At 49.5% G+C, this 60,948-nt stretch overlaps 1 protein-coding gene across 3 annotated transcripts; it reads right to left on the bottom strand.

Annotated features, from left to right (window-relative positions):
- Positions 1–1,381: 1,381 nt before the first annotated feature.
- Positions 1,382–43,583, bottom strand: LOC125148310 (uncharacterized). Of its 3 annotated transcripts, none has more exons than XM_047826284.1 (4): positions 43,343–43,583; positions 43,036–43,143; positions 31,810–31,935; positions 1,382–1,959 (listed from the first exon to the last, which is right to left on the bottom strand). In XM_047826284.1, the coding sequence occupies exons 1-4, from the start codon at positions 43,512–43,514 to the stop codon at positions 1,871–1,873; spliced, it is 495 nt and encodes a 164-aa protein (XP_047682240.1). In that variant the 5' UTR covers positions 43,515–43,583; the 3' UTR covers positions 1,382–1,870. The 3 variants fall into 3 exon arrangements, with proteins under 3 accessions (XP_047682240.1, XP_047682239.1, XP_047682241.1); XM_047826283.1 differs by lacking the exon at positions 1,382–1,959 and adding an exon at positions 30,757–31,013; XM_047826285.1 differs by lacking the exon at positions 1,382–1,959 and adding an exon at positions 31,035–31,449.
- Positions 43,584–60,948: the final 17,365 nt, after the last annotated feature.

Raw genomic sequence — 60,948 nt, 5'->3', positions numbered from 1 at the left:
CAATTCTTAAATAACAAACCCGGTATTCTTGGAACGTGCTTTGGAAACACTAGGGTGGGCAAAGAATGAGATAGGTATTCTGAGAATGTAAAGATGCCTGCAGGCCGAGCCTTGGGGAGGGCAGGATTCAGAAGGCTGGAGTCGAGAACATGAGTGTGTTCCAGGCAGGGGCAAGAGGTAGACAGGAGAACATGAGGGGCCAGACTGCTCAGTGATAATCGCTCATCGTTATGTGTCCGAGGAAGGCTGGTCCTCAGGGAAGGATCGTTATCTGTTTTCATGGAGAACCCGAGGTCTCAGTATCCTGTTGCAGAATAAGGAATGGGGTTCGGAACACCTGGCCCCCGGCGTCTTCCTTTGGGGCCCTGGCGATCACCTCCCAGCAGAACTTCAGAGCCCCTCTAGTCACTCCTCGGTGTGCATCTCGCATCAGTGGGGTGACAGCCGGTGCACACAATGTCAGCCTCAGGCCACCAGATGGCGCGCGGAACCCACGGTGCACGTGCCCGGTCTTCTGGTTTGTCCCAGCGCTGGCCCAGGGCCCGTAGGAAATGTGTTACTATGTCTCCTCTTGCCCAGCGTCCTACAAGGTTTTCACTCTTTCCAAAGCTCATCTGTAGAGAAACATGTGAAACACCATACTGCACAGCTGTGCTTTTCCTCTCCTTTTGCTCCTGGGGACAGGCCAGCAGTATTTCCCCTTGTCTGAAGAGTCTCAGAGCCCAGGGTCCTCACGCATGTTCTCCCCGGAACAAGAAGTGGGGAATACTTAGCTTCCATTTTGAAATCCGCAATCCTGATGAAATGTAATTGCTGGGGGGAAAAATATCTCAGGGATTGTTTATTAGGGCAACCGCATTCCTGGCGTGAAAACAGACTGCAAACGCTTTGTTACTCTGGTATTCTGACTGTTAACACAGTGGGGTGTAAGGTTTTTACGTAATCCCAAACCTCAGCCGGGAAGAGTTAATGATGTTACTCATGCCACCAGGGCATGAAAGGAAAGCTTGCATTTTTGGGTGGTTATTGCTTGCCCAGAGCGGTGGAATGAGCCATAAGGCTGAAAGCCAAGGGACTTGGGCCACCCATGCAGTGAAATAATCCCCGAGAAATGCACTGCTTGGAGTGGAAATGAAAGTGAAGGGAACAGTCATTCCAGGGCATTTACTAAATATTATTGACAGTCATTCAGTCTCAAGTTTGGTTGATGCTCAACACTACAAATCTCGGATTTGGGATCTATTACGTAGATCACAGGAAATGACTGACATCAAGCAGTTGGAACACTGTTCTCGTCAAGCTCTGGGTCGTCAGCAGTGAGCTCTGTTCTTATTTTCAGTTCCAGTAGGAATGAATAATTAATAACCTCGTTTCTGAATGGAAAGTACATTTCAATGGATGGGTGATGCTTTCAGAAGGGCCTCTGAGGGTTACTGCTTATTTCCTTTTTTTTTTTTCTCTCTTTCTGAAGGAGGGGTGGGGGGCTGGATGAGAAGGAAGAAGCAATATTCAAATGTACGACGGCCTCTGTTTTTGACCCATCGGAGCCTCACGTGAATAACGAAAAGCAGAATCTGATGCTGACATCGGCAACTACACTAAGCTAGGCACTCTCTCCCACGTCCCGTTAAGTACTTTCTTGACCTTTACGGCAACAATTTGATAGTTGGCATCGGACCAGTTTTTCAGATGAGGCTATGAAGCTCCGAGAGGTTCAACAGTTTGCCCAAAGTCACACTGCTTAGTAGATTCGAGAGCCGGCACTCGCAACCGGGTATGCCTGACTTCAAAGCCTGGGTTCCTTTTCCTTCCGCCACGGCACTTCCTGGACTCGCAGGACCTCCAAGTCGGGAATGAGCTGGGAGACCGTTTAGGTGAACCCTCGGAATAATGGAGGCATTCTTCTGGGGCTCTCCAGGAGTTGAAAGGCAAAGAAGTCATAAATGTGCCTGGCGAAGCCTAGAAGAAATCGGAGCAACGCTTCAGAACGCAGACAGAGGGCAACATGCAAATGTGGGTTGGGGCGGGATGGCCGTAGTATCCTGAAGTTGTGTGTACTGTGTTATAGGACTCAGAGGAATGCTCAAAGTACTCTGCCCCGTACCCCCCCCCCCCCCCACCTCCCAGAAAGGTAAGTCGTGGTCAAAAGCGCCGTCTCCATACAAGGGCGAGTTGGCCAAGTGGAGTGAGAGTGGACGGGCGGTTTCAGGCCACACAAGTTGGCAGAACGGCCAGAAATAGACCTTCACGCTGTGTGTCTCGCTCGTGCCTCAGTGGGGCTCGTCCTGCCTCACACGTCTCTTGCCATGACTCGGTCTGCGTGAATTTGGTGAGGAAACCCAAAACCAGGTTTCCGTTTTCATTACACAGCGGAAACTTGGCCTCGGATCACTAAAAAGTTCACTGTGGTCTGTGAACCTTTTGAGCACGTGGAGCCAGGCTTCTGCCACGTGTCTGCACCCACCGGTGCCCGCAGGGATTTATGGGGGTGAGCGGGAAGCGGGGCCCCCCCGGGGCCCGCATGGCCGGTCCAGGCGCACGCAGGCCTGGCCTGACGCGGGGCACCCGGGAGCCTCTGCAAATCACGGCCCCCGGCAGACTTTTCTGGGAGCTCCAGGGGAATGGCTTTCAGGGAGAGGGGGAAAAGGAGGGAGTGATTTAGGAGGTGTGCATATTCATTTGCAAATGAAGTTATGGAAGTTGCTAGTGAGATTTATGTTGGTAATTAAGTGATAATGGCTGTGTGAGGCTCCGCTTGAGTTGGATCTCCTGTAAAATATCTGAGTCCCGGTTTGAGAAATGTCTTCTTGTTGGGCATTTTCAGAAACAATTTCGGTTTCTACGGTACTTTATACTCACCGACTAGTAGCTCCTGGAAGCACCCTTGTAAGGCAGGCCACTGGGCTAGCCCCTTCGCGCATCCCCCAAAGGTTGTTCGTCTCTGCACGGCATGGATCCCATCTCCCCGACTCCCATCCCAGAGTAGCAGAGGAAGGACAAGAAGGCGCCCTTCAAAGGGCATGGCCAAGTGGAGAATGTTTTGTTTTGTTTTCTTTTAAATCCTCAGGGGCGCCTGGGTGGCCCAGTCGGTTAAGCAGCCGACTTCGGCTCAGGTCATGATCTCACAGATTGTGGGTTCGAGCCCCGTGTCGGGCTCTGTGCTGACAGCTCAGAGCCTGGAGCCTGTTTCAGATTCTGTGTCTCCCTCTCTCTGACCCTCCCCTGTTCATGCTCTGTCTCTCCCTGTCTCAAAAATAAATAAAATGTTAAAAAAAATTAAAAAATAAATAAATAAAATAAATCCTCAAGATCCTCGGGCCGGGGGTGCCTGAGTGGCTCAGTTGGTCAGGCGTCCGACTCTTGATTTCGGCTCAGGTCATGATCTCGAGGCTCACGGGTTCAAGCCCCACATCAGGCTCTGTGCTGACAGTGCAGAGCTGCTTGGGATTCTCTCTCTCTGTCCCCACCTGCTCGCGTGCTCTCTTTCTCTCAAAGTAAATAAATAAATAACTTAAAAATAAATAAATCCTCAAGATCCTTTAAAGAACCAGCCTGAAATGACCCAGTTTAATTAAGGAGACCAAGGAAATCATGAAGAAACCAGGTCCGAATTCCATGCAAAGATCTTGCAAGAATTCAAGCCCAAATTGCTACCTAAACAAGTGATGGCCTCCCTTCCCATGCAGGCTGTCCGTGGGGGGCTGGAATATCCACGAGGGCGGGAGAAAGGAATAAAGGAGAAAAACAAGCCTCTGGGTCAAACCCAGACTGGCTGATCAGTCCTTGATTAATTAATAGCTGCCTCCTCTCCACATACATTGTTTCATATTTCAAAAGAGAGAAAGACACCCAACTACATAGGTGTGCTGTAATGAGGTACATCCCTTAGAAAGTAATGGGGCTGTGGTTTTCTTAGTTGCTCCTTTCCTTTAATGGTGGAAGTCTAAGTAAATATTCAGTCCTAGGACTAAGCGAGTAGAAAAACACTTTGTGCGATAATTTACTGTTCGTGCATCCAAGGTGCAGCTCGCTTAATGGGAAGTGCTGAAAAGCTCAGCTTCTTTTCATGTTTGTCCCCGTTCAGGGTTTTTAGAATACTCTTTCAATTCTTTCGGTTACGTGAGAGAGGGCTCGAGGGTTCGTACGTCTGTGAGCGGAGAGACGGGTTTTCAAAATTATGGCGCACCTTGGTTCAGTGAAAGAAGGTAAGCGCTGACTGCTCCCTTTGCGTCTTTGGGACTGGAATCTACCGCCAACATCTATGAATAAACCTCATGGTAGGGGATTCGGCGAGGCACAAAAGCTCGGCGGTGGTCCGTATCAGACGCTCGCTCGGTATCTATCTGGTCGGAAGAGAAGAAAGTGCCAAACAAGAGGCACCATCAGGAGTTCAGAGGGGGCCTCTTTTGGATGCCGTGGCAAGACGAGGGGAGTTCAAAGACAAGAGGAGGTGGGCTTGCTGGGTCCTGAAGTGATCCTACGACCAAGGTCACAGGAGAGAGAAGAAAGGGGAGATCCAGGAATCAAAGCGCTGCTGGGCCTGCTGATGCCCTGCCAATCCTGAGAGGTCGCTGGGAAGGGCAAATGAGAGGCGCGAATGCTAAGGAAGGGAGTCCGAACGTGCTCATTTACTCGAGAGGATACTTCATTGTCCTCAGAGTATGGAGAGAAAATAAGCTAAATTACTAAATGGTTAATCAAATGGCTAAAAGTGTGACATGCTAGTGATGCAGCATATGTGTAGACACACATAAATATGGACACATATATACACATATATAGACACGCATAAATATATACATATAAATACACATATAGACACATATAGACATATATAGACACATAAATATAGACACATATATACACATAAATATATACACACATATACATAGGTAGATACATATATATACATATATAGACACACATAAACATAGACACCTATATACACATATATAGACACACATAAGTATATACATATAAATACACATATAGACACATATAGACATATATAGACCCACATAAATATAGACACATATAGACACATAAATATAGACACACATATACATATGTAAACACATATATATACATATATAGACACACATAAATATATACATATAAATACACATATAGACACATGTAGACATATATAGACCCACATAAATATAGACACATATAGACACATAAATATATACACATATATACATATGTAGACACATGTATATACATATATAGACACACATAAACATAGACACCTATATACACATATATAGACACACGTAAGTATATACATATAAATACACATATAGACACATATAGACATATATAGACCCACATAAATATAGACACATATAGACACATAAATATAGACACACATATACATATGTAGACACATATATATACATATATAGACACACATAAATATATACATATAAATACACATATAGACACATGTAGACATATATAGACATATATAGACCCACATAAATATAGACACATATAGACACATAAATATATACACATATATACATATGTAGACACATGTATATACATATATAGACACGCATAAATATAGACACATATATAGACACACATAAATATATACATATAAACACACATATAGACACATATAGACATATATAGACATATATAGACCCACATAAATATAGACACATAAATATATACACATATATACATATACACACATGTATACATATATAGATACACATAAATATAGACACATAAATATATACACATATATACATATATAGACACACATGTATAAATATATAGACACACATAAATATATACATATATACATATATAGATGCAAGTAAATATATACATATTTAAGGCCTATACATATATATGTACACATACATATATACATACATGCACACACACATATATACATATGTACACGCACATACCATATATATGTATACACATAAATACATATATATACTTAGGGCATATATATGTATACACATATATATTACACACACACATACCATATATATACACATAAATACACGTTTATACATATATATACACTTAGGGCTTATACATATATACACACACATGTATACACATAGACACACACATATATGTGCACATGTCATATATATATATATACACACATAAATATATATATACTTAGGGCCTATGTGTGTGTGTGAGCACACATACACACATATACCCATACACATATCCTTAAGGCCTATGGTATTACATTATATATATATATATATATATATAGCAGCAAGATCTTTATTAGTGCAGAGTAGTGTATGAAGAATATTTTGAGATGGCCGCTGGCTAGGGTTTCCGGGGATGAACTGAATTGTCATATTTAGTATAATTCATTACCTTTTTCTTCTCTCGCTTGGCTAATCCGGGTTCTTCCCAAAAGATGTTAGTTTTAAAAATTCACCACCCATCTCCAAAACCTAAGGAGAAGGCCAACATCTTGGTTCTTACACGACTGTAAAGCACAGTCATCTTTCAGAATTACCCAAAGGCGCGTAACAGAGAATAGGAGGGAAAGCTGTGAAGCGGGCATCTGAATGCACAAAAGCACAAATGCACGAGCCACCCACTGAAAGCTTGCTGCGTGGCAGATGTGTCCTCGAGCACCGTGCACACGTGAGGCTCTTCATACGGAATAAGCGAACAGCCAGCCAGACGGGTTTGCTGTGATTTCGTTGTTGGCTCCCCTTTTCCCCTTATCCCTGGCCCCCGCTGACCTTTTCACTTCATCATCAAAGATTTAAATGTCCGCGTTTTGCTCACCCCTCCCAAATTTCCATTCTTTTCTGTGCCTTTTCCCCTGTGCCTACAAGATCGCTTTACCTGTCCACCTGCAACAGGAAAGAGGCGAGAGCCGGCTCAGAGCAGCAGCTCCCGCTGGACGGGCTGGGCAGCCCTGGGTCAGTCCCAGGAAGCCAGGCGCCCAGTCTGGAAGCCAGACGGGGCCAGGAAGAATTCTCTACAGGCTGCAGAGAGAGCAAGGCCCTGGTGACATCCTGATTTCAGACTTCTGGCTTCCAGAATCACAAGGCCATGAGCTCGATTGCCAAAGCCACCGAGTTTGTGGCCCTTTGTCACAGCAACCCTGGCCACCTAACACAGGGCGCTGTGGCAGGGAGCGTTTGAAGACGCTTTGAGATCCGATCTGAATTGGAGATCCAGGTTGAATTACCTCCTCGCTGATGGTTTGGGGCAAATTTCTCACCGAGCCTCGTTCTTTCTGTAGACCTAAGTGGCTTATGCAAGGGAACCATAGGACTGCTTCCCCTGGATGTATGCACACCTGCTTCTTCCCCCTTCCTTCTCTCTGTCTCTCTCCCTCCCTTCAGCCCTCCTGCCTCTACTTTTCCAGTCTTCCACATGCGGCTTCTTACGGCTTCAGCCACCAGAGAGAAATACCTGTGAACCACGCTGGGTTTCCGAATCCAAAAGTCCAACTTCGGCCCCCAACCCTCACCCCAATGGGCTGTGCTCAGAGATCGGGGTCATATCTTCCTAAACTCGTCAAGAAAGGTTGACAGGCCGAGATGAAGTCACAGGACACAATATATAGAATTATTCTGAGATCCGTGATAAACGTAAGGTAGCGCTGTGTTTTTGTCTGAATCTGTCACATCCTGGCGAGGACTTTCTGTCCGTCCTTCTGGCTCTTACACCCTCAACTCCCCTCTAGCCCTCCCCATGTCCTTCTTCCTATCTTCCCACCCTCTGCCCAGACCATCCCAGGCCTCATGTCCTCACTCGAGACTCTCCTCCCACCAGAAGGTCCTCCAGCTACCCGCATCCACCCATGTCCCTTCCTTTTTAAATCCCTCTTGCCCTTATGGTTATTTTCTTTTTTTTTTTTTTTAATTTTTTTTTTCAACGTTTATTTATTTTTGGGACAGAGAGAGACAGAGCACGAACGGGGGAGGGGCAGAGAGAGAGGGAGACACAGAATCAGAAACAGGCTCCAGGCTCTGAGCCATCAGCCCAGAGCCCGACGCGGGGCTCGAACTCCCGGACCGCGAGATCGTGACCTGGCTGAAGTCGGACGCTTAACCGACTGCGCCACCCAGGCGCCCCCCTTATGGTTATTTTCATGTCGCTTCTAGTTGGTTCCTGGCCTAGATTCTAGGCAACCTGAGGGCAGGAAGCCTGCCTTATTGTGCTCTCAGGATCCCAGTGCCCTTGGGCACATTTTCAGGCAACAGGAGGTCATGGCAGCCACCCTGGCCGGGTCACAGCCTTGTCTGCTCTTCACCTGGAATTCTAGAAGCTCCATGCTAGACAGAACTAAAGCCCTTGTGCCTTGACCGATTCGCCTTTCTGCACCCCACTTCAACTCTAGGCTCTCAGAGTTTGTCTCCCCGAGGTCCCAGATCCGGGAAAGCTACTCTCTCTTATCTCCACCGGCTGGGGGAGCATCTCCGGCCTGTCTCCTACCTTCACCCTGGGTTTGTCTCACTCCAGAAGCCGGGGCAGGCGGGATGGGGGCCCTCTGGGCTGCTACAGACACGGGGTCAAACTGGGAGATGTGATAGAAAAGCTCCATTATGAGGGCAGCGAATTAGGACGTTTGTCAAGAGGAGACAAAGCCTTGCCTGGAGGGAGAGGGCCCTTCTCAGAGGCCAGGACTGAGCTGAGCAGATTGGGCCCTTTTGGGACTTTCGAGCCCCAGAAGGTGACAGGGCCCATCTCCAAATGTAACTTGATATAAGACAACACTAAACACGAAATCCAAACTGTTCAGGTATGCCGAAAGTAAAGTGGCTTCTTGCTAGGTTGTTTTTTGTCAATGAAATCCTAAATATGCTCATTGAAGCCAGACTTTTGTTTTCTCCCTCCCTTTCTTCCTTCTTCCCCCTTCACCTGCTTCCTCCTTCTTTTTGTCCTTGTTTGCCATTTCTCTGAGCAAGAGCATAAGCAATTTATGGAGAATGGGGAGGAAATATTGCTGCATTACTGAGAGGGCTCACCGAAATGACCTTCCGGACCGCTCCCGGCTTGGAGGCTCCGTGAGTCCATGAAAGGACTTGATAGAGAACAAGTCTGGGCTTTGCAGTCAGACGTTCCTGGTGCCAACCCCGAGCTCTCGTGGTTACTTGCTGTGTGACCTCGGGCAAGCTGCTTAACCTCTCTGAGCCAAGGTTCGTCACTGGAAAACCTGGGCCAACGCTGACCACCAACCCACTTCTGTGAGGATAAACTGAAAAAAATATTTATAAAGCACCCGGCAAGCTGGCAATGGAAGAATGGGTCAAAAATCTCCTGCCGGGGAACCTGGGAGGAGGCCCACCTGAACAGAGACGACGGGGCATGGGGTGTGGTGTGCTGGGACTCAGACATGAAGCCTCAAGTCCCCTTCGCTGGTGTCTGGGGGATTCAGCTGTCAGCTCAGCTCATTTCCCAGGGCCCGGCCCTGCTCCTGTTCTCTCTGGCCTTTTGTGCCCGTGGCTTCTTGTGAACAACCCAGGTCCGTACCTGGGACCTCTGCCACCATTGTGCCAACCCTCTGAGGCCGAGCACACCCTGTCACTCAATGGTTTGTCCTGGGGTTTGCTGCCTCGAACTTGCCCGAATACCTCCCCCCCCCCACCTGGACTTTCTGACCGTTGTTCCTTTTTATTTGCTTATTTCACTCACTCCACGAACAGTTTGGGGGGGGGGGCGGTCTGCAGGGTGCCAGGCCCTGTGCTGGGGCCCCTGGAGCCCCAGCACTTGTCCATCTGCCCCAGGATCCTGCCGCTTTCCGTCAGCTCTGGAATCACCCCCCCCCCCTCAGGATCGTCCCTCCCTTCCTGGAGGCTGGCTGTGCTGCGGGGCCCCTCAACCCCCTGCCAGCATCAAATCCAGACACTCTGCCGATAGTGGTTGATTAAATGAACACATAGAAAAGGATGTGTTTTTTTTTTTTTTAATTACCACCCCTTCCAGGTTCCCCAGCTCCCTTTCGGGCTGATGTAACCCAAATTACCCTGCACCGTGATGAGTTAAACGCTGGCAGCTTGGTGATTGTGTATAAGCAGTTTCCAGCTCTCAGGCAGCCATTATCCGCACCTCCGTGAGGTTCTGATTTTCAAGTATCCTTAGGGCTTAAAAATGCTAATGGTGGTTCTCTTCCTATAACTATAATAATACTTAGCACTTGTGTCCTGCTACATAAAATCAGTTCAAGTGCGCCCACACCCCCCGGTGAGGTAGGTCCCTTATTAGCACCCTGTCGTCAATGAGCAGCCGAGGGGTTGATGGGGTTTGGCTAAGGCACACTTCCCTTTGACCTGAACCATCCCCTCCACTCCGGCCCTGGAGGTATAGGCAGTCCCCCGAGAGTGTAGATGAGCGGTACCTTTCCGGGACCCCAGCCCCCCAAGGATCTGAGCAGGAGTGGCCAACACCCTGTCGGGAGACGTTACAGGACCATCAGCTGTACGTGCAATTGGCCACGTAAAGGGTGAGAATTAAGTTACAGTTCTACTGACCGTCGAAACAGCAGCTCTTCCAACAACGTTGAAGACATCGGTGGCCTGTGGGAGAGGCTGAACAGGGTGACCCGTCATCCCAGGTTAGGAAAGCAACCTGCCCAGAGCGACACGGGTCCAAGTCACCCGGAGCAGTCCAGACAGCTGGGCAAAGACGGTGACCCCCTTGCCTGGCATGCCCTGCCCCCCAGAGCGTCCCCTCATCGCGTCCCCCTCCCTACCATGTGGGCTGGAAGTAAAACACACACACACACACACACACACACACACACACACACACACACACAACCATATCCGGGGAAATAATTCACTAACGTACGCAAAAATTGCTGCATGCGTGTAAAATGCACGCATGTAAGAAAGGAGGCAGGGCTCGAAGGACCGCAAGATAACGCAAACAGCTCTTCCTCCAGCTGTGCCAGTGGTTCAGCGAACCTGTTCCACATTTCTCAAATATTCTCCTGGAGCTTCTGTCTTACCTGTGGATTAGCGTTCCTCTGTTATTTAAAGCAGTATTCTTCTAATGAAACAAACAGATGCATTTCGAACTGGAATGCATGCGTTCCACGAACTTTTAAGAGAACACACACATTTTCAAAGCAATTGTGTGCTTCTGGGCGGAGAAACCTATTTACGTCTTCTGGGCCTCGGGCACTCCTAGGGGATCCAGTTTGAAGACCCCTGCATGAGTTTCCACCATGGAAGGCATAGAACACCAGCTCTGTTAGGGGTGGAGGGAGGAGCAGAGAGAGATAAGGGTCAAGTCCTGCATGGCCCAGTGGCAGCCGAGAGCGGTCTGAGCTCTTGGCCTGGGGCAGCAGAGTCCTGAAAGGCTGGGAGGTGAGCACCTAGGGACAGGTGGAGGGGAGATGGAGAGAAGGGAGGGCAGAGTCCCCAGAGGGATCCCCGAGGAACCCTCAGCTATCTCACAATGAAGCCGTAAAGCTCTGCCCCAAGCCAACCCAGGCGCACGTCAGGACCACAGCCTTTTTCCACTGGAAGGAACCAGAAACATTCTAGTCCAATCGCCTCCTCTTCCAGTCTGGGAAACCGAAGTTCAAAGCCTTGCAGCGACTTGCAAGAGGTCACAGTTCAGATCAGCGCCAGAGTTCTTTTTTAATCTGAGTGATGTTATCAAGATTACTCATGAAGTCGCAACGTGTCTCAGCACGTACAAGTAAAAGAGACAGGAGAGGGTAATCGCAGAAAGGAACAAACTTTGTTTAAAAAGCAAAAATATGAAAACCACAGTAAGGGAAAAGAGGGGCTATAGTCAGGTCAGCGTTTTGACCCAAAAAGCAAATCAGTTCTATGGTCCCCCACATTAGTTTACAGGGTTTAAGGCGATTCAATGTAACGTGAGCCCTACGCGGTGTTGACCAACCAGGATTTAGGATTCCTGGTGTAGTCCGCGAAAACTTTTTTTGCACCAGCTTATGTAAAAACAGAAAAAAAAACTTATATGCCACCTGAATCTGCACTGCCTAACTTACTTCCCTACAAACTGGAAACCTCTTCTCATTATAAAGATGTGAATCAGAGCCACGAAACGCCAAAACCGGTGTGCAAAGCGGGTGATCCCGGAGAGGCGGCCTTGGGGGGTCTGGCAGGGGCTCTGCCCGGTCGTGGCAGCCTGCTGTGGTGTCTTTGCGGCGGGGAGGGTGGGGGGGGGGGTGTCTCCGCTCCGGGAGTCCCCAGGCTGCGTCCTACCGAAGACCAGCCGTGCAGTCGCTCTCAGAAGGCCGTTTTCACCTCTGTCAAAAATCCTCAAGTGGCAAAAACCGGGCGTTCACCGTAGCTCGAGCAAAATGAGGAAAATACAAGCTCCAGTTCTGAAACTGCCTGCTCGTTATTCCAGGAACATTCTTCCTGTCAATCTTTTATTAATTATCCAGGGGAAGTGATTCTGTACAGCGACGCACAGTGAAATGATTCATCTGACATAACTTCCTCGGTTTTCCGTCCAACTGCAACGATTCCAAAAGCCGCAACTAGGCATGAAGGGGAGAGAAAACTAAGGGGAACGTCCTCCAGACACACAGCCGTGTCCTGAGTTGAATTCCCCAGCAGAAGCACTAGCTTGGGCACCGGGGCCGGAGAAGGTCTGTGTACCTTCCTTCCCCAGATGTTTACAATGAATAATGGATTCTATGAACAAATTCTAATAAGCGAATACGTTTTAATAGCTAATGACTAAAATTGTAACAACACCGCAGGGTCTTAAATATATTTTTAAGTGCTACAAATGAAACATATTGAAACTGTAAGCCTTCCCATATTATAGAGGAAAATTAAAAAAAAAAAGTCGCTAGGAGGATGGCGATGTGTTGATCGTGAAGGAAGTCCCACCGTTGAGTTAATGAACACGCCCAGCACCTCAGACATTCACTTGTTTTAGTGAGAATACATAAGTTCTACTCTTGCAGCAAATTTCAAGCTTATTTGTTTTGAGACACAGAGAGAGAAAGAGAGAGTACAAGCAGGGGAAGGGCAGAGAGAGGAGAGAGAATCCCAAGCAGGCTCCATGCTGTCAGCGCAGAGCCCAACACAGGGCTTGAACTCACGAACCGCAAGATCGTGACCTGAGCTGAAATCAAGAGGTGGACGCTTGTCAGACTGAGCCACCCAGGCGTCCCTTGGCAAGTTTCAACTATACAATACAGTATTATCAGCTATACTCACTACGTTATACATGAGATTCTCATATCTTTTTTTTTTTAAGTGTTTATTTTGAGAGAGACAGAGAGACAGAGAGAGAGGAAACGAGCAGAGGAGGGGCAGAGAGAGAGCGAAAAAATCCCAAGCAGGCTCCACACTCAGCACAGAGCCTGACGCAGGACTCGATCTAATGATCGTGAGATCGTGACCTGAGCTGAAATCAAGAGTCGGTTGCTTAACTGACTGAGCCACCCGGGCGTCCGGAGATCTTCATATCTTATTCATCGAATCACTGAAAGGTACCCTTTTACCAACCTCTCGCCATTTCCCCCATGGGAATCACCATTCAACTCTGTTTCTGAGACCCAGTTTATTTGTTTATTTGGTTTTAAAGATTCTACATATAAGTGATCTCAGGCATTATTTGTCTCTACCTGGTTTATTTCGCTTGGCATGATACCCTCCAGGCTCACCCATGCCGCAAATGGCAGGATTCTTTGAGGACTGAATAATATCCCATGGCAATACATCACATTGTCTTTATTCATTCATCCGTCAAAGGACATATAGTGCATATGTGCATATTGTTTCTGCACCTTGGCCATTGTGAATAATGCCGCTGTGGACATGGGTGTGCAGATATCCTTTTGAGACAATGATTTTTTTCCCCTTTGGAGATATATCCAGAAGTGATATTGCTAGATCACATGGTAGTTCTATTTTTAATATTTTGAGGAACCTCCATGCTATTTTCCACAGGGGCTGCTCTAATTTCCAGCCCTACCAAGAGTGTGCAAGGTTTCCCTTTCCTCCACGTCCTCGCCAGCGTTTATTATCTCGTCTTTCTTTTTTTTTTTTCAGGGCTCCTAAGTTTTATTAGTATTCCTTTCCTTTTGAAAAAATTTTTATCTTAATTTTTTTTAAAATTTTTTTTTCAACGTTTATTTATTTTTGGGACAGAGAGAGACAGAGCATGAATGGGGGAGGGACAGAGAGAGAGGGAGACACAGAATCGGAAACAGGCTCCAGGCTCCGAGCCATCAGCCCAGAGCCCGACGCGGGGCTCGAACTCACGGACCGCGAGATCGTGACCTGGCTGAAGTCGGATGCTTAACCAACTGCGCCACCCAGGCGCCCCTATCTTAATTTTTTAAATTCCAGTATAATTAACGTACAGTGTTATATTAGCTTTAGGTGTATAATATAGTGATTCACCAATTCTATACGTTATTCAGTGCTCAACATGGTTAAGTGTTAGTAAGTGTTAGTCCCCTTCATCTATTTCACCCCTCCTCCCATCCACCTCCCCTCTGGTTCTCTATAGTTAAGAGTCTAATTTCTTGTGTGTCTCTCTTTGTTTTGTTTCTCAAATTCCACATGAGTAAAATCACATGGCATTTGTCTCTCTCTGACTTATTTCACTTAGCCTTACACTTTCTAGATCCATCCATGTGGTTGCAAATGGCAAGGTTTCATCCTTTTTTATGGCTCAGTAATATTCCACTGTATACACATCCCACATCTTCTTTGTCCATTCATCTATCAATGGACACATGGGCTGTTTCCATAATTTGGCTATTGTAAATAATGCTGCAATAAACACGGGGGGCGGGCTATATTTCTATATTTTTTCAAATTAGTGTTTTCATATTCTTTGGGTACATACCCAGTAGTGTAGTTACTGGCTCATATGTCATTCTATTTTTAGTTTTTTGAGGAACCTCCATACTGTTTTCCACAGTGACTGCATTGATTTGCATTCCCACCAACAGTGCACAAGGATTCCTTTTTCTGTACATCCTTGCCAACACTTGTTATTTCTTTTTTTTTTAATTAAAAAAATGTTTATTTACTTTTTGAGAGAGAGAGAGAGAGAGAGAGAGAGAGAGAGAGAGAGAGAAACAGAATATGAGTGGGGGAGGGGCAGAGAGAGAGGGAGACACAGAATCTGAAGCAGGCTCCAGGCTCCGAGCTGTCAGCACAGAGCCCGACATGAAGTTCAAACCCACAAACCGTGAGGTCATGACCTGAGCTGAAGTAGGACATTTAACTGACGGAGCCACCCGGGTGCCCCCCAACACTTGTTATTTCCTGTGTTTTAGCCATTCTGACAAGGCGTCAGGTGATCTGTCATTGTGGTTTCGATTTACATTTCCTTGATGATGAGGGATGTTGAGCACTTTTTCATGTACCTGTTGGCCACCTGTAGGTCTTCTTTGGAAAAATGTCTATTTAAGTCCTCTGCCCATTTTTTAAATTGGGATTATTATCCTTATTATTTTGCTATTAAGTTGTATGGGCTCTTTGTCTATTTTGGATAGTAACCCCTTACCAGACATATAGTTTGCAAATATCTTCTCCCATTCTGTAGGTCGCCTTTCATTGTGTTGATGGTTCCATTGCTGTGCAGAAGCTCTTTAATTTTTTTTAATGATTTATTTATTTTTGAGAGAGAGAAAGAGAGACAGAGCACGAGCAGGGGAGGGGCAGAGAGAGAGGGAGACACGGAATCCGAAGCAGGCTCCAGGCTCCGAGCTGTCAGCACAGAGCCCCTCGCGGGGCTCAAACTCGTGAACCGTGAGATCAGGACTTGAGCCGAAGTGGGACGCTTAACCGACTGAGCCCCCCAGACGCCCCCAGAAGCTCTTTAATTTGATGGGTCCCACTTGTTTAATTTTGCTTATGTTGCCTCTGCTTTCAGTGTCAAATAAAACAAAATCATCGCCAAGACCAATGTTAAGGAGCTTTTACCCTATGTTTTCTTCAATGAGTTTTATGTTTTCAGGTCTCATGTTCATGCCTTTAATACATATGGAGCTGATTTTTGTGTATGGTGGAAGATCTTTTTTTGCATGTGGATATTTAGTTTTCCCCCTACCATTTATTGAAAAGACTATCCTTTCCCCCTTGTAAATCCTTCGCTCCTTTGTTGGACAGCAATTGATGATATATGTGTGGGTTTATTTCTGAGCTGCCTACTCTGCTCCATTGGCCTGTATGTCTGTTTTTAGACCAATGCCACACTGTTTTGATTACTGTAGCCTTGTTTGAAATCAGGAAGTACAGTGCCTCTTTGTTAAGCTTTGTTCTATCTCAGGATTGCTTTGGCTATTCCCGGCCTTTGATGGTTCCATATGAATTTGAAGCTCATTTTTCTTATTTCTGTGAAAACTGCCATCGGAATTTTGATAGGAATAATCCTGCATCCGTAGAGAGTTTGGGTGGTATAGACATTTTAACAATGTTTACTGTCCCAGTTTATGAACACAGAATATCTTTCCCTGTATTTGTGTCTCCTTCAGTTCCTTTTACCAATGTTCTGTAGTTTTCAGTGTGATCTTTCACCCCCTTGGTTAAATTTGTTCCTATTTTATCCTTTTTGATGTTATTGTAAATAAGATTTTCTTAAATTCTCTTTTTGATGGATTGTGGTTAGTGCATAGAAATGCAAGCGATTTTTGGATATTGATTTTATATCCTGCAACCTTACTGAATGTGCGTATTAGTTCTAATGTTTGGGGTGGTTTTTTTTTTTTTTTGGTGGAGTCTTTAGGGTTTTCTATGTGTGATATCATGCCACCTGCAAACAGCCAATTTTACTTCTTCCTTTTGGACAAAAGTATTCTTTTAAGTGCACAGACTGAATTCAAGGAAAGGACATGGGCGAAAGAGGCTGAAGCCGTGCCCACACTCCAGGACTAAAAATACACTGCCCCTTAACCACAGTCAGTTGCTGGGTACATTGAGTTTCAGGAGCATTTAAAAAGCAGATTTCATCAGTCACTCAAAGGCATGGATTTTAAATGCAATTACTGTATGTAATTAGCTGTTTCATCTTCGGTGCCAGTGAATTTGGAATTTAATCTCTGATTGCACAAAATAGAATACTAAGCAGATCAGCCCATAGAAGGGCTGGCGTAGTTGTTTACTGGTAGCCGGATAACGTGGCCAAATTCCTTAGAGCCACCGTGGACAAATGTTAGACAGAGGAGGAGGGAGACAAGGCACTGGCTCTTATAAGACACTTATTTTTAAACCCACGTTAAAGGGGCGCCTGGGTGGTGCAGTCGGTTAAGCGTCCGACTTCAGCTCAGGTCACGATCTCTCGTCCCGTGAGTTCGAGCCCCACGTCGGGCTCTGGGCTGATGGCTCAGAGCCTGGAGCCTGTTTCCGATTCTGTGTCTCCCTCTCTCTCTGCCCCTCCCCCGTTCATGCTCTGTCTCTCTCTGTCCCAAAAATAAATAAACGTTGAAAAAAAATTTAAAAATAAACCCACGTTAAATACACGGTTTGTCCTCTCTCCGAAGCCTTGCCCCACGCGGGGTGGAGCCCATCACTCAGCCTCAAGTACAGCACATGCCACAGTTACCCGATCGTCTCTGCAACTGCTTTTCCTCCCGGGTTATGAGCGCCTTGAAGGCAGGGACCACGTCTTATTGAACTTTGTGTTTCTGACACAGAGCAGGGTGCCTGGCCCACCACAGCGGTCAGTAAATGAACGAACGAGTGAGCCACCAGTTAAATCAGCAAGGGCCAGTTTTGCAAAAGTAAGCGGTTTATGTAAACCTTTATTTATTTTTTTTTTGAACTCTCCTTCAGCAACATCTTTCTTTAAGGCATGTATGTTTTCTTAAATTTTATTTTAAATTCCAGTAGAGTTAGCATCCAGGGTTATATTCATTTCAGGTGCACAGAATAGTGATTGAGCACTTCGTCCGGAGCTCATCACGACAGGTGCACTCCTTAATCCCCATCACCCATTTTAACCCATCTCCCACCCACCTCCTCTCTGGTGATCATCAGTTTGTTCTCTACAGCTAAGGGTCTTGGTTGTTTTCCATGTCCCTAAAGAAAAAAATAAATGAACCATTTAAATTATATTTACTTACCCGTTCTTTTCCAAGGTCAACCTGCAGCAAAACCCAATTTTCCATAGGTTGGGTGGGGGGGGGGGGGCGCCCTGTCAGCCCGGTAGCCAAACTCCCATAATCACCATAGAAGAAGTCACAGAATCTCAGACTTTCTGTGACACAGCCTCCATCAGCCAGCTGCCTGGTGGACACCTGTGTACAGACCAGACCGGCTCAGGGTTTCCGAAAAGAACTAAAGTCCCAATCCTCAAATCCAGATCACCAGTGACTAGGTAACAATATTTAAAAATATATGAATAAAGATAGGCCATCAAGTTGAAGTGGATTCAGTGTTATTGACCTTAATTCTAAGTTCGGTTTGTGAAATATCTATGAGGTTTTTTTTTTTTAATGGGGAGGAGGGGCAAAGGGAGAGCGAAAGAGAAAAAGAGAGAGAATCCTAAGCAGGTGCCACGCTCAGCGTGGAGCCAGACATGGGGCTCGATCCTACAACCCTGGGATCATGACCTGCGCCAAAATTGAGTCGGACACCCACCCGACTGAGCCACACAGGCGCCCCTCTAAGAAGTTTTCTCAGTCATTTATTGCCTAGTCTCCCCAAGGACGAGAAGTGTGTGCATGTTGGTCACTGCTATATCCTCAGCTCCCTGAACAGTGCCTGAGCCGTAGAAGGTGCTTAAAAATTCTCCCAAGTGACAGAGTTTATATGTGTGACAGCCACAGAGACAGATTGCTATTAAAAAATTACGTGGGGCGCCTGGGTGGCTCGGTCGGTTAAGCGTCCGACTTCGGCTCAGGTCATGATCTCACGGGTTGTGGGTTCGAGCCCCACGTCGGGCTCTGTGGTGACGGCTCAGAGCCTGGAGCCTGCTTCGGATTCTGTGTCTCCCTCTCTCTCTGCCCCTCCCCTGTTCATGCTCTGTCTCTCTCTGTCTCAAAAATAAATAAATGTTAAAAAAAAATTTTTAAACACATTTTCAGGGGCACGTGGGTGGCTCAGTCAGTTAAGCGGCCGACTTCGGCTCAGGTCATGATCTCACAGATTGTGGGTTCGAGCCCCGCGTCGGGCTCTGTGCTGATGGCTCAGAGCCTGGAGCCCGTTTCCGATTCTGTGTCTCCCTCTCTCTCTGCCCCTCCCCTGTTCATGCTCTGTCTCTCTCTGTCTCAAAAATAAATAAACGTTAAAAAAAATTAAAAAAAAATTACGAGCTCCTTTCTTGTTTCCAGGAAAAAAATTTTTTTTTTCAATGAGCCAACCATGAAAAGAGCATTAAGTATCAAGGGCATACAAAAGTTTACGGTTTGGGGCGCCTGGGGGGGCTCAGTCGGTTCAGCCTCGGACTCAGAGATCCAGCCCCGCCATCAGGCTCCACGCTGAGCTTGGGGTCCGCTTGGGATTCTCTGTCTCCCTCTCTCTCTGCCCCTCTGGCACTCTCTCTCTCTCTCTCTAAAAATAAATAAAATTTAAAACAAAAGATGTATGGTAAAAGAAACCCCTAAAGCCTGTAGAGGACGTGAAGCAAGAAAGTGTCCCCTTAAACCATGTCGCAGGTGTCCCAGATGGAGCCTTTTCGCACAGGTGCCTCCCGCAGTGGGGTCGAGCCCAGCTCACGCTGGTCTCCACTGGCCAAATCTGCTTTCCTACGACAGTGGCCCGCGGGGCAAAGCTGCAGCGGATGCGATCGCAGAGGAATTGGAAGGGCGAGCAGAGAGAGGAAAGCCGGGGCCCTCCAGCCTGCGCCCCAGGCCTCCGCGTGTAGGCGGGGTGCGCATGTGCAGCACGTGTGAAGCGCGTGGTTCCCCACTGGCCTCTCACACAGCGGAAGTGAGGACAGCGGCAGAAATAAACCCAAAACAAACAAAAGCCCCACCGCGGTTTCCATAGGTGACACGGAAGCTCTGTAATTTCCGCACGCAGCTCTTTGCCAAATGACTCATTCCAGAGCTTGAGGGAGAAGGACCGATTCCCAGAGCAACTCACAGTTGTCATGATGGCAAAAGGCACGTCGGGGAAACACGAAAGGGGACGTTGCCTTTTTTCCCCGTGCCCGGTCGGTCCGCCCCGGTGCCTTCGGGGGAAGGAAGGGGGTTACAGGTTCCTGGTTCCTGGTTCCCGGGTTTATCTGAGCCTCGGTGCAGCGGGCCGGACCCCGGTCTCTGCAGCCACCTCTCCAAGCGCTACAGGCCCCCCGGCAACTGGAGCGAGCAAAGCACATTGCAGACGCCGGGTCTCCCTGGCCTATATCGTGCCCATCTGCGCGTGCGCGCGTGTGCCTCCGTGTGTGCACACGTGTGTGCATGTGTATGCGGGCAGGAGCGTGCGCGCACCTGCGCGTGCATCTGAGTGTGTGTGGCCGGGAGGAACATTCTGAGAAAGAAGGGAGTCCAGGCCTGACCGCCAACAGTTATTCACTCTTCAATCTGAGGCAAGTCCCTAGAGTCTAAGAAAGTGTTTCTTTCATCTGCAAAAAGAGGATAGTGTAAAACCCTCCGTTGTCTACAGAGATGAAGGTCCTCCTGAGACCGTGACCGTGCCATGCCGATGCTAACCATTATTACTTTGGCGTTTCTTTTCTCTCTTTTCCCCCCAGTCGTGTCCAGTGGTCACACTGCGTGGTAGAACCAGGTGCCCCCCGCCACAGGCAAGTGCAAGCCGGCTCCAACCCTTTAGGCGGGATATACATTGATATGCAGCTCGGTCAAGGTCTAGGTCGCTTGTGTTGTTCCCACCAACCCGTCTCCTCGTCTCCGGCTCACCTCCTGCTCGCCAGGCCGGTACACTGGTTCCCAACGCACCCCCACCCCAAACCGGAGAAGATGTGTGTCTATCGGTTGCCTTGAGAATTCTCTCCAAGCGTTCTCTGCGCGATGTTAATAGCGGCGACTGAGGCGTACTGACCCCTTCTGGGCCGGGCGCTTTGCCAAGCACGCTGAGGGGCCCCACCTCACTTAATCCTTCTGGTATATTCATCAAACTCAATAGCGTTCTCTCCATTTCCCAGATGAGGACATTGAGAGGAGAAAATCTGGCCCGAGATCGCACAGCTGTCAAGTGGCAGAGCGGGCACTGGAACGCAGGAGGTCGGACCCCCAAGCCCTCCCTCCGAATCACAGCCACCGAGCTGAGCCAGCCGTGCGCCAGCCCAGCCCATGGGGGATGCGTGGAGTTTGGGGCAACAAGGGAAGAAGTAAGGGCGAGGAAATCTTATTCTGGATGTGGAAGCCCTATTGGAGGGCTAAAAGTCCTCTTTCCACTTTCTTACAGGTGTCTGTGATTTTTTTTTTTTTTCCCCTTCCTGGCTCCCAAGGGGAAGAGACAAGGAGTCTTGTTACACGCTGTCCTCGGCACCATCCAGACTCTGTGCCTCTGGCCCCAAAGCAACGGCTGGGCTAACTCTTGCTGCCTCGTCGGTCCCGCCAGGGGGTGTGCGCAGTCGGGGATGGCATTCCCTCGCGGCTGTAAGTGGGGTACACACAGCACAGCGAAGCTCTCCTGCGGGCCCCCGGCTAAGTGAGGAAAAACAGAGGTGTGCTTGGGTGACAGCCTGCTGGAGTGGAGCCCCATCCGTAGTGCTCAGTTCCACACTGCATGTGGCCTCAGTGGTCTTCCAGCCACTGACTCCACTGGACAGGACCCTGAACCGGGGAGAAGAGTGCCCTGTGCTGCCCCAGCCCAGCTCTGCCCCCGGACAAGAGCTGCTGCTGTACGAAGCAGGGCAGGGGCGCCTGGGTGGCTCAGTCGGTTAAGCATCTGACTCTTAACGTTAGCTCAGGTCATGATCTTGAGGTTTGTGGGTTCGAGCCTCCCGTCTGGCTCCTTGCTGACAGCATGGAGCCTGCTTGGGATTCTCTCTCTCCCCCTCTCTCTCTGCTCCTCCCCTGCTCATGCTCTCTCTCAATATAAATAAATTTTTTTTTAAGTATAAACTAAGAAAAACAAAGGCCAGTGCAGAGAGATGGGTCCTCCTCCCAGATATGATACCAGCTAGCCCACACCAGCAAACTTCAGATTTTTCATTCTTAAAATGAATGTCGGGCTTGGGTTTCACGAACTCCAAAAATTCCCTTCAATTCTAAAACCCAAGGGTCCTAACTCCCTCCTCTCCTGGGCAGCTCTGTCCCCATTGTCCCCCGGGGAGCCAATGGGGACCTTCTGCAGGGGGGGTGATCAAGGGGCTCCCGGGAGGCTGGGCTCCGGGGGCACAGGACTTGCAGAACAGAAACCCGATTGCTACATCAGCCAGCAGAATGAGGAAGCGGCCGTCCCAGGAGACCTAGCCCAGAGACAGCTTCCACGGCCACAGAATTCTCGGGGCCCTTAGTGTGTCTCCAAAGGACAAGATGTGTGCCCGCTCGACGACAGGCGCTCCTCTGACAGCAGAGTCTGAGGCTCACACACCGTGAAAGTGGCTTTCCCCCCAGTTACGTACTCCATCATGGTCACTTACGATTAAATGAATTTAATAACACCGCCACACTACCCCTCCAAAACCCGAATGACTTCTTTCCAAATTTAAGTTGCTCAAACTATTGACTGTAATTAGCTGGTATAGCCACGGCATAATGATCTGGAGGGTTACTGAGCAGGGAGAAATAACTCAGTTTCAATGGGCTACGTTTACTTGCAGAGAGACAGAGAGAGAGGGAGAGAGAGAGAGAAAGAGAAAGAAGGTATGTTAGCGCGAGGCTTTACCCACTTACTTTTCAGTGTAAAATTTTCCAAGATGGAAGTAGAGATCGAATTGCCAGGATGGCAAAAAAAAAAAAAAAAAAAAAAAAAGACGTCGGGAAAATGAGGAAATGGATTTCACGTGGGCAACGGGTGACAAACCTTTCTTATACGCCGTTCTCGGTAAGCAGGGGACGCTCAAGGTCACTGCCCACACCTTTTTCTGTCTCGCGGATGTTCTTAGAGCAAGGTCAGAGAGCAAATCATAAATGGGGGCAAATTCCAGCCGGGTCTTTTCAACCAGCTGTTTCGTTCTATAGATGTCACAGTGTAACAGGATAATTGGAGGGTTTGGATAAGCTGGTGAGGGAATACGGGGTTTTCCGAAGGAAGATAAAAGCAGAGAAGCAGCTCCCAGCACTAAAGCTGGCTGTCCTGTTTCTTCAAAAATAGGTCCTCTAACATGGGAGAAGCAGAAATCCAAACCTTCTTAAATCCCCTCGACTGTTCGGAAGAGAGCAAACACAGAGCAAACACGTATTTCATGAAAGAGATACATTTCGAAAGATCATAGCACCAGCTGCTTGGTCACCTAAGTGTTTTTGGAAGAGGAAAAGAGCTATCCAGCATTAAAGATTCAGGAATGTCTGTTGACATATTAAGGAAACAACCTCAGGGGACAGCTGACAAGGCTCCAAGAAGCATCACCAAGGGAACAGTGACGCAAACGCGTTCCGTTTTTTACAGGCTGGCACTCTGCCAGGCTTCCTCGCCTGACAGCTGATGTAATGCTAATCCCTATCTGGGTTAGCGTTGCTTAGATATCAACTCAAGCGACTCAGTCAGCTGCAATCAATAGCGAGCTCCTTTTATAGAAGATAGTAAAAAGGAAAAAAAAATATATATATATATATATATATACACACATACATCTCAGAGAGCAAGAACTACAGATTCTGGCATGCTAAAAACCTATCCATTGTGCCAAAAACGGAAAAGGAAAAGAAAGGAGGGTCCAGTATAAACCCAAGAAGCATGTTAACCCATGCCAAGTGTCTTTTTCTGAAGTCCAGTTGTCCACAAAGGATAGTGCTATTTCATAACACAAGTTTTGTTTTGTTTTGTTTAAGCGTCACTGAAGAAGATGCCTAATTTCCAGCTGAGCTAAATAATGACGGGAGAAAACAGAAGACATTAGGTGGCGATGTGAAAATAATGCCTTTTTTCATTATTGAATAAATGGGCTGGTTCCTTTGGAACCAATGCATCAAATATTGTTCTTCGAAAAAAAAATTCTCTCTTCAAGACCACTGCTTTTCAATTATTTTAGAATAAATAATAAGAAGTATGCAAATTTTAATCAATCTCAGATTGAATGCCTGTGTCAAGTGCCCTCTATAACATGACGAGGGGCCACTTTTCATTTTCTCTCAAGCATTGCAATTTTAAGTGTCCAAGAGTGATAAAAAAAAAAAAAAAGAACTCATTTTAGCAGCTCACTTTAATTATACATATTCTTATCTATTTACTAGATTATACTTAGATGGAAGAGACCTATGTCGTCTTACACAGAAGACCAGTAGCAAAGCATCCTTGATTCCAAGGTGCTTAATGTAAATAATAATAATAATAATAATAATAATAATAATAACAATCTGGTGGTGGGTGTCGGGGAAGGACGAAAACCAATAGAGAAAGTATAGTATTTTTTTAAGTTTATTTATTTATTTGGAAAGAGTGTGAGAGACAGGCAGAGAGAGAGAGAGGGAGATGGAGAATCCCAAGCAGGCTCCACGCTGCCAGCATAGAGCCTGATGCAGGGCTTGATCTCCCAAACCATGAGTCATGACCTGAGCTGAAGTTGGACGTTTAACCAACGGAGCTACCCAGGGGCCCCAGAGTATTTTTAACAATAATGAAAGGAGGATAGTTGTGATAACAACACATGAGCTTCACGAATGAAATCCACAGGATGGCAATGACACGAAAATGACACACTATTTATCTTTTACATGTTTATAGCACTTTGCTTTTAAGGCAGGTGTGGGGTTTTTTTCCCCGAAATTAGAGGAAGTTTAAGCTTCAGGGAATCTATAAACCGTACGAATTTATATGAAAGTTGATGGCCAGGTACATGTTGTTTTGGGAGAAAGCCTCCTGGCTTTCATTAGATTCTCAGAGGGTTCCAAGAACCCTCCCTTCCCCAAAGTTTAAAACTGATGCATTCGAAGGAGTTAAAAATCCTTTGGAAATTCGATCTCAATTATCCTTCACCTCCCAGTGAGATCATTTATTTACAGGTAGAGAAAGTGGGAAATTGAGAGGCTAAGTTGCTTGCCCAAGGTCAAGGAAGCAGTCTGGTCTGTTATTATCTATGACGCTAGATCAGATGGCCTCCTTGAATGAGTTTCTGTGGCGCGTCCGTTAGTGAGGGAGGTCCCATTAGAGCCACGCCCGCCCGGGAAGGGCCAGAGGAGCTCAGAACACCCGCTGATGACTCCAGCCTCGGTTCAAGTGGTACACCTCCCTCTCCACCGTCTCTCATGCCCACCTTCCTTTCCCTCCCCCTACTTCTGTTACCCAAAGTCTCCTTTCGGTAAGGCCAAGGCCAAGCAGAAAACGCAAGTGCGGTATTTCAACACGTTAGCAGTCTCCCACAAGAATGTAATCTTAGCATCACCTTTCTTTGATAAGGCAATGTGTGCTTGGGAATCTTGAAACACTCCATATCTGGCAAAAAGGATACAGAGCAGGAAACTAAGGCATACAGATATGAAGGAACTTCCCAGCATTGTAGAAAATAGGACGCAAGTTTAGTTCTCTAGACTCCCAGGCTGACCTGTTCTAAGTTGACTTACACCAGCTCAGCCTACGAACAGAGCCCTGAGTTCTGGGAGAGCTCCAGCTGGGGGCAGAGGCCAGGAAAGTCGGTCCCAGCTTCCAGTAGGGGGTGGAGCAAAGGGAATGGTCTAGAAGGAATGAGAACGGGGGATTCTGTCCCTTGTTTACAGCAATAATATTTCATGTCACTTTAGAGTTATAAAATCATATTTTCTCATTGCAGAAAACTTGGACAAACACAGAAGTAACAAGAAGAAGAGAGAAAAAAAATACCCGTAACCCCATGTCTTCCGGGGATCATCCTAAAGGGACAAACATCCTGGTTGTTAGGATTGGTGCCTCCTCTGAGTATGACCCCAAAGTCACAACTCTTGATTTCTTTGTTAGGACAGTGTGCGCGATGAATGCAAGCCTCACAAGGGGGTTCCCTAGCTCAGATAAGATTATGCATTTGAAAATGAGAAAACTTCGGGGCGCCTGGGTGGCGCAGTCGGTTGAGCGTCCGACTTCAGCCAGGTCACGATCTCGCGGTCCGGGAGTTCGAGCCCCGCGTCGGGCTCTGGGCTGATGGCTCGGAGCCTGGAGCCTGTTTCCGATTCTGTGTCTCCCTCTCTCTTTCTGCCCCTCCCCCGTTCATGCTCCCTCTGTCCCCAAAATAAATAAATGTTGAAAATGAGAAAACTCCTTTGCAAATCCTAAATGCCTATATTACACATATAAGGAATTCACACCACTGTCCTCAGAGGTTGCTTTGTGCTCACAGGCGCTGACACTATCCCCCTAAAAACACTGCTTCTCGTGTTAAGTCCCTGCTTTAGAACAGACCATGGATCCCTATGGCCTTTCATCCAAATCCAAGTGTCTCTGGTCAGATTTGTCTCAGTTCAGAACCCAGATTTGTCTCCGTTCAGAACCCAAACTATGATCGGCACCAATTTGCCTCCATCCAAGTAAATCTGAACACCTTTGGCACACTTCTTGGTTGTTTTATACTGAAATTTTCCAAATGCCTTCCCTTATACATGACATTTGAGCCCACCTGAAAATGCAAATCACTTCGAATGCCTCATTTAATATCATTTCTATCAAAGGGCAGCATGCTGGGGGATAGGGGGTAACCTATCCAGAACTAGTTTTATGCATGATAATTACATGACATGTCACTTAAATTTACATCCACCTTCTGTTTTTTTTTTCTTTTGCAAACTTTTATTTTCATTCCCTACCTCCTTTCCTAAAATGCTTAAAAAATAGATTTTGCAAACCATGGGACATGAATGTCATTTGTTGTGTGTGAATTTGCTAAGAAATAGGGTGTACCACAGCTGTTATTTTTTTCCACATATCCTACTCAATCTGTCATGCGTTTGCTGTGTTTTATAAATATGTGTCATATTTGGAAATATATTGTTCACATATCTTGCGTGTTTTCCATTCAAGGCATGCTAAAAATACGGTATCAGTTTGTCAACATGGCTTTCAACACCAACAAGATCCCCTCATTTGAAAATCCCAACCAAGTCCATAGTCCAGACCAGGCGGTTATTATAAGATGTTTCCCTTCCTGTTTCTTACGGGGCCACTGTTTGCCTGTGTCTCTGAGTCACGTGTAGTTGTGCTTTACGCATCTCAGATACGAAAATATCTTAGGTGTGTGACTCAAAAGCTAGGTGGCTTGCTCAGATGGCTTCACGTGCTAGCATGCATGTTTCAGGTGACACAGGAATACGACAGAAATAACGACCCAGGTCCCTTCATCACAGGACTGGTCTTTCTGATGAGTCAGCAACAACACGCTGCGATAACGCTGTTGGGGCCCTTCCATTAACTGAAAGCTCTGAGGTGTGCAAATCAGAAATTGACCTGGCTTCCAGATCATTAAAAACGCCTGTTTTCTTTCCTGCATCGAGGGTGAAGTCCTGTGGCTTCCCGGAGAATTCTGAACCCAGGCATGGCCTCGTATCTGTAATGGATGGCGGGGGGAAACTGAGGACAGGGTGGGAGATGTGGAGGGTGAAATTTAAATATCAGTTCTCTAAGAAAACAAAAACTCGGAGTGCTCAGTTGGTTAAATGTCTGACTCTTGATTTCAGCTCAGGTCATGATCTCGTTGTTCGTGAGACTGAGCCCCACGTCAGGCTCTGTGCTGATGGTGGGGAGCCTGCTTGGGATTCTCTCTCCCCCTCTCTCTGCCACTCCTCCGCTCATGCTATCTCTCTCTCTCTCTCAAAATAAATAAATAAACTAAGAAAGAAAGAAAGAAAGAAAGAAGGAAAGAGGGGCGCCTGGGTGGCTCAGTCGGTTAAGCAGCCGACTTCGGCTCAGGTCATGATCTCACAGATTGTGGGTTCGAGCCCCGCGTCGGGCTCTGTGCTGACAGCTCAGAGCCTGGAGCCTGTTTCAGATTCTGTGTCTCCCTCTCTCTGACCCTCCCGTGTTCATGCTCTGTCTCTCTCTGTCTCAAAAATAAATAAACGTTAAAAAAAAATTTTTTTTAGAAAGAAAGAAAGAAAGAAAGAAAGAAAGAAAGAAAGAAAAAGAAAGCAAAAACTCACTTGTCCTTTCTAAGCCAAAAGAATAAGGCAACGGTTAAACAAGGAAAATGAGTTGGTGTTCTTCCGTTCTCTCCTTGTTAAATCACCTTCCATTTTATAAAGCACGTCTGTCAGTTTCTTTTAAATAAGGGCAAAATTAGCCTAAGAAATCCATACTCCGGGTCTCATATTTTCAACAGACACTATTATTACACTATCATTATTTATTACATGTTTACTTCCTACATTAATCTGATCTTAACACATTATCAGACGACTGTTTCCTTGCAGGAGGGAAGCTCGCTCTGCAGGCGGTCTCCCCAGCCTGGACTGTATGTGTGTTTGTTTTGTGCAGCTGCACGGATCTGGCTAACTGAGAAGCAATTCTCACGTGACCGAGAATGGCCCCACACTCCTCCCTGTCTCACTTCCTTTGTGTGCCTTGTAGAGACATGCAGGGGACCGTGCAAGCCAGCTGTAGAGGCTGCATCAGAGGTTCTGGACCTCAAGTTCAAGGTACAACTTTGGAGGGAGTGTGTAAGGGGCTCTTCTCTCCCCTAACGTGTGCACAGAGAACGCATTCCCCAGTTTATGGGAGAGACGTGGGTGCCTTTCAAGAACGCCTCACTGGTTATCGCCAAAAACAAAAACGAAAACAGGGGCGCCTGGGTGGGTGGCTCAGTCGGTCAAGCATCCGACCTTTGATTTCGGCCCCGGTCGTGATCTCAGTTTGTGAGTCGGAGCCCCGTGTTGGGCTGTGTGCTTGGGATGCTCTCGCTCTCTCCCTGTCTCTGCCCTCCCCCACCCCGGGCCCTGCTGATGCGTGCTCTCTCTCCCTCTCTCTCTCTCTTTCTCAAAAGAAATAAATAACTTTTAAAAAGTAAAGCAAAAACAAAAACGGCTCCTGGTGATGTGATCACGCACCCGCCTTTTGAGACAGAAGCACAGTGTGATCCACCAGCTTCCCGACAGTCTGTGTCAGGACAGTTAAGACCTTTGTCCCCACAAAGGTTTGTTGGTCTCTTTTTGCCTGTTCAGCAGACCTGCAAGGGAAGGCCGCTACTATTTCCCTCCCACCCTGCACCCCAGATAGGGGAAGCTCACACAGCTTTCTGAGGAGCAACTAGAACGGGAACCTAGATTTTTCCGGCTCATGTTTCTTTTAGCTCGCGTACTTTCTGAACCGTCACCTACCCACGCTTCCCTCCACCCTCCCCTGTTAAGACCTGCTGGGGGGGGGAAAGTGACCTTTTTCAGAGTGTGCTGTGGAGTGCGCCTTCAAAAACATGAATTTATTTCCAATCGCTACATTCTCAGGACCCGTCACTTATTTTTACATTGTATGCCTGTTGCTCCGCTAAGTATAAATCGATGAAAAAGCACGCAGACAACCTTGCTATCCACAGATTCTAAAATGATCCCCAGTGTCCCTCACCCTGGTAATATGTAACCTTCTCCCCTTGAGTGCGAACAGGGCCTTGGTTTGCATTCTAACCATAGAATGCAGCAAAGGTGGAAGGGTATCACTCATCCCTGTGTTTCATGATGGGAGCGGCGAAGGCGAAGGGATTTTGCAGATGTAATTAAGGTCTCTAATCAGGTGTCTTTGGGTGACTCACAGGAGAGATTATCTTGGGTGGGTCTGACCTAATCAGATGAGCCCTTTAAAAGAAAATCTAGAGGGGCAGAGACAAAGCATCAGATCCTCTCTCGCACTTGCTGGCCTGGAAGAAGCGAACCTACCAGGAGACGCTTGGGAGGAAATGAATTCTGCCCTATGAACTTGGGAGAGAAAGGACCCTGCGCCCAGAGGAGACCCCAGCTCCAGTGGGCACACTGACTACGGTCTTGTGAGACCCTGTGCAGAGGACCCAGCTAACCGGTAGAAGACGAGACATAATAAACGTGTGTCACTTCGAGCTGCTGAGCTCATGGTAACTTTACGCGGCAGTAAAAACAAATACACTTAGGATCTGAGAAGCTAGCGCTCGACCCAATTTAACAAATGTCCGTCGAATCCAAGATTTGCCAAGAAATAAAGAATTTTTTTTTTTAGCTTCTGAACTATTACATAAATAAGAGGTAAAGGTGATATGTAACACTAATAATTATACCATGGTGATAAAACCAATCTTGTCATTTAGGAACGATAGCGACGGCAGTATTTTCTCCCTCATTCTCTCCCGGTCTCATACACACAGGTGCTCAACCGGCGACTTGCGGAAAGGTCCTAGTGGTAACGTTAGCAATCACATTGAGAATCACGGGATAATTATTCCACGAAGGCATTTTTAATTTCTCTCACGGCTTAGAGGGGTCATCTTGGAGAGGAAGAGTGGGTTCTGCGGGAAAATCACAAGAAATGCTTTCCCCGGAACACTAGGATTTCGAGAGTACGCCCATCCTAAGCATGCAGACTCTTGGAGACAGTGCCCCAAACAGTACCTGTGCTAGCAGGAACTCAGTAAGCACCTAGTAGGTACTCGGCAAATATTGAATATACAAAAGTGGAAAATCATCTTCACTTTTTTTTTTTTAAGTTTATTTTTTGAGGGAGGGAGAGGGCACAAGTCAGGGAGGGGCCGAGAAGGAGGAGACAGAGAATCCCAAGCAGGCTCTGCGCCGTCAGCACAGAGCCTGACGTGGGGCTCAAACTCACGAACCGTGAGATCATGGCTTGAGCCGAACTCGGGAGATGGACACCTAACCGACCGAGCCACCCAGGCACCCATCATCTTCACTTTAAAAATGTCAGATGAAATGGTCTGGCTATGACACAGTCATCAGTGGGGTGGACTAGAAAGCTTAGCGATCCTTTCAAATACGAGCTTTTTTCGTAAAAGCGTGAGGTTTTCTTGCTGTCACGAGGGCTGGTGAGCAGAATGCAGCGAGGGCTGCCACAGTAACCTGGCCGGGTGGAGATGTGTCCACCTGCCCAGAGTTGGTGCAACCACTGAGAAGACAAAACCGAGGAACCAGGTAGCACCAACGGAGCTCACCGGTAGAAGGAACGGAGAATATTCACTTCTGCACGCACCCCCTCCCACGGGAAGCCCATTTTGCCATCAAATACAAAAATAATATTAACGACACAGGATGGGGGTGAGAGGTCGGTTGTCCAAAGCCTCCGGCGGTGGCCGTGTGGTAACCATAAACGGGACGCCAAAGAGAAGCCCAGGCATTTGCTACGAGCTGTGTAAACTTGGTCAGGTCACTTAACCTACCACCCAACCTTTGGTTCTTCCCGCTGAAAACCAGGGATAACGACAGTGCCTACATCATAGCAAAACTGTGCCGCGCGACCGTGAGACTAAAATAATTCACAGTGGCGAGCCAGGAGAGGGAGGGCGCACAGTCAATATTCATGATTATTATTCACAGCGGTCGGCCTGAAAGGTAAACGGCAGGAGGGGCTGGTTGGATATTGCAATGTCTGGGGAATGCTTCCCAATCTGCCTCTTATTCCAGAAAATTCCACGTTGGTCCCGTGACCCCACTAACACCAGTGCCAGCTGGTTTCAACAGGGAGTGCTGGGCCGGCAGAGGCAGCCCTTGTGCTGTGTGTGAGCTGTTGGCCTATTGTCACCGTCCTCGCCTGGGATGGCAGTGGCGGCGGCCCGGCCTTCTTTCCAGTCATGCCCTCCTCCGCCCCTGTCACCCCGCCCCCAGGCCCCGTTCTCTCCCTCTGCTGTGCCCAACAGTGGCCTTCTGTCTCCTTTTTGTTCATGCTTCCGCTGAGCCACACTTACCCCAGTTCACGAGCTCTAGATCTGTCCTCAGAAGGCCCGGATCCCGGAGGTCAAAGCGGGACCAGGCTGGCTCACTGGTGGGCGCTGTGCTTCGCGGGGAGTCGGGGGCGGGGGGGCTCCTTAAAACTGAGAACAGAAAAAGCCCCTTTGACCAAGGTGAATTCAAAGCCCCCCACTTCTGGCCACGGCGAAGAAAACAATAATCGCGTGGAGAGGGGGCCGCCCACACTGTAGTGTCTGAGACAGGACCCGAGACCTTCCCGGGAAGGGGAGAAATCCTTTTTGGCTGACTCCCCTGACTCTGCGTTTCCTACAATTCTACAACAAAGATCCAGGAACATGAGAAAAGGAAACTGAGAAAATGTGTCCTGGGATCCAAATTTAAGCCAAGAACAGGACAATGTGGGCCAAATGGAAATGAGGCCAAGACTACTTTCTTGGGGCCCCAGCTTTTTATTTTTTTGTTTTTTGTTTTTTCACATGCCCAAACCTGTTTCGCTGCTTAGTGTGAACGATAGTTCTGGGATACAGTTCACTACGGGAAAGGAAATTTAATTAGCTCGGGCAAGCTCACCTTCCATCCAAGGTCGACATAGTCAAATGGCACATTAACCGTGATTGCTGCCAGTGGATTTGTGAAAAAAGGAATAGAGAGAGGAAGAGAGGAAGCTGGCGGGGGGAGGGGGTGGGGGGGGGCGCGGAGAGAAAGAGGGAGGGGGAGGCAGGTGACATACTTTAATTAAGAGTCATACTGACAGAGGTCAACCTACATCATATGCAGAAAGCAACGGTCTCTCCTCCTTGCCACCCAGTCCCAATAAATTCCCAGATCACATTACGCACGTGCATGGACCGCTTTGCCTCACACGCTCTCTATCACATTCACAGGAATCTAAGTGATCAAAGTTCTATAATTAGGACTTGAAAGGTACCAATAACAACCCACGTTTGTATGCTGCTTTACAGGTTGCAAAACAGGTGCACTGTCATTACTACGTGGGGTTCCTCGTGACCGTGCCGGGGCGGAAAGATGCCCCTGTCTCCGTCTTACAAGTGAGGACACTATGCTGAGACTTGCCACCGGGAGGAGGTCACAGAGTTACAAGGGTCCCAGCCAGGACCGGATGCTCAAACTCAAGACCTTTCCCACACTCTGGGAGAACGGTAGGGCCAAGCAAACACAGAGGGGGAAACGGAGGCACAGACTAGCGTAGTGGCTTGACAGATGACGCAGTTGGGAGCATTAGCCCTCAGTCAGAACTCTTCAGAGTTTCAGCTTACTAATATTGACACGATTATCTAAGTTCTCGCGAGAAAGGCCGTATATCAAGAAAGCATTACACTTGGTAGGAATCGGAAGGATTTCGCCGTACGGCGTCCTGTCTTCTCCATGTGCCGGTGTGATTATTTCGCATCGAATTATATGCGTCCTATGAATAATGTCATTTCCAGAATAGAAGTAGAGAGCTCCAGGCCCTTTTACAATCCTGGGCAGAGAGTCTGAGCAGTCCAGCTCATCTGAATCACCAGAAAGAGGCAAGTCTCAATTTGGAATCACAAAATAGATGATGCAAACGTTTGTCAGCCCTGCAAGGCGAGGGAAGCCTGGGCAGAACCAGGATCTGTCTGGAAGGCTTGGCTGCTTCTCTCCTGCCCGCTTTCCCTTTGACCGGCTGTGGCGTGTCCTCCGGGGCCCGTCCTCCACCTCGAAATTTCCTCGTGAGCTTGATAGTTCGGCCGGCCGGCGGGGCCGAACCAGGGACCTTTGTGCAAGGATGCTGTCTCGGGCACAGGAGAGACACATTCTGCTGACAGCTCCGTTCGGACTACAGCCCTTCGGCAAGGCCCCAGTCCCAATCACCGGCCGTGAGCATTGCAGGCTGTATGTGTTTTTCTCCTTCTGAGCCCTTTGGTTGCGCTTTATTGTTTTTCCTACTTAGAAATTAGGCTGTCTCCATGATGCGAGACATCCTTCCTTTCTAGAATTTCCAGGAAGCACATTTCCCTCCCACGTGTTAGAGTTAATGTAATTGAAACCAAAGTTTGAGGCCATTTCTCCTAATTCAGGAAAAGTTGCACGCTTGGCAATGCAAATGGAAAGAGACAAAAAAAAAAAAAAAAACCAAAAAAGCTGGTAGTGGATTTTTGCGGTGTTTTTCTCATTTTGGTTGTGTGTGTATGTTTCATAAAGCGCGCAGGAGAATTAAATTCAAAACACAACTGCTGGGAGAGCTAGAAACTCTTGTAATTCATGTTGTGCATAATGCATTTGGCAGGCCCGAGCACAGAAATTTCCAGAAGTGTTTGCGTGGCAGCCGTGCTTAGCCAATTCACATTTTTTAGCCGTCCTGGCCAGCTGCCCAGCCTACAGAAAAAGTCTTGTATCTCCACAAGTTTGGCCGGCCTCTCTGACGGGTTTCCAAACTGCATGGCAACGTTGGATAAGCTTATTTTCAAGAGCCAAAAATCTCCAGCTACTTATATTGTTACCAAATACCAGATGTGCTTAATACAGAGCGAGCAGAGCCAAACCCAGGGTAATCAAATAACCTATCATTACCATTTTCTAAAAACAAAAAATGCAATTGGAACACCAGATTACTGTTTTTCTTTGTTTGCTTTACGCCCTATTACTGGAACCCCTGGGGTGTTGGGAACAGGGCTCGGGCGGGGAGGCCAGCTTTGGCAGCGCAGAAGACGCTGTTTACAATCAAACCCTGCACATCTGAAACATGTGTGAGAAAGTCAAGGCCCCAGCAGATTTCTTCCAGCCCCGCCGCTCGCAACGCCGTCCCCGGCACCCCCCCCCCCTTTCCCCGGGGAGGGGCTCTCGCCACCGCCCCGGAAAACACGGCAAAGTTGAGGTGCGCTGGGATTTGACCTTGAAGGAGAGGAATGTAGAGGGAGACGGGAGGGTAAGAGCTGGGACTTCACAAATTAGAGGGGATGCAAGAGTTGGAAGCTGCTGCAGCGGCTGCCGGAACAATGCACGGAAGTCCTGAAGGGCTTGAAGGCACACGGGGATGCTGCGTGGCTTTGTCAGAGGTCCTGGCTGGGCTTCAGCTGGTAGACCTCCGAGTATTGAACACAAAAAGCTCCAATTCCATTTTCCCCTCCTCTCATTGCTATAAATTCCTTCTTTCTCCTTCCCTCTCTCCTTTCTTCCCCCCTTCCTTCCTTCCTTCCTTCGTTCCTTCCTTCCTTCCTTCGTTCCTTCCCTCCTCCCCTCCTCCCCCTCCTCCCTTCCCTCCTCCCTTCCTTCCTCCCCTGCTTCCTTCCCTCCTCCCTACCCTCCCCCCCATCTCCTTCCTTCCCTCCTCCCTTCCTTCCTCCTTTTCTTCTGTCCTTCCCTCTTCCTTCCTTCCTTCCTTCCCTCCTTCCTCTCATAATTTTCTGGGAACACCGTGGGAAGAAAAGTGTGGCTGCCACATCCCCTGTTGCTCAAACCCCTAGGCCTTCTGTTTTGCTAGTCCTGCCTCCCCAAACTCACAGGTCTGAAGACACGACAAGAGCAAACATTCTTCGCACCCCGAGGAGGTTGGTGACCCCGGTAAATGGCAAGCATGAGCAGCAGGGGTGATTAGAGACAGAGATGGCATCTTGCCATAAGAAATTGGAGAGCCAGTAACGATTCCGAAAATATCTGTGATCTGCATTAAGACAACTGTATAAATAAAGAACTAAGTGACTCGACCCTTGGAGAGCTGTTTCGAGAAAACCGCTCCTAAAAACGTATCACGATCCAACTGGGCCTTGAGGACCACGGTGCCAAGCCAAACTCAACGAGAAGATGCACGAACTCAACGAGAAGATGTTTTCCTTAGTGTGGAGTCATCGGGGGGATACGCCACGAACTTGGTCCAATGAGCACTGAAATGCTTTGAAAATATTTAAGTGGATGTGTACCATAAAATAACATGGAATGGGCGTCTACAATACCTTTTGAACTTTCCTCCTGGCTGTCCTCACACGTTTTACACATCGGGGGTGTTGCTGAAAACTTGAGTGTGAATCCATATGCTAAGTGGAATTAGGTTTTAAATATCCTAGGGATACTCCTGGCATGGGGGAACCCCGTATCCGTGAAGAAGCCACAGAGAAAGTCAGTACCTACACCGATGGTCTCCGCTCTGTTTGGACGTTCCCCCCCCCCCCCCCGCCCCTGCCCTCGGCCTGTGAAGAGCCTTTGAGGACACGCATCAGCAGCGCCTTGCTCTCATTGCTGGGTCAGGGGAGGAAAGGGCCGGTCCTGGGGAAGGGTCAAGGGCAGGCTGTTTTGTTCTCCGGCAGCAACACAGAGCAGGCGAGAGGAAACCACCCAAGTGATGAGCTCTGCAGAGGACAAGTGAAGCCTGAGTCGAAACACAAACGTTGAGGAGCTCATCTCCTTGGAGCTGTTTATATTACATAACTCAAATAAACACAGCAGCGCGAGATCGGTTCCCTTGGCGAGGGCCAGGACCACAGGGCCTAGAGGCAGACAAAGGGCGTCTCCTCCCGCCCCGCTCAGAAACGGGCTTCCTTAAAACAACGACCCGACTACAGCAACACTAATAACACACAGGGGCACACCAGCAGGGTTTAGCAGGATACCCTGAATAAACTAGACCAGAGCCACTCGAATGAGGACCGGAAGGTGCCTTTCTTTTCTCTGGCTAAGCAACAGACCCTGATCAGAGCGAGAAGAAACAAAACTGACCCTGGAATGATTCTTTGCATTTGCAAAGGAGGGAAGCCAGTCACCTGCGGTGGTTCTCTCAGTACTCAGAGCCGCTGGGAAACCAGGGAGGACCACAGTGGCTACCTGCCCAGGCATCGGAGGGGCAGCCGACCTTCTCAGACTTCAGCCCTTCGCCGCCCCGAAGCAAAACAGGGGGGTACCCCAGCCTCTGGGAAGCATCGGGCAGTTTCCATGGCATCTATGTGAAGAAGAAGTAGAAGAGGAAGAAAAAAAGAAGTTTCCAACTCGGTAAATGAGCACAGGCGCACAGGCCCGACGTCTGAACGAAATCAGAGAGCCTTGAAATTGAGAGCAGGCGAGAACCTACTGAAACCTTCTTTTTCGTCAGTGGCCTGCAGTCTCCTGGGACACAAGCCCTATCATATGCCAGGGGACAAGAATAGAACCAAAAATTGAGAACACAGCCCTTAGCACGGGCTGATGGCATTGGTTGCCAACAGTTGCCCCATTAGTAGGCTATGGGGACATGCTAGGGAACATTTTCTCTGCGAGGCTTGTGTTTAAAAATATATCTTGCTTCAGAGCTGGCCCTAGGCGTGGCTGGGGAGTAAGAGCCTCCTTTCTCCGTGCTGAGAAGGTGCCAGTCACTCTGTGATTCACTGCCAATCCCTTACCCCTCTGAGCCTGCCCCTTACGTGCCATGTGACAGTCACCCAGACCTCAACCCGGCCCGTGGCAAGTTAATGTTTCAGATGATTCCTGGATGGAAGCCACGCTCCAGGATTGCCCTCCCCCATGAACTTGCTGGATGCACGCAGGGCCAGGGCTGAAAGACGGTGGTCATTACGAAGGGCTCTGACCCCTTCTCACCCTGTGGATGTGTCCCTGGAGACATTTCTCTCTCCATTTCCTTATTCCCAGACGGAGGCAACAGTTCCTGCCTACGTCCCAAGGATGTTTAGAAGTCATGGCTAACGGAAATGACCGAGAAGCTCTTGGCAGATGCCCAGTTCAGAATCGCGTGCTGAATGACGGCCTCCCTCACCCACCCTCTGTACCGCATTACCTACGTGCCCTGCTCTCACCGCTCTGCTGACCGCCCTGGGGCGCGAAGCCGGTCTGCCCAGAGGTCCTGGGATCCGCTAGAGAAGGTTCCCTTTGCGGGAACCACTGCGATCCCCGCATGGCCGAACTCATATTCCGGGTCGGAAACAACAGGTGATAGATGAGCTGCAAAAGGCTGAAAGGCTGCCAGCATCCGGCTGCGGGCACCCAGGGCTTGGCGCCCCTTCCCCCAGAGGGGGTGGAAGTGAATCAATCGACATGGTGGGGTCAAGTTTGAGTATGCCTCGGCGAAACCCTGGGGACCTCCTTTCTTGAAAAACAACTGGGGCAGGGTGACAGCTGTTCAAGGATGCCAAAGAAAAGGGTCCCCCGGGGAAACCTCCCCAGGGAAGTCTCTGCCTGCAGGAGGCTGTGAGTGACACAGAAGACAGTCGGCAGGAGTGGGTACAGCCCGGCCCGGGTGAACTCTCCGGGTGGCCAGTGATCGGAAGCACCGTGCACGTGTAAAATCTGGCGGTAACCAGGACCGCGGTGGCAGCGGTGACATTGACTATCACAGACGGTGGGGCCTATCGAACCGTAGACCGTTCTGAAGCTGTGGCCCCTGTAAGGACTTGGCTGCAAAATGGCTACCATATTGGAATCGTCACAGCTCTTTTGGCCTTTATTTATTTTTATTTATTTGAGAGAGAGAGAGAGAGAGAGAGAGAGAGAGAGCAGGAGAGGGGCAGAGAGAAAGAGAGAGAATCCCAAGCAGGCTCCGCACTCAGCATAGACCCCAACATGAAGCTCAACCCCACGACGGTGAAATGACCACCCAGAGGGACCACGTGACCCTCCCCGTTTGCACATGGGCCGCCGCCTCTGAGGCAGGCTGGGAGAATTCCTTGTGTGGAAGTCACCAGACTTCGATCCCCAAGACCTGGATTTGACTCTGGGATCAACCACTTCCTAGCAGTGTGAACTGGGCCACAGCAGCTAACCTTTCTGAGACTCAATGGTCCCATCGATAAACTGGAGCAAACGATGCCTCACCTCGGGGAGGTGAGGGGCCGTCAGAGGAAGCACGCAGCCCCAGGAGGTGAGATAAATCAGCAAAATCCGAATCTGGGTACAGGCGTGACCTCTTAGCTTCGGAGGCGAGAAGCCTCACCTGGCAGGTGGGGGCAGCTGGAGGCCTCGGCCTCGGCCTTGGGAGCAGGCGTCGAGCCCTGGAAGTCAGCCTGCCCACCTCCCCCTCAGAGCTGGCAACAGGGCCGGAACAGGATCTGCTCGTCCCCTGTAATCCGGAGCATTTGCCACCAGGTTGCAGTGGCCTCTTTGACAGTTTCGCAGGTGACAGATCTTCCTCCATGTTCTCCTGGGCCCATCGCGCTCCCGGCCGCAGAGGGGACGCGCCCTCTTTTGGGCCCCCAAGGCACCCCCCCCTCCACCCAGTGGAATCGAAGGCCCCCAAAAGAGCGCAAAGGGGAGTGCCCTGGGCACCAGGGAGAACGAGCCTCCTTGTATTCTTTCTAGATGAATCTCCGGGCCTGCAGCAGCCCAGGGCGCATCCCAGGCCTGCAGCAAACCTGTCCGCTGCGGGGCTGTCTCGACATGCTGTTTGGAAAGTCAAGATTTTCAATGTAAACTTTGTTCTCCCTTTCCTTTCTTCAGGGATTGATTCACAGATGCGGCTTCGTGCCCCGCTTCCTCTCCACGGCTCCGGTGCCGAAATCCGAGGTCACACGACATCGCTGTCAGAACAAGTCCACGCCGCCGCCGTCGTATCCGAGAGGCCCGCGCCGGGGCGGCCTTGGCTCCTGAGCCTGCCCTGGTGTAGGGTTCTCAGTGGCACTATTTTTGGCAGATTTTTTTTTTTTTTTTTTTTTTTATCCTTGCTCTTTATCACAAGCCTGTCGGGCAAATGACAGAGGAATTGCAAGCTTGAATGGGCTTGTCTGACAGGCCAACTTTCATCCCGGGTGCTGCTGCCTGACTTTGAAAAAGGAACTCTGGGCAGAAGAGAGTAATTTCACACTGATTCCTCGCCGTAATTTGCTTTGGGGTTGAAAACGTCGCGTTTCAATCATCCCCGCTTCGCGCTGCAGGGGAGAAGATGGGCCACGCGTGCAGGTGACGCGTTTGCCGCGGGCCCGCACCGAGACGACTGCCTCGCTCTGAAGCAAGAGCCCTGAGACACACAGGCAGGCACGCCAAGGAGCTCTCCACCAGCCACAAACGAGTGCCTTTGGAGGAGCTCATAAGAAATGGGTTCTGGCAGAAAGAGAGAGCCGCCTAGGACGTGGAGCCTCATATCGGACACCTCCATCATTCAAGAATCCATTAGAACGTCTTTCTCCCCCAGGCCCACGTTCCACGGAGGAGTTGGGCGGCTGTAGGCAAACCGCAAACGTAGGAGGGTCCGAGACAAGCGTGCTCAGCTCGGACAGGCGTGAGCTGGGAGGTACGGGAGGGAAGGGGAAAGTGGCGTCCAGGCCAATGACAGCTGGCGAGGCTGTGCGTGAAGCATCCGCCGGGGACAAGGACAGGGGCTCGTGGGGAGGTCAGGGGACATGGTCGTTCCCGGGTCAGCAGCAGGAAGCGGTGACTTCTCCCGCGTCATAAACCGTCCTGTCCTTCGCCACCTCTCGCCACGCTTACTCGAGGCCACATTGCCTGACACCTGCTGAGTTTTCCTGGGATGGCTTCGAAATGGTTCATGTCCTTAATCTTGCTCCTCAACTGGATTGTAAGCTCTCTGAGGTCAGGAACCCATACCTAACCCTCTCTGCGTGCCCCGAAGCTCCTTCCTAGGGCTGAGCACAAACCAAGACTCAATAACCGCCCGGAGTCTATCGGAGACTTTCACACACTGCTGACAAAGATTCAGCGGCACTGGAGGGTTTGCTCCAGGATCAGCCAGCGTATTTCTCAGCGAACAAATCCAAGCTTGTTCTCGGCGGGACATCAGGTATTGACGGTCTATCCAGCCAGACTTTTGGGCCTCCTTGGCCACGCCTCACATGCTGTAGACTCTAGCTGTGTGGAACTGAATGCTCTCGGCGCCTCTGTGCCTTTGCACAGGCTGATCCCTTGGCCTGGCTGCCCTTCCCTCATTCTTCCATCCGTGGACTTGGCGTTTCGGCTCCAGTTCAACCTGCCCCTTCCCACAGGCCGGCCAGCATCCCTTGGGCAGAGCTGGTGAGGCCTCCGCCTGTGGGTCCGGAGTACTTTCCAGAGGCCTGACAGGACAGGTGGCCTGGTGGCCCTGCCATCCGGTTGATGCTGTCTGCTTGCCCGATCTGCCCCCTTCGTCATCTCTCAGCTTTGGCTCTCGGCACAGTGCCTGGCACTTGGTAAAGGTTTATCGTATGAATGTGTCTCCCACATTTGGCCTATCATGGCGACGGCAGTCAGGGCCCAGCAGGTCACGTGGGGACACGGCAAAAGACGTGAGACCAAACGAACGCTTCGGAGGGAAGCAAGGCCCTGGGGCCCTCCCGATAAGCTGGGGCACCTGGGACCAACCCCCAGCTGTGAGGTTGGGGGAAGTGACACTTGCTTTCCGGAGCCCTAGCCTCATCTCGGGACCTCACTCCACCTTGTGGGGTTTCCAAAACGTCATGCAACCTTCTCATGGCCTTTAGTGACACGGCTGGACCGGGCGATTATTCCTGGTCTTCAGCGATGGGTGTGGGGTGTGACCAGGCAGCAGCAGTGTGTCGGGCGGAGAGGGTGGTGTTACCCCTGGATGCGGGGGAGGTGGTGAAGATCGTGGACTCCAGCCTGGCCTCACACCCAGCCCCCACCCCTGCCCCGCCATGCGACGCGGTGGGAAGGCCTCAGCTTCCCCGCGCATAAAGGGTGAAGCAACCCCCACGGGGTCATTCAGAAAGTCGGGCAAACGGACGCGTGTGAGCATCGAGGGGGATGCACGTGACGATGGCTCCCGAAAAGCCAGCCCCCGTCATTTGGAACCGGAAGATGAGTGTCACATCTGGCTTTCTCCACTTGCAGGTTGTGGGACCTGAGTGGGTCAAGGTGTCTTACCTCTCCACTCACATTCTCTGGTTCCTGAGAGGAGGACGGGACTGCTGCCCTCACCGGCTGTCTTGAGACGCAAGGAGATAATGGGAGGGAATGTGCTTTGCGAGGCGCACGTTTTCCTGGGGTAGCTGTGAGTTGCCTGTGCGAAGGCACTGAGAGGTGAGGAGACCTTGGAGATCCTGCCACGTGAGAGCTACCCCTTAATGGAGACAATGACCGTCTAGTAACCAAACTTGTAATTTCTGTAAAGCGCATGTTTTGACAGCCACCTGGGGTGGGGGGGGGGGGAACGTCTATTAGCGACCCGTAGGCAAAACTGTGACTCTCCCAATGCGAAGTTCAAGTCTGAGGGTCCACTTGGCTGAGCCACGGTTCCCAGACATGTAGTCAAACATTATTCTGGACGTGTCTGTGAGGGTGTATCTGGATGAAATTAACATTTAAATCATTGGACTCTGATCCAATGTCCTCTATAATGTGGGTGGGCCTCATCTAATCAGTTGAAGGCCAGAATTGAACAAAAGACTGACCCCCCACCCCACACACACACCCATCCCCACGCAAGAGCTAATTTTGCCAGCAGACTGTCTCTGGACTTGAACTGTGGCATTGACTCTTCCCTGGGTCTCTAGCCGGCCAGCCTACTCAGCAGACTTTGGACTTGCCAGCCTCCATAATCACCATAATTGTGCTAATTACCTAAAATCTCTCTCTCTCTCTCTCTCTCTCTGTCTCTCTTACACACACACATACACACACACACACACACACACACACACACACACACACTGTTGGTTCTGTTTCTTTGAAGAACCCTAATATACCCATAAACATTTGGAGTCCTCAGATAGCTTTAAACTATAAACCCTAACAGTTCCAGTGAACACAGATTTCCCAGGGAGGCCAGTTTCAAACACTAGCCGATCCTAAGCGTGACTTTGTCCTGCCTCGCCTGTTCCCTTCCATAGAAACCACACATGCCCCCTCCTTCTGCTCCCTGACCGCCCCCGGTGCTTACCCAGGAGACCCTGCATGGTGTCCTGTGCTCTCTCAAGGGAACCGTGACTATAATAAAATCTTTAAAATTTCTCAGTCTCTCTCTGTCTTCACCTGCATCTGGTCTTTCCACACCTCACCCAAGGTCATGTGATAAAACAGACAGTGACTGCAGCCCAGCCCTAGGGGAACCGTGGGCCAGCCTCCAGGGATGGGCAAGTAGGTTATTTGGCCCCGTCACGTGATGCCCTGCTAGATGCCAAGGTACCACACTGTGAGATAGTGGGCTGACAGAGAGGCAGTCCGCTTCTCAAGCAGCCTGGGCCAAAAGAATCGTTCCTTGCAGAAAACAGCAATCATCATCCTCATATAAACACGATCTGGCCCTCCAGAGAGCCTGAGTGAGCCATGTCCCCGAGTGAGAGCAAATGTGCGTCCAGAGGAAGCGTATTTACCTGCTCGCTCAGGACCCACAGCAGCCTCGGCGCCCTGTTCCCGTTCCTGTCTCTGTTCCTCAGGGCGTGTTCCTGAAGCATCTGTGTCTGAGAGCTCATTCACCTCACCTGCGGGGAGAGGAGGGCGGTGACCTCCCAGGAAAGAGTTAAATCCCCCTGGGTGACTCATAAAGTCACAGAATCACACAATTACAGAACCTGAGAATTTCAGAGCCTGGAAGGGAGCTAACGGGTCATCAGGGTCCAACACCCCTCGTTTTGAGAAGGAAACAAATAATCCCAGCTGAAACAAAGACTCCCCACTCACCTGCAGTCCCTATTATGGAGTCCCAAGCGAGGGCTAATTTGACCGTGGAATCGGAGAACAGCTTTGACCTGCAACCAGAGTTCATTTGGTGGGATTTCTCGCTGACTGAGTAATTGATGCAAGGGTGCATCCCCCCTCTGTCCCGGTTAATCTGCCTATTGTCCCCGTCCATCTATCCCACACCCCACTAAGAACCGAGGCAGGTACAGGAGGAACACAGCTTTGGTTTGCTCTCACTTCCTCCTCCTCCTCCCTTTCGGTTCTCCTCTCCGACTGAGGCTGAAGATTGAAGAGTCGTGGGAGCCGGCTCAGCCCAGGGGCGGGTGCGGAAGAAAGGCCGGCAGCAGCCAGTGTCACGGTGGCATCTCTGAAACTCTCCGAGTCACTCACACGCCCGCGGTTACAGGCAGGACTGCTTGACAGAGCGGATGTTAGAAGGCACCTGATGAAGACACCCCAAATAATAAGGGGCTGAAAACAAGCGCACCTCTGGTCTTCAGGATGTCTTCCGATGCCAGGACCGGGGGGGCCGTGGGACGGCACTGAGGACAAACGTAAAGGAACCGCCGCCATTGGGGGCCGTGCCTTCCCCATTCCCCGTGGCCAGGAAAACTACCCACCAGGCCCCTGCTGGGGGTCACTGAGTTAAACGCGACAGCTGCTTATGAAAGGGCCAGGGTGAATCCACGAGATCAGTAATGACGCTGCTTTTTACAGGAGCTAAGAAAAGGGCAATTAAATCTTCTGCTTCGGGCCATATAAACTGATCTCCACAGGAGGGCAAGAGTTAATTTAACTCCAAACACACAGGCCCGCCCAAGCCCTCCGGCGGCCTTGTATAATGGACCCAGCGCATGGCGGGGAAGACACAGGGAAGGCAGCAAGATTTGTTCCAAGCACCAGGTATTAGCCCGCACACAAATCAGGAGCTTGAACTTGATGGGCCTCAAGGCTGATCCAGTGTGGCTAATCCTGGGCTTCTTACGGCTTCTCTCCGTACTTGGTTTATTACACACAATCTGTACAGGGGCTGTTTCCACACTTAATGGCAATCCTGAATCACTATCTATTTCCCATCTTCGCCTGCAAAATAGCAACCCAGAGCGAGTGCTGCACCATAAATACTGGGCCCCATAAAGCCACTGCTGTATAGATTTGCCTTTTTGTGCGTGTGTGTCTGATTCACTCGCGCTTTGGCCGCCTTCCAGGCTCTAGGAGAGGAAAAAAACCATCCCGAGCATCCCAACAGCCTCATTTTGATCTGTGATACTGAGCAACTCATTTCCACTTCACAGGCTCTGCTGAGCTGTGCCACAGAAAGACAAATCCCAGACGTGGAAGGGGCGGGAGGAGGGGGAGGGGGAGGGGCCGGCGGGGAGGGAGGACGGTGGAGGAGAGGGAGGGAGGGAGGGAGAAGATGAAAGCAGAAAAGGACCGCATTTATTAAGCTGTTTTTCTTTTGGTGAAAAGAAGCATTTATCAGTGATTTCATATATCATGTGAGAGGTGGCTTCCTGCCAATTTCCAAGAATCCAAACAACCCACTGACATCATATGCTAAATATAGCTCAGCCTTTGCTTTAGGTGAATAAATAATGCCGCTGGAAAGGAATAGGTTCTCTTCAGTTACATGTTTATTATGATCAGGCTGTCAGGCTTGTGTAATCAAGAGAATAATGCCCGGTTCCAAGGAGGGATTGTAGGCTATGAACTCTTCAAACAGTTTCGGGAGGGGAACGATAAAGCCCCATTCTGATGGCCTTTCCAGATGGCCAGCTGAGCCTGGCCCTGAGAGGGGAGGTGGGGGATTCAGGTGTCGTGGGTCTTCAAAGCCCTGATGAGAGCGTGTGAGTGTGCGTGTTCCCATGTCTGCCCTGTCCTCTGAACCAGCAAGGAGAGGTGGCTGATCCCTCTGCGGGAAATGCCCAGAATGAAGACATTCAAAGGCGCGGGTGTGGTCCCGAGCTTTCCACGAGGCTGGGGTGGAGGCGAGCGGGAGCTGGAAAAAGAGCAGGCTGTGGTAGGTGGGAAGGATGGCCGAGGAAGGCCCTCCCTGTGTTCTGCGGGCCTTCAGGTAAGGGGGCTCCCCTAAGGGCGTCTGGAGATCCTACCCCACTGCCCTCCGGCCTTTGATTCCACCCCCCTGGAGCTTCCGCGTTGTTGTCCGCGTTGTTGTGTCAGAGCCACCTGAAGAATTAAGGTTTCTAATGAGCCCCAGAGATGCTGGCCTGCCCCCAGCTCACCCAGGCTCGTGGAGGACAGAGGGAGCCACGCTGAAGGGCTTGCAGGTACTTGGGGGGGAAGCGAGCAGCCGTAGGGAGAAGAAAGGACAAGAAAATCAGCGCCGAGAGAGATAAGGAGACTGTGAATCAAAATAGCTGCTGGAAGGTGTTGGATCTCTACTAACATCTGCAAGATTTCTCTTCACAGTCACGGATACAATAGTGGTGGTTGCCATGGAAACGTGAAAAGCGGCAAGGGGAAGGGCGAGGGCTGGATAGAAAGAGGAAAGAGGAAAAGGCACACAACACTTTTAAATCATCAAAGAGGGATACGACGGCACTTTCCATCTCCGTTAGGAGAATGGAAGTTATTGAGCCCAGGGAGCGGCGAATACTACGCCGGACGGACGGGTGGGGTCAGGCACTCGCAGACACTGTGATCCCTTCCCCCACCCCCGTAAGCCCGGGCGTTGAACCTGCTCCCCTGCAGTTAAGATCACCCACCGGAAAAGCATTTCGGGCCGGTAAACTCTGCTCCGTGGGGTTTCGCCACGGCCTTCCATAACGACCTTGGAGAGATCAGGTCATTTCTCTGTGCCGTGGTTTCATCACCTACCTGCCTCCCAGAGAGGAATGACGAAGCACTTTGCTCAAGAGAAGAAATGATGGCGCAGTTTAAGGGCAGGAGCATGACGGAGCCCCCAGCGCAGCCCGCGGGGGGCCAGGAGGGCTGCACGGGCCCACGCCGCGACTGAGCCTCCCAACTTTGCTTCCTTTCGGGGCCGGTGTTAGTGGCACGAAAGCGTTTTCTGAGGCTGAGGAGAATTTTAACAAGCCGCTTACCTTTCATCCAGAATTCGCAAATACACTCCCCTAGACACCGGCGCTCTCCGATGTAAATATAATGTGAACCGCAGAGGCCGCTTAGATTTTCCTAGGAGCCATATTTTTAAAAGTAAAAAGAAAGAACATCAATTGCTCTCTACCCTCAATATATCTAAAATGCAATCATTTCAGTATAATCCATATAGAAATCATCAGTGAGGTATTTTATATTCTTTTTTTTTTCCATACCAAATCTTTGAAATCTGGTGTGTGTTTTATACCTGTAACACATCTCAATGAGCCACGTTTCGAGGGCCCACTAGCCACAGTGGCTACTGCCTACCGTATTGGACATTGCAGCTCTAGAATTTTCTATCCTATGAGGAATACAGAGAGGTAAGAATACAAAAGAGGTCCATTTTGCTAGGACGCTAAATTCTAACCAATTGCCTTGTATCACTATTGGAACAATAAACACACACACACACACACTTCGAACAGGTGGTCAGTCTCGAATATTCCTCTTTGCCGTTGAACAGTGACCATTCTGTGATCAAGATGAAAGTTGACGGGCCAGTGAAATCACACAGACTCAGCTCAAGCCACGTCTCTGTCACTTCCTGAGTGTGACTTTCTGAGTTTTCCCCAACCACACAATGGGAATTAGTGAGGCTGCCCAATCGCTTTTCGGAGTAAATAAGAAAATGCCCAACGCAAGACCCAGCGCGTAGTAGGTGTTGTTAGGGTAGCTCACTTCCTGTCCCTGGTCTCAGCGCTAGTTTACCAGTCCGCCCTGGACCGTCTATTCTTCTCCAGGCCTCTGTGAATGAAGAAACTAGAACTGTGCGTGTCTTCGCGTACGGAAAACCACTGGAGGTAGAAAAAAAACACTGTAAGGATGGACATCGACTTATTCCACGAATTCAGCGCAAGTAATAGCTGGGTGTTTTCCCAGCACTGAAAGACACGAAGACTAGCCATTCCAAGTTCTTCTTGGATGGCCGTGGACTACACAGCAAGAGACTTAGAAAAGATAGTCAAAATACATCCTTCAGCTTCCGTGCTGTGCTGTCCAATACAGTAGCGACTAGTCACATGAGGCTATTGAAACTGACATTAGTTAAAACGTAAACGTTTTATTTTCTTGGGCACACTCTCGCCACATTTCAGGGGCTCAGCAGCCCCACGGGAAAAGGGGCTGCCGGTTGGACTGTGCAGGCACATTTCATCACAGAAATGCCACCCTGGGGATTTCAACCATTCATTCAATACGCAACCAAATATAAAACTCAGAGAGAGTAGGACATCGTGAGCGAGCCAGTCGAAAGCCAGACGAGATGGGTTCGATCCTGACCTCAGCACTTCCCAGATAAGTCAACTTACGTAAGTTTCTTAACCTCTCGGTGCCTCCGTTTTATCATCTGGATAATGGGGACCATGTTAGCAGAACTTAATTCAGTGGGGTGTTGTCACTTAAGGACAGAAAGGCACGTGAAGTGCTTCCCACAGCGCCTGGCATGTTGTGAGTGCTCAACTCACGTTAGCTATCAGGACTAATTACACCATATTCACTACTTCCCCACATAAGGGAGGGTCGGGATCATACTTAAAGGTGAAGGTACCCTTGATTAACCCAAAAAAGCTTCCCGGGAGAGGTAGGTAATCCCTTGAGCTGTGATTCAAAGGGAGTCCTGCAAGCATTCAAAACCCTCGGTGGGCATTTATTGAGCATTTACTGAGTATAAGGCGCTGTTATCGATGCAGAGATGATACGAAAAGCTCCCTTCCGCCCAGAAGTCCTCGAGGAGGACAAAAAATAGTGTTGATATGAGCAAGGGCCATGAAAGACTTAAGCACTGAGTGCCAGGTGAGCCTGGAGAGGGAGCCTGTGACTGAGCTGCTGAGACTTCGGAGGGGTGGTCCCTGAGTAGACCCTTAGAGGGCTGGCAAATGGCAGGCAGGTGGAGGGAGGCAAAACCGATGAGTGGCCGGGCCTTACGCGGTGACTAAAGTCACCCGTCCCAGCCTCTGAATCTCTAGGGACAGTTAATCAGCTTCTTGCTGGCTAACAAGACAGACTCCAGCCTGTGCACGAGCACCCCCTATGTGGACAGAGCCCCTCAGGAGTAAGGGGAACCACCCAACACCACCCCCAGCCCAGCAGCCCTGGGGCCCGCCTGACTGCCCACCTCACTGCAGAGATGGGAAAACGGGGAGACGATCAAAAACGGCTCGACTCTAAGACAAGTTTGAGCACGAGGAGTCCGGGCGCCTCGCCCCATTATTATTCTGGTCACCGTTCATTCTTTCAAAGTTGGAAGTTTTGCACAGACACCAATGTTTCCTCTGAAAAGGGCCAGCACGTCCCTGAAGGCCGCCGCGGGGGTCAGGATGGGCCTGTTTGTCTAGTATCGACAGGCCGACGTGCCAGGCTGCTGCCCCCAAGGGCCGGACCGGTGTGCCAGTCAGGTACCGACAGCCAAGTTGGAAAGGAAAGTCAGAAGAGCATGTCTGTGGGGGCTGGGAAACTCTGAGGCTGCCGACCGCCCTGGAATATCAATGGGCCTGCACAGGCCTGACAGTCAGGAGGCGGGAGGCCAGACCAGCCTCCCTGCAGGCCTCTCCCAGCACCTGGGGCTCACGCCCTGGAGATTAGGTAACTGGGGTCCTTAATGGGTGACGGATTGAGCCCACGACCTTCATTTATGCCCCAGGATGGAAACACTGCATCTCCCCTCAGGAATTCTGGTTTCTTCCCTGCTTTCTCCTGTTCTTGCCGGCAGCCATCAGAGGAGGAAGGGGCCTTTCCAAAGATCTGGGCCTCCTGATGTCACCCAGCGTCCAGCCTCAGAGAGAGAGAAATGATGGGAGACGCCCTGAGGGTGACCAACCAGCTAGGGTCGTCTGGAACTACCCTTAGTTTTAGTACAGTAAGGCCCTCAGTCCTGGGCCAACTGGGACAGTGGGTCCCTTGCCTCTTGTCCAGCTTCCTGCTTGGCCCTCAGGCCCCAACTTGAGGTACTGACTGAGCAGCAAACATAGCTAGAGACTTCCATGAAAGGATTGGCCTTCCTCTCCCAACAAAGAGCTCTTTATGTTCTAGTCAGCGAAGGAAAAGCCTGCCAAGGCCGTTTACGCCCCTGCCTCAGCTGCCTGACCAGGAAGAAAAGTTGGTCAGGAGACTCAGAGGCCAGGGGAGAAAGACCGAGCGGCCACACCGCACAGTGAGAGCTGCCTGAGGTGGGTGCCTGGTGCCCTGCCCTGCTGGCGACCACAGAGTGTTTGAGCTTCGGGTCATCAGAGGCCCGGATAGGGAAAGGGCACAGGAGGAGACGGCCAGGCATCACGTCCGGGTCCCTGCATGTGCGCACAGGGATGTGCTAGTAGACGTTTAACGGGTCCTCTAGGGTGGGGGGGCGCGGTGGAGCCCAGAGTAGCATTTGCCCATTTCTTTGGTGTAAACGTTTCACGGCTGATTTCCAGCCACCAGTGTGATGCCAACACAGAATGTGAAGAGATGCGCGTAGTTGGCCGTGACGAGCAGGGCCAGCTGTGTCCCTATGCTGTGCGTGTGGTCTGGCTGTGCCCACTGAGCGATACGGCCAAGCCCTGCACTGGGCGACGGAGAGGAGGCTGTCACTTCATGCCAGGGGGAGGGCGGGAGTTCCCAGTGCCTTCAGCGGCACCAGGAACCTATCTTACTCTCTGTTACTTGTAAGCGTGTTTCGGGAAACAGGAGTTATAAGGGACCAATTCCGAGGAAATGGGTGGGTCTATTGGTGGCTGCTGTAGGATCCATTCTCTAGCAAGCCAAGGCAGAATCAGATCTGCATTTGTCTATGCAAATGGTAGGGAATACACAAGGTAGTGTGATACTCCAAAAAACAAACAAACAAAAAAAACAAACAAAAAAAATAAAAGAAAAGCAATTATTTTTCCTCACCACTAGAAAACACTGTTTTTGTGGCTCTAACCTAGAATCAATTATTAAACCCCTCTTTTGTATAAAGCATAACTTGTAGTGAACGCCAAGAGCGTCGTTCATTTCACTTAATGATAAATAAAATGATGTTTGACCAATTTGATGAAGACAGTAAGTCAAACTTAGATGTGCTGGCATTTGATGTTGCTGAAACCACAAATCTTACTGAAAAGCTTTTTGCATTTGAAATATGCCAAGTGCAAACAAAATTTAGGAGCGAAAGTAAAGTTAAATATTTAATGACATAATTAAGTCTTATTAATGGTATGTTCTTTATTTTGCAGATTAAATATTCACAACGATTATCATCTCTTTCATCTTTATTACTTAAGCCATGTGTTTTTCATAATTATTTGTTAGGTATTTTCATTAACATTTGATGAATATTAATAGTTAAAATAAAAAACAGTTTTTATTTCTGTTGTAATGACTTTACAGGGATAATAATATATAACTAAATGTTTATCGTGTGTTCCACTTGCTAATATTTAGATCACTGGTTTTGTTGCCACCGAGTGGAGACGTGGAGCACTATGGGTGACAAATGACAATCGCCACAGTCTGCCATTATTCTTTATTTATTTATTTAATCCACTATTCTTAATGTAGCTTCTCTGTGGGACTAATATGAATTGTAAACTTACACATAAAACTCATAAGTAGTGTTTGGGGTTTAATCCTTCTCTGGTGTTAGTGATGGCTTGCCTCTCAGACATCCCAATTTATTTCCCATTTTTACCCCATTTTCCTCACCATTTTGGTCCATCATTGTTGATGCCGCTCTGGCGCATTCTCTCTCCGTGACATTGAAAGCTCAGACCCATTGGGGCGCCCAGGGGCCTCAGTCGGTTAAGTGTCTGACTTCCACTCAGGTCCTGATCTCACGGTTTGTGAGTCAAGCCCCGTGTTGGGCTCTGTGCTGACAGCTCAGAGCCTGGAGTGTGCTTTGGATTTTGTGTCTCCCTCTCTCTCTCTCTGTCCCTCCCCCACTTGTGCGCGCTCTCTCTCTCAAAAGGAAATAAATAAACATTAAAAAAACAAACAAACTTAGACCAATAGCCTCTCAGATATTTTCCTTCTGGCACAAAGGGCCGGGGTTTTCCATCCTGGACAATATGAAGCAAATGCACGTGGCTCTCCTAATTTTCCAATCAGGCAGTATTTGCAGAGAGCAAACAGGAGCGGGTCTAATCAACACGACGGCATAAAATGCATATGGCGGCCATCACTTCCGGCGCCAAGTGTGGCGGCCATATTGCCATCAGCAACGCACTCCAGAGAGCCCGTCGCTTCCGGGCAGCCCGGGAACTGCATCTTCCCCACCCCCACCTCCGGTTCCCACACCTTGTGCTGCTGACCCCCTTGAAGGCTTTCTGAGGCATACGTGCATTTTCCCTGGGGATGACCATTGGGGAAAGAATGGTGATGTATTATGGCCTTACAGTTGGGCCCGCAACCACAGAAGCCCTGGTCCGGGTCCCTGCTCAGCATTCTGGGACCAACAAGGCGGGCATCAGGGTGCAGACAGAGTCGTGCCAGTTAGGACACGGTGCCCTTTGGCTTTCCTGGCACAGCCTTTCCTCTTCTGCAGAAGGCATCTGCATTTTTAAAGCCACAGCCTGTTCTCGAGAGCTCTAAGCAGGAGTGAGGAGGGCTTCTAGCCAATGACAACCTACAGGTAGTTTATGATTTCAGTTTAGGAGAACCCGAATTCATTCCATTTCCTGAGAACCTACCACGACGCTCGGCCCTTTTGGAGGGCTCTTTCTGCCTCTCCCGAAAACCCTGCAGAGAGGAAGAGATTGCCCCATTTTTATGGGGAGTGAGGTGAACACCCTAAGGTCTCACAGCTGGTGGTGGGCACAGCTGGGGTTCTAAGACACAAAGCCAGGACTCTCTGGCTCAGAATCCTGTGCGAGTCGACACTGCCTCCCTCGTCAGCTACTCGTCTCTGCGGCTATATAGGACACGCGCTCCAGAGAAATCTCATTGTTAAGAAAACCTGAATACAGACAGGCACAGGGAAAGGAATATGTGCCACCTTATTCGTGATGTGCAGGAAGAGAGCGTGGGTGTTTCCTGGCCCCACTGCCCTTATGCGTGCCAACTGTTTGGCCTGGATGGGAAAACACCATGCCCTGCTCTCAGATCTGTATGTGTGAGAGCTGGTCTCCAGCTAGACTGTCTTCAGCGCTCTGAGAAGCGGCCAGCCTTAGGTGTCCCCGTGTTCCCCCCCGCCCCCCCCCCCAACAAACCGGTCCTGGAGTATCTAAAACTCACACTTTAATGTCTGCTTAAACCATTTTCATTAACAAACGTACCAGTTCAGGATGCCTGGGTGGCTCAGTCGGTTAAGCGCCGACTTCGGCTAGGGTCATGATCTCGCGGTCCGTGGGTTCGAGCCCCGTGTCGGGCTCTGTGCTGACAGCTGGGAGCCTGGGGCCTGCTTGGGATTCTGCGTCTCCCTCTCTCTTTGTTCCTTCCCCACGCGTGCTCTGTCTCTCTCTGTCTCTCAAAAATAGACAAACATTAAAAATAATAATAATAAATTTTTTGAAGTGCCAGTTCTGGTGATTTCCACTCATGGATCTCTTGCTGTTGCCTCTAAGAGCCTGGCTGCATGTGGACAAGGCTGCCAAAAGCAAGTCACGATATAAGACAGGCTCAATTCCTACCACACCCCGGGGGATACATCTCCCAAGCGACACACGGGCCTCAGTTTCCCCTTCCTGCTCTGAGCACATGGAGAAGAAAGCCCATGTGGGCTCAAAAAGGACAAATATGGAATTTCTGCAGCCCAGGGTGAGCCAGCCGGCTCGGCCGCACACAGTGACGTCAGGCTGCCCCTGGCTCTCGTCTGTAATGTCTCTCCTTGTCGAGCCCGCAATGTGACCATTGTTTATTACCTATCGAGCCTCAGCACCATATTTGGCTCTGCACACAAGATTGATAGATTCTTCCTGTCACCGGCCTCACTCGGGTGGCAGGGCTCCAGGCGTCCTCCCCACCTTCCTCTCTTCCTTCCACCTTCCAACAATCCCAGAGACTCTGAGCAGGCCTCCCCACCGCCGCTGCAGACCCCTTTGAAGAAGCTGTTTCTGGAACAAGAGGGAGCTGATGACAGATCCTCAGTTGGCCTCCAAGCTCCGGACCCAGCCAGCCCGGTGAATCCTCCCTGCCATGGAAGCTGCTGACAGTGGTGGGGACTTTCCAGGATCTTCCCCCTCCCCACCTGCCTTTAGCTCCTGTGTCTTTATTGGACGGAGGCCTTGAGATTCACAGGCCTATGATTCACAACATCTGGTGGGGGAGGGGAGGAAGCTGAGACCTAAGGGCCATTTACACCCCCTGATGGAAAATAGTCCAGTTTGGACTATTTTGGAGTGGAAGTGACACCGACCTGGAAACCAGGGTCCCGTAGTGAGTCAACGGCAGCTTCACGGTGACTTCATTTTGCATTTTGGCCCCAGAGAATTGTGGCATCGGATCAGGAAGGATACTTTGGAAAGGCGAAAGACGGTGAGGTAGAGGTGTGTCAGTCATGAGACTGGGAAGCCCGGTCCTTGCTCTGTCACCAAGTATCAGTGTGACCCTGGCGCTGAAACTTACTACTCCCCGTCACTTGAAGGTCGGCCTCACTGTAACCAACCCAGTGAATATCTGTCTCAACACCTGAAGGTGAAGAGAGGTTCCAGAAGCTCCCGCTGGGGGTTGAGAGTCTGAAGTTGCAGGTGGAGGAGTGAGCCATGCTGAGCAGGCAACGCATTGCAGCACCGTGCCCCCCCCCCCGCCCCCACCGTGTTGATTAACCAGCGACACGAGCCCCTCCCCAGACCTACGAGTCTCACTGGCCGGTGGGGGGTTGGGGTAGCTCTTCCACACCAGCCACTCTCCAGTCCTCTGGCATAAGCTGGGTGACCCACAACTCAAACCAATTCCGACACCAACTGACCCCACGATCCTGCCCCCATATCGGACACTGGCTGTTCGCGGGGTCCCGGGGCTACCTGTACCTCCACCGGCTGACTACAAGGTCAGTGCGTCCTGCCACCTGCCCTCAGGCTCAGCAATTCATTGGAAGGACTCACAGAACCAGAAAAGCACTGGGGTGCCTGGGTGGCTCAGTCGTTAAGAATTCGACTTCGGCTCAGATCACAATCTCACGGGTCATGAGTTCAAGCCCAGCTTTGGGCTCCGCACTGACAGCACGGAGTCTGCTTGGGATTCTCTCTCTCTCTCCCTCTCTCTGTCCCTTCCCCACTCGTGCTCTCTCTGTCACATATAAACAAACATTACCCCCCCAAAAAAACCCCAAAAAACAAAAAAGAAAAGCACTATACTTAGAATACAGTTTATCACACAGGGTAGAAATGAACAGCCAGATGAAGCAGTACATAGGGCAAGATCTGGAAAGGTCCCCAGCGCAGAAGCCTCTTTCTCCGTGGAGTTGGGGCGCACCACCCTCCTGGCACATGAGTGTGTTTGCCGACTCAGAGGCTCCTCTGTCCTTGTCCTTTAGATTTTATAATGGAGGCTTCAATAAGTAGGCACCGCTGATTAATGATTAATGGCATTGGCCATTGGTGATTGAACTCAATCCCCAGTCCCTCCCCCCTCTCTGGAGATCGAGGATGAGGTGGGGTGGGACTGAAAGTTCCTACCCTGTGAATCACGTGTTTGGTTCCTCTGGGAGCCCTCAGGAGTCACCTCATTAGCATAAACTCAGGTATGGTCAAAGGGACCTTTATAAATAACATTCCTGGGGCGCCTGGGTGGCTCAGTCAGTTAAGTGTCCACCTTTGGCTCAGGTCATGCTCTCACAGCTTGTGAGTTTGAGCCCCGCATCGGGCTCTGCACTGACAGCTCAGAGCCTGGAGCCTGTTTTGGATCCTGTGTCTCCCTCTCTCTCTGCTCCTCCCCCACTCATTCTCTGCCTCTCTGTCTCTCAAAAATATAAATAACATAAAAAAAAATAATAAAATAAATAAGTAACATTCCTATCACTCAGGAAATCCCAAGGGTTTTACGAACTCTGTGCCAGGAACCAGGGACAAAGACAAAATATACATATATTTTTTTTTTTTATTATACCACAGGTAGACAGAAATACAAATGCATGTGGCAGGTGCTGCAGAGAACTGCGAGCCCCGCCTGCTAACGGGAGGCTACAAAGCGGAAGCGGTCCTCGGACCAGGTTGCACTTGGAGAGAATCGTATCTGCAGAGGCTCACTATGGCTAGGACACGTGGGATGTTTGAATCCTGATACCCGTCCGACCTCGGACAGGACACTTGCGCCTCGGAGGCTCAATCGCTCCATCCGTAAAAGGGGTTATAACTGCAACACTTCAGGGGTATGATGGCAAACAATGAGACTCGTTAAGGAGAAGCTTAAGACCGTGCCTTGCACATACTAAGCACTCGGTACCTTTAAGCTCGTACGGCGAGGGAGGATGACAATGGCGAGTAAGGAAAATTTCAAGGGGAGACGGAGAAATCGTGCGGCTGAAGCACTGGGTATCGTGGCCCCAATTACCTCATGATCCGCGAGACATCTGCTTACTCAGGCAACTATTCACAGACCAGCAGACAACTGGCTCCCAGACAATTGCTTAATGGTCCGTGGGGTGACCTGTCCTCCTTCACGCTGTGGGAACCACAGGGCTCCCCTCTCTGTAACAGCTTCCTGGAGGCCTAGAAATTTTTGCCTAGTTTGGCTGGCACGGGATCCAGATTTGACGATGCCCCGAATGAGAAAAAACTAATTTTTGAAACAACAGCCGTGAGATATTTGTTAAACAAAGCAAAAACGCTAATCAAAACAGGAGAGAGAGGGCCAAGTTTTCCTGAGGCGGTCTTCCAGCTCCTGGTAGACAGGCCTCAAAACAGGGCTGAGGGAAGCTGGTGTCGTCTGTGCCCCAGGTGCCTCGAGGGAGGGCGACGGGGAGACCCAAGACCTGGAGCTGGCTTGCTCCTTGTGGGGCTCACGGATCTCGGAGGCCCTGGGGTGGTCTTGAGAGTGTGGCCGGCCGAGACCGCGGGGCCGAGCTGAGGTGAGCCCAGCATGGGGGACACACGGACAGCTCATGCCCCCAGTCCACCGGGGAGGCCACCTCAGGCCATTGTTTCCTTTGCTCACGCACCACCCCCAGGCACTTCTTCCCCCTTCCTGCAAAAGAAACATCCAGTGCCCTGTGTTGAGTCTCAGGGCTGGGGTGGTCTGTCATCCACATCTCTCCAGTGTCTGGGCCCTCCTCTGCAAGCTCAGGCTTGAGGCACAGGGACGGGAGCTCTGTCAGGCCTTGTGCACAGCTCCTCTGTGATCAGCGCTCCCAACATGTGGGCTGGGACCGGAGAAAACCCATCCACAGACAAGCTCACTGCTGCCTCTCAACATGCCGGCCGTTTGGGGCCTGGTGGTGCCATCTGTAGTCTCCTCGGCCTGCAGACTGCCTGAGGTCTCACACGAGGGCCCCTGACCACAGAGAAAATGAGATGCTCTCTCACGCGCACCTCTGTGGAGAGAGGGTCATCCCTCTCTCTCTCTCTCTCTCCTCCAGCTGGAGGTCCTCAAGAAGCAAACACTTAGGGTCTCCCTTTGGGGTTCGCAATCATGGAGGCCGGGCACTTACCACGTTACCACCTGGCAGCTCCGTCCAGAAAGTGCCAACCCCACGGGTCACTCCTGGGGCCCGGGGCCAGCCAGAGAGGCCACGTGGCGCTGCATTAACTCTGGAGGGAAAGGAGGAGAGGCTCTGAGGACCCGGGAGCCAGTGAGAAGCACGAGCGGAAAGATGGCAGACCTGAAATGGGAACAGTTAGCTCCGTCCAGCAAACAAGGAACCACGTGAACGTAGGGCCAGATGTTAAGGAAACAAGGGAACTGAGCACAGGCTTGGCAAGGACACTGGGCAAGGGGCATTCGTTCTCAAGCTTCAGTGTGCATGCATATCCATTCTGGGACTCTCAAAGGGCAGATGCCTAAGCTCCTCTCCCTGAGATTCAGATCCATTTTCACGACCGCCCCAGGTACATATACAGTAGGTGGTGGCCGGCTCAGCCTTTGGGAATCACTGGTCTAAAAGGTGCTCAGAAGAGGAATACCCACCCCAGCTTGTGGGTGCGGGGTTGTGGGAGGGAAGTTTGGGAGACTCTTTGGCACAGATACCCAAGCCAAGTGAATCTTAAAGAATACGGAGGAGGGAAGATGATGGAAGCAGACAATAGATAGGACACTCCAGGCCACACACCATAGGAGCGAGGAAACTGAGGTGAAAACGTGCCGCAGGTTAGGGTGACTTCATGGGCATTTGACCCAAAAAGTCACACGGGCCTTGTACTTGGGGCTTAATGCTCTGTGGCCGCCATTTTGAAATTCTTCATTTTTTTTTTTTTAATGTTTATTTATTTTTGAAAGAGACAGAGACAGAGAGAGCACGAGCAGGGGAAGGGGAGAGAGAGGGGGAGACACAGAATTCAAAGCAGGCTCCAGGCTCTGAGCCGTCAGCACAGAGCCCGACGCGGGGCTCGAACTCACAAACGGCGAGATCATGACCTGAGCTGAAGTTGGACGCTTAACCGACTGAGCCACCCAGGAGCCCCTTGAAATTTTTAATCTTATCCTTCAATTTTTGTTTTGAACAAGGGCCTGCTGTTTCACCGTGTTCTGGGTCCTGCTATTTATGGACCTACCCTCCTGGGGTCCAGGACAGGACAGGAAGTTTGGGTTGGAAGTGGGAGGGGTAGAGGTGGCTAAAGGCTAAAGAGATATGCGGTGGCTAAGACCCCCAAATGCTACACCAAGGAGCTCAGGTCCTGTCCCAGAGAGAAGCAGGTTTGAAGGGGGAACAGTAGTTAGGTTTGCATCCCATAAGGGCGTCTCTGAAAGCGGGGTTAAGTTGGGCCTGCGCACGGATGCAGGAAAGGAATACGTTGCTAGTTTTTTCGTTTTTCATTTTCTTACCTGCGATGGTATTTAAGCACATGTCAGCCTTGTTCGTATTTGTCAATAAGAGCTCTTATCCAATACCAAAAGAACTGTGACCCTTTAAGAAGAGGACAAAAGATGGGGGAAAATGTAATCATGTCCCAACTTCATTCCCCTGTATATGTCCACGGTGAGATCCAATCTGTGGGCGAGAGGGTGGAGTGCACACGGCAGGCTGGCCCGCGAGAGGCCTCCCTAAAACTGTGTGCTGTTCAGAGGGCTTTAACAATAGGCCTACCACTTTCTTGGCTTTTTTTCCTATCCTGCATACCAATTATTTTTTCCATTTGCTAGGAACCCAGCGTTGACCTTGAAAAATACCATTCGTGTTGGTAAACACATGCTGGTTGTTTTACCAGACATGGAAATCTGTGCGTTAGCTGCGACCTCAAGACACCCTTGCTCCAAAAACAGCCGCCTCCAGGTCTCAGCCCAAATGGGCAAGCGTCCAGGGGATCTGAGGCTTGGAGGAGAAGTAGTCGAAAGTTAATGCGTTTATCTGAGCCCCTTTGATCTAAAATCAGGCTGACAATCCTGTGAGGCCAGACTCGCCCGGAAGATTTTCAGGCTTTCCTCAGATTCAGGGGCCGCTTTTGGGAACGGTCTTCCCTCCGGCAGCTTAGGACTTGGGCTTTGAATAACTTGATGCTACAAATTAAAGTCTCCCTGATATATGAATGAGAGATTTTTTTATTTTCAACGTTTATTTATTTTTGGGACAGAGAGAGACAGAGCATGAACGGGGGAGGGGCAGAGAGAGAGGGAGACACAGAATCGGAAACAGGCTCCAGGCTCCGAGCCATCAGCCCAGAGCCCGACGCGGGGCTCGAACTCCCAGACCGCGACATCGTGACCTGGCTGAAGTCGGACGCTTAACCGACTGCGCCACCCAGGCGCCCCTGAATGAGAGATTTTAAGAAGAAAAGAAATTAGATTTTTTTTTAATTTTTTTTCAACGTTTTTTATTTATTTTTGGGACAGAGAGAGACAGAGCATGAACGGGGGAGGGGCAGAGAGAGAGGGAGACACAGAATCGGAAACAGGCTCCAGGCTCCGAGCCGTCAGCCCAGAGCCTGACGCGGGGCTCGAACTCCCGGACCGCGAGATCGTGACCTGGCTGAAGTCGGACGTTTAACCGACTGCGCCACCCAGGCGCCCCCTTTTTTTTTTTTTTTTTTAATTTTTTAGATTTTTTTCAAATTAGACATCTTGAAACTGACAAACGGACTGCCTCTGAGTCGGTTTATTTACTTGCAAGATAAACTAAATTCAGTAAAGGAGAAAAAAAAAAAAGCTCAAATCAACCAGAAATCACAGAAGGCACTGAGAAAATATTACTCTTAGTAAATAATAGTTATCCAATTTTTCAGATACTCTGATAGCATTTTCCCTGTTCATAGACTAATTACATGTAGACTGTAGAAATTTTGAAAATTCAGCAAAATAAAAGATCGATAATAAAATGACTGCCTAAACCACCACACAGAAATCATGTTGTGCACATTTTGAGGTGTTTCTTCTCAGCTTTGTTTCTATGTACACATTTATAAGTTCTTTCAAAGTCTCTCTGAAGCCTTAAAAAAAAATTGTGTTAACATTTACTTACTATTGAGAGACAGAGAGAGACAGAACATGAGCAGGGGAGGGGCAGAGAGAGAGAGAGGGAGACCCAGAATCCGAAGCAGGCTCCAGGCTCCGAGCTGTCAGCACAGAGCCCGACGCGGGGCTCGAACCCATGAACCGTGAGATCATGACCTGAGCCGAGGTCAGAAGCCCAACCGACTAAGCCACCCAGGTGCCCCCTCTCTGAAGCATTTTAAACTTAATTAAACTTAACGCTCATTTGAAAACGTGATAAGTTAAGTGGCCATATTTTAAAATCATGGTTTTTTTCTGATTAAAGAGATAAAGTATATGGGGTACAAGAAATTTGTAAAATACAGAAAACACAAAGGAAGACAACAAAAATCACTTGGATTCCAGCCAAAGAAAACTATGATTAATGTTTCGGTATGAACCCTCCTTTTTTTTTTTTTTTCTTTCCGTTGTCTATACGTGCTTTTCTTATTTATTAACAATAACAGTGTACCCCAGTTTACTCTTTGCAATTTTCACTTAATGATACACAAATGAATATTTCCCATAAGAATAAATGATTTTTAATGGCTACCTAGATGGTATTCCTCTGTATAGATGTATAATAATTTACCTAACCAGTCTCCTATGTAGAATTTATAGGTTGTTTGTAAATTTTCATATTGTCAACCATGTCATGATTACCATACTTATGAATGACATCTGCCTACTCTCCTAACAAATTCTTAGAGTAAAATTCTATTAAAAAATATATATATATACACATATATATTTATTTGATAGATAATACTAAATTGCCTCCAGAAAAGTTCTACGAATTTGTACTTTCACTAGTTCCATCTTTTTAAAACATGATTTAGTGGCAACTGTAATTAGCTCTGTTTTGTCATTTGAAACAATTAAGGCAGAAACCAGTATCACGGTGAACGCGACACAGCACGTCCATGAGAAAAGCTACCATCACGCCGATCTGGGATATATCTTCACATGTGGTT

The sequence above is a fragment of the Prionailurus viverrinus genome, chromosome D2, assembly GCF_022837055.1.
Source record: "Prionailurus viverrinus isolate Anna chromosome D2, UM_Priviv_1.0, whole genome shotgun sequence".
Classification (NCBI taxonomy): domain Eukaryota; kingdom Metazoa; phylum Chordata; class Mammalia; order Carnivora; family Felidae; genus Prionailurus; species Prionailurus viverrinus.
This window is presented reverse-complemented; position numbering and strand designations above follow the sequence as displayed.

Excerpts from the sequence above, each read along its gene's own strand:
- LOC125148310 (XM_047826283.1), bottom strand. The coding sequence starts at position 43,514 with ATGGACGGGGACAATAGGCAGATTAACCGGGACAGAGGGGGGATGCAC. Across the intron at positions 43,144-43,342 it reads CTCCATAATAGGGACTGCAG|GTGAGGTGAATGAGCTCTCA; the intron begins GTGAGTGGGGAG and ends CTCTCCCCGCAG. Across the intron at positions 31,014-31,809 it reads TCTAGAGCTCGTGAACTGGG|TGGTTGCACCAACTCTGGGC; the intron begins GTAAGTGTGGCT and ends TTGTCTTCTCAG.